The sequence below is a fragment of the Rhineura floridana genome, chromosome 3 (assembly GCF_030035675.1).
Source record: "Rhineura floridana isolate rRhiFlo1 chromosome 3, rRhiFlo1.hap2, whole genome shotgun sequence".
Lineage (NCBI taxonomy): Eukaryota > Metazoa > Chordata > Lepidosauria > Squamata > Rhineuridae > Rhineura > Rhineura floridana.
In genome coordinates, this window is record NC_084482.1 from 116,718,961 (window position 1) to 116,779,908 (window position 60,948).

At 42.2% G+C, this 60,948-nt stretch overlaps 1 long non-coding RNA gene across 1 annotated transcript; it reads right to left on the reverse strand.

Annotated features, from left to right (window-relative positions):
* Positions 1-29,953: 29,953 nt before the first annotated feature.
* Positions 29,954-58,062, reverse strand: LOC133382268 (uncharacterized). Its single transcript, XR_009761883.1, has 3 exons — positions 57,972-58,062; positions 55,355-55,392; positions 29,954-30,041 (listed from the first exon to the last, which is right to left on the reverse strand). It is a non-coding gene; the product is annotated as an uncharacterized LOC133382268 (long non-coding RNA).
* Positions 58,063-60,948: the final 2,886 nt, after the last annotated feature.

Here is a 60,948-nt window from a genome sequence, read left to right on the forward strand (position 1 = left end):
AGGAACGAAAGGCTTTGTGCCCGTTTGCCCCCCTCTTAAGAGACAGGCGGGAAAGCGGTCCCTTGCTCTGTCAACTTTCTTCCACATCGCAGGACCTGTAACTTTGTGTTGCTTCATGAGAAGGCGCAGTCTATGTTTGGATATTACCTTAATAAAAACTGAATTGCTTTCAACCACAAGCCTGGTTCCTGAGTCCCATCCTGGGCCTGACAGCTTGACAGAGCCACCTAATTCACCCTCTACGCTCTCTTCACTTGACCGTGACAAGATGTCAAAGGGAGCGGCGGGGGGAACAAATCCCACTTCTGAGACGGAAGAAGTGAGACTTTTGAGGACTAATGTGGCTGATCTGCAGATGGATGTTCAAACCTTGCTGGCAGCAGTCAAGGCGCTGAAAACGGATAATCAGGCCTTGCAAGCCATGGTCGATCGGATGCGGGCAGCCCCTCCAGCCGCGGCGGTGAAGGTTCCCATTGGATTACCCCCAAAGTATGTGGGGCAAAGTGATCAGTTGGCAACTTTTGTGGCTCAATGTGAGTTATACTTGGAGGTCAGGAATGCAGAATTTCCGAGTGATGGGGCTAAAGTGGCCTTCGTGATCAGCCTCCTGGAGGGAGAAGCTGCAAAATGGGTGACCCCGTACCTGGTGAGAAAGGATAACCTCCTAGGAAGATACAGAGGATTTATACAAGAAATGACCGAGATGTTTCAAAACCCGCAACGAGCTGAAACAGTAGCGCCGCAGCTAGGCGCACTGAAACAAGCCAAGGGAACTGTTTCCAAGTACACTAATGCTTTTAAAATTTTGTCCCAGGAAACTGGTTATAATGAGGCAGCCTTGATGTTTATGTACCGGAGTGGACTAAATGCTGAGATCCTGGATGAGCTGGCCAGGACCTCTCCCCCCACTGACCTGACAGGGCTAATCCGGCTATGTTTACAGATCGATCACCGGCTGGAAGGAAGGCGCCTGGAAAAGAAACAGGAGGTCCCGAGATATTCAGCCTCGGCATCCCGCAGCAAGGTCCTTTCCACTTCAGGAATGGCAGGTAATGCACCCGAGGGACAGGGAGGGGCTAGGCTGAGACTGTCAGAAGAAGAAAAAGAGAGACGACGCCGAGAACGTTTATGCTTTTATTGTTCGAAACCGGGCCATGTGGCCAGAGATTGTGGACTGAAAGGGGGAAAGGCAGAGCCGTCGGGAAACTAGAACACCCAGTCCAAGTGCAGGCCGGTGGACTGGGGGCAGCGTTGTATAAAGGCCCTCCAATGATCCAACCTCCCTCAAAAGGAGTGTTGGTTCTACCTATTCGGATTACAACTTCCCAAGGAGTGATGTTTAACTCTACTGCATTAATTGACAGTGGGGCCTCCACGAATTTTATGGATGCAAAGTTAGCCAAGCGTTATGGAATTTCTAGGTGGAAACTGGACGCTCCCCTATCTGTGGAGACCATCGATGGGAGACCCCTGAAGTCAGGAGGGGTGACACACGCCACGGAGGAATTGAAACTTCAAATTCCTGGGCATGAGGAGCTCATTTCGCTGTACGTGTCAGATCTCTCGAACATTGAGGTGATTCTGGGAATGCCCTGGCTAGCCAAGCATGAACCCAAAATAAGCTGGAAGGAGGCGGTGGTGTGGTTCACCTCTCAGTATTGTCAGAACTGTCAACCCGAAGGAATCAAGAACACCTTAGCGGGGGCAGTACACGAGAGCGAGCAAGTGACCCTTCCTTCGAAGTATGAGGAATTCAAAGATGTGTTTGATGAAAAAGAGGCAAAGACTCTACCCCCCACCGCCCTTATGACTGTGCGATTGATCTCGTGCCAGGGGCCAGCATCCCATCGGGGAGAATTTACTCTCTCACAGAGATTGAGAGGGAGGCCCTGAAGGAATTTCTGGAAAAGAACCTGAAGCGAGGATTCATACGTCCCTCACAGTCCCCTGCTGGATCGCCCCTGTTGTTTGTGAAGAAGAAGGGGGGGAGCTCAGACCTTGTAACGACTACCGTGCATTGAATCAGATCACCATCCCTAACAGTTACCCACTGACCTTGATTTCAGAGCTACTAGACCGCCTGCGCTCAGCAAAAATCTTCACGAAGCTGGATTTAAGAGGAGCGTACAATCTGGTCAGGATGAAGGAGGGACATGAATGGAAAACAGGATTTCTGACTTCTTACGGTCAGTTTGAATATTTGGTCATACCGTTCGGACTTTCGGGGAGTCCAGGCGTGTTTCAAAAGTTCATGAACGACGTGTTTAGAGACCTGTTGGACACGTATGTAATTTGTTACTTGGATGATATCCTAGTGTTCTCAAAGAATCAAGAAGACCATGACCAGCACGTAAAAACTGTGTTGAGGAGACTGAGAGAAGATCATCTGTATGCTAAGCTAGAGAAATGTGGATTTGACCTCAAGTCTCTGGACTTCCTTGGGTACCGAAACTCAGCGGGGGGAGTGGAGATTAACCCAGGGAAAGTGAGTTGTATACTGGACTGGGGTCAACCTGTCACCAAAAAGGATGTACAACGTTTTCTAGGGTTTGCCAATTACTACAGAAAGTTCATTCCAGGGTTTTCCAAATTAATAGCCCCCCTGACTGACTGTTTAAGGGGAAAAAAGAAATTCCAATGGACAGAGAACGCCACAAACGCCTTTGAGGAGCTGAAAAGAAGATTTGCTACTGAGCCCATTCTGCGCTTCGCCGATCCAACCCGCCCCTTCGTTGTGGAAGCTGATGCTTTGGATTTTGCCATCGGGGGGGGTCCTTCTGCAATTAGACCAAGAAGGGAAGGAGCTGCACCCCTGCGCATACTTCTCTATAAAGTTAAAGCCTGCAGAGAAGAACTATACAGTTTGGGAGAAGAAACTACTAGCCATCAAGGATTCTTTTGAGAACTGGAGACAATACTTGGAGGGGGCCTCTCATCAGATTGAAGTGCGCTCCGACCACAAGAACCTGGAAAGCCTGCAAACAGCCAGGAAGCTGAACCAGAGACAGATAAGGTGGTCCCAGTTCTTCACTAGGTTCAACTTCAAGATTACTTATCATGCTCAAGCTAAAAACCAGAGAGCAGATGCCTTATCCAGACAGCCACAATTCCAAGGAAGTGAATATGATGACCAGCCTCAATACGTGATCCCGCTGGAGAAATTAACGTTGGGATCATGTCAGCCTTTATGGGAAGAAGAACTCAAAAGGGCACAACAGGCAGATGCAGACCTGCAACCATATATTCAGGAGGCGGGACAAGATCAAGATCCAGAAGTAAGTTTCCACTGGCGAGATGGATTGTTATGGTTCAAAGCAGCCAGGTATGTGCCAGAAGGAGAATTAAGACTCAGGGTCCTACATCAGTGCCATGACTCCATCACCGCGGGGCACTTTGGTATTTATAAAACCATTCAGAACGTGGCCAAGGACTTTTGGTGGCCTAAAATGTGTCGAGACATTGAGAACTATGTAAAATCCTGTTCTGTCTGTGTGCGGGCGAAAACACAAACAGGAAAGCCAGCCGGGCTGTTACAACTGCTACCTGTCCCAAACGAACCCTGGAAGGACCTTTCCATGGATTTTATAACTGATCTACCAAAGTCACAAGGAATGACGGCCATCCTGGTGGTGGTCGATTTACTCACCAAAATGGCGCATTTTCTCCCTTGTTCAGGGGCCTTAGAGGCAAAAGAAACAGCCAAGTTATTCATCAGGGAAATCTACCGGTTGCATGGATTGCCAAACAGTGTAGTCTCGGATCGAGGAACTCAGTTCACAGCTAAATTTTGGAGAGCAATGTGGAAACAGTTGCAGACGAAGCTAAAACTCTCTTCCGCTCATCATCCCCAGACGGACGGTCAGACGGAACGCCTGAACGCTGTTTTGGAAAGATATTTACGTTGTTATGTGTCCTATCAACAGACTGACTGGGTGTCATATTTGCACTTTGCAGAGTTTGCCTATAACAACTCCTTGCACTCCAGCACTAAGCAAACCCCGTTATTCGCTAATTATGGATTTCATCCTAAAGCCTTCCCAAGCAGCTCAGAAGGGGTGTTGGTGCCGGCCGCAGAAGACTATCTGAAGGAGTTACAGGCCGTTCAACAGACATTGAAACAGCAGCTAAACGAAGCCAAGACGGAGTACAAGCGAGCTGCTGATCTGCACAGGAGGGAGGGCCCCCCCTTCAACCAGGAGATCAGGTATGGCTGTCCACTCGTTTCCTTCAGATGCCGGGCAAATGTAGGAAATTACAGGAGAAAAGGGTGGGGCCCTTTGAAATAGAGGCTCAAATTAATCCCGTGGCTTATCGACTAAAGCTACCAGACACGTTTAAAATATACCCTGTGTTTCATCGATCCTTGTTAACAAAAGCAGCCCCCCCCCCAGCGAATTGCGGCCAGAGGAGCCTCCAGGGGCTCCGTTAATAATGAATGAGCAAACTGAGTTTGAAGTGGAAGAAATCCTGGACTCCCGAATGAGGCATAACAAATTGCAGTATTTGATTCACTGGAAGGGCTATGGGCCGGCAGACAGATCTTGGGAAGCTGAAACTGATGTGCATGCTCCAGATTTGGTAAAACTTTTTCACCGAAGGTTTCCCCATCGCCCCAAGCCAGTCGGGAGGGGGGGCACAGCATGGGAGAGGGGATGATGTCAGGGCATCAGACGTCCAGGTGCCAGGTTGGGGCTATGAGGATTCAGAAACGGAGGAGGAGGGGCCCAGTTCGTTAGAGCGGACTGGAGAAGGAGAGGAAATTCCAGAGATAGCGTTGCATAGCAACGGAGACCTTGACGGTCTCACAGAACTGGAGTCTTCCCTCGAAGTTCCCACGCTGCCTCCTGAGCCAGAGAAAAGCGGCGAGAGATTGCAAGACAGTTTGAAGCTTGACCCCCCTCTCTCCCCCATACCAGAGTTGGAGACTTCAGAAGAGGAGGGGCCCGTGCTTCCCCCGTCGCCACGTACGCGAAGACAGTTGAAAAGACAGGAAAGGAAGGGGGGCAGGAGGGTGGTGACCGAGGGTCCAGTAAGGAGGAGCGAAAGGCTTCGCGCCCGTTTGCCCCCCTCTTAAGAGACAGGCAGGAAAGCAGTCCCTTGCTCTGTCAACTTTCTTCCACGTCGCAGGACCTGTAACTTTGTGTTGCTTCATGAGAAGGCGCAGTCTATGTTTGGATATTACCTTAATAAAAACTGAATTGCTTTCAACCACAAGCCTGGTTCCTGAGTCCCATCCTGGGCCTGACATATAAGCAGTTAATAAGTAGACTAAGAAAAGTGTAAGTAAACAATTTTTATAATTATGTGTTTTCTTCTGTTTATTTAGAAATTTGAGTAAAATGTAAACAAAATATAAATCATATAAATGTATATATGTGTTTGTATTATAGCCCCTGACGAAGGCTGATATACAATAGAGCCAAAATGCGTTGGGCACCTTAAAAGTCAAACCTTGGGTTCAGCTTGTTGCTGACTACAACATCAGGCGCAACCACTGTGTGTCTTCCTATCCCCTGAACCTTGACTTGGACTGATCTCTCGGCAAATTAGACCCGGACCTTCACTGACGTCTCTTCTGGATTTCTGGCTTGGCACGTAAGCTTTGAATGGCCTCTGCCCTTATCTTGCTTCGTCCTTGCTAGCCTGGCAGATTTATAGCCAAGCTGCCGGCTGAGGACTTATGGCCTGGCAATTACCAAGGAATCTCCAGCCCTGCCTGCACCCCCACCGACACTGCTGACTCAGTCAAGAGCTGACTGACTGAACGGACGGACGGACGGACGCTCTCAGTTTGCCTGTTCATGTGAAATCACAAAGTTTGAGTTCTTGAGTGACTGTTAAAGACTCAAAGATCGATCAGCAAAACCCATTATCAATTCAGTTTCAATGAGATGGTTTCCCACTGTCCCAGGCTGTGGTGAAAGCTGGGAGACAGGATTCTAGCTCAAGTGGGGGCATTTGCTAGTTACAGATTCTAAGGACACAAGGTCACATACCACTAATCCCATTTCAGGATCCAGTAAGCAATGTCAACTCAATCAGAGGTTGGGTTCCCACAGGGCAAGGTCAAACAAGCATCAGTCCTATTCTAATTAGTGGGGTCAGGCAAAACAGAGGCCAGGTTCTAGTTAATTCAAACAAAACAGAAGGTAGTCCCATATAAGTAAAGTCAGGCGAAGAAGAGATTGAGGTCCAAAAAGACAAACAAGTTAAACAGAAAGTACCATGGATAGCTCCAAATAGAGTCCAGGCTGGAAGTGACACAAGGCAAGTTTACATGTTGTTCCAACAACCATCAAATCTAGACTATGGCCAGAGACACACTAGCATTTGTGCTAGTTTCAGCACGTCTCCAAGTCCACAGTCTACCAAGCTAGTAACTCTATTTTTTTTAAAAAAAGGGAAATAAGATTAGACTGTCATGACCATGATACTTAAAAGATTGTCTTATCCCTTATATACTGTATTGCTGTAAACAGCTCAGAGAGCTTTGGCTATGGGGCAGTATATAAATGTAATAAATAAATAAATAAATAATACCTAACCAACTGCTGCACACTGCAGGAGAGTGCATCCAGTAGATCATCTCATTAGGAGGTCCACTTTGCACAGTGTGGGAATCAGGCCTTTAGTGTGGTGGCCCCTACCTTTTAGAACTCCCTTCTATTGCAGATCAGCCCAGCTCTGTCTGTATTTACTTTTTGGCACCTGTTGAAGACTTTCTTCTTTCAATAAGTCTTCTCAGTGATTTTTATCTTAGTTGGTATCTGCACTGAATTTGAAATCAAGTTTTGCATATGCAATTGTTTTATGTAAGTTTTTACTATACAGTATTGTGAAATCATTTCAAGAAACTATTCATATACAAAATAAATAATAGTAATAACTTGTTCTTGAGAAACCAGTGCTGGCTTTCTCTTGGAGGCCTTGTGGCACTTCACCTGTTCTTCAAGAATTCTCTTAAAGAAATGGACAGAGGCTCTGAGATTACATCTACCAGTGTCTTTACTATTATAGGATGTAATTTATCTGGCCCTGAAGGCTTGAATTCATTTAGAGTTGCTATGTATTCCCATATTACCCCTTTACCATCTGCTGCAACTCCTTTTGTTCAATGTTGCCCCTTTAATGGAATACCTGTTTTCCCCTTTTGCATATGTGTTATTTGATCCCTCAACAGTGGCCCCTACTTTATTGAATTTCCTCCCAGGGAATATGCAGTTGGCACCTTCAGTTTCCGTTTATATAAAAATACTTTGAAAACCCGCCTATTTAAAATTACTATTAATTTATATGCTTTATTGGTAATGCCGCTGTTTTATTGATGTTGTATTTTTTATTTATTTAGACAAATTATATACCACTTAACTACAATAAATGCTAAGTGGTATACAAGCTGCTCATACAGGTTGAATTATGTGGTTGTTTTCTTGTATTTTTTGTTCATCACCTTGGCTGAATTTGGTCTAAAAAGGTGGCCTATAAATATTTGTTTAATTAATTGCTATGCAAGCAACTAAGCGAATCTGCAGTGTTTTCCAGTCACAGTATTTTTAAAATAACAAAACTTAGCTAGCTCAGCAGAATAATTTTTAGATAAGAGCATTTGAAGCAACTTGGCATTTGATATAAATGCCCCAGTTTAACCTTAATTTAACCTTTGTGAGATTTCATAGTGCTACTAGTTTGAGTGGTCTTAGTCACTAATTCTGTCTCCCCATACAGATTCATTTAATAAATATAACCCAATGTGAGCATTTGGAGAAAATATACTTACATAGTTGAGGAGTGGAAGGTACTTACAGTTTTTAAAGTAATATGGATTGACAAGCTGATATTCTGCAAGTCTGGCTGGCTGCTATGACTCTACTAATCAGTTAAGGGACACCTTTGGCAATAATCTAAAGAAGACATAGTCTAGCCTTGGAAAAAATTAAATCCTTCTCCTTGGAAGTCAATAGGATCTGCCAGAATACTTAAATACCTTATTAGATTTTATTGCTTCAGTTTGTGTTACACACTTGAGGTTTTAGTTATGGTTAAATGCTGTTGATTTTTAATGATGATGATGAAATTCCAAGTCACCTACAAATTCCATTTTACGCTTACCCTGCCTGTAGTCAGTACAATCAAAAGAGGACTCAATATGAGCCACCCCCACAGCCCTGCCTGTTTGAATTGCTAATAGTAACAATCTCATTTGCAAATACTCTATGGTCAAATGAACAAATTAAGAATTATAGTGGCCTCTCGCTATCCAGGCTTCTTTGCTTCCTTCAAGAAAAATGAATCATGTAATGGCTTCCTGAAACAAAATTAAATGATAATGCAAAAGAAGAGAGTCCAACATCCTCTGCCAGAATGCCAACAAAAGGGTTTAAGGGGCCTTAAACAGCAGAGTGAAATCAGTAATTGCTCTTCTGCTGAGAACTTTTATGTGTTTGCAAATGAGGATTAGAAAAGTATTTTACTCCCTTTTACACGGTTTTTCTTTTGCATCTAAATTTTATTCTGGTAAGATTGTTTCAAGGGGTAGATTATTATGGAGAGATTGGGTGACTTCAATTTTGATAATGGGCTCCTACTGGGAGGAAGGGTGGGATAATATAATAAATAAATAAATAATGGCATCCAGGCTGAAAAGATAGTACAGAGCTTGGAAAAGTTACTTTTTTGAACTACAACTCCCATCAGCCCAATCCAGTGGCCATGCTGGCTGGGGCTTATGGGAGTTGTAGTTCAAAAAAGTAACTTTTCCAAGCTCTGAGATAGTATGCTGGGTTTTTGAGAGGAATCCCGAAGATCTGCTGTTCATTTCACCAGTTCCAACTACAACTGAAGGGAAAGCTCAGTTGTTTTGACACAGTGCTTCCTGTCTGATGGCTTACCCCTGCCCCAGTGTCAGGCTCTGATTCCTGGCTGACCCAGACCCTGGAGAGTCCTCTTCAGAGGAAGAAACTTGGGACACTATACAAAATGCTACTTCCATTAAAGACATGCAGAAACCCTCACCATTCCAAAAGCATCCGGAACAGCCTCACCTTTGCTGGGCCTCCCAATGTCCCAAGCCCCTCCTTGAGACCTTATTTTCCCCTGTCAGTGCCCAGACCTCAGGAGCAAATGCAGGAGCAGATCAGACAGAAACCCAGAGTTGCAGGAGGAGTGCCCTTTGGGTGCCAGACATCTCTAGTGGCAGAGGTCTACTCAAGAGGAAGGGTCTACTGAGAAGACCCAGCTGCAAGCCATCATCCTGCTGCAGAAATGACCTAGTAGAGGCAATGAATACTAAAGTACCTCAGTTCTCTTTAGCCAGTGCTTTGGCTCCAGCTGCCACATTTGGTGTTGGTGATAGACACCTGGTCATAGCTTCTTTATTAATTTTGATCTATCTGCTGTGAAGTGCCTAAACTACTGAAGGTGCTATTGTGTGTTGCTTTGGAGAGCAAGGTAGTTTCAGTCCTGCTGAGAGAAATGCATATAATGTGTTGCTTTTTCAGAATATGTTAAGGATAAATAAAATGTGTGATTTTTATTGTTAAGAATAAATGGTTAATAGGTTAATAGACTGTTTGCAGTAGATAATTCTATAGAAGCTGGAGTTAACATAGATAGAGAAAAGGGTTTTTTCCCCTTAGAATAGGACATCTGTCTGAAGTTCAAACAAAGCAGCCAGAATAGACAGTTTGTGGTCAAGTTCCACTTTAAAATAGACAGGGGATTTACACTTGACTAATTCAGCTGATGTTTTTAGCCCTTCATTGCTTTGTTTGATGTAAAGGGAGTTTTTATGCTTAGTTAATGAGGAGGCGAGGGGAGTAAAATACCATATATGGGAAATAATAAATAAGGATATAAGGTAGCCTAAAACTGAGGAGTGGGAGATGTAAACAGGGGAGGAGTTTCATGTGACAGGGACAGGCGGATCTGATAGGCTGTGAACCCTGGAAGTACCTGACCAATGGGGAAAACAGGGGAGGGAACCTAAGCATCGGGCTAGGGGATAAAAGATTTGTACCAATGTCATTTGGGTGTGTCTGCCTTCTGGTAGTCACCCGTCCTTGCAAGAACGAAATAAAGCTATATAACTGCTTCACCTTTGTCTCTGTCGTGGGTCTTCCACAGGAGACCATTTTGGGGTCTCATAGGGGGTTTTTCCCTTAAGGAAAACCACGTTAAAAAACATGTTTCTTACAGATGGGGGCTCGTTGTCCGGGATCCAGTCCTTGAAGTGACCACTGGTCCTAGTTCTACTGTGGGAAGACGCGTCCTGTTGACCTTTCAACAGTCCCAGGTAGTAAAGGAGACAGTTTGGTTCTTCAACTGACAAAATGTCCCAGGACCTAATTTAATAGACCAGACATTGTGAATCAGGGGGGAATTCTTTGGGTGTCTGTTTCTTGGAAATGAAAAGATCTGGAACGGTAGGCACCCGGCTAGATACGTGTAAATTTGACCAGGCAACGCCGTGCACGGATCAAGGTAAGAAAAACATTAAAGGCACTGGAAGGTTAATGTGAGTACTTATCTTGATGGTCGGGCAATCAAGGTAAAAAGGGTTGGAGTGTCCCGGGGGGATTGGCGTCCCCTGAAAATCACCTAATACCTTGGTTGGACAGAAGACTTTGAGGGTCTTCTGGAAGACTGTCCTTCAGGGTGAGACTCTGTAAGTGACAGAGGACTGGACCTTACTGTCCTGTGTATGAGACAGGAGGAGTGGGGATAAAGTCCCGGGCTGGACCTTGTCTTCTTGTGTGTAAAACAGGAAGAGGAAGGTACTAGCCTTAAAAGTGTGAGTGTGTGTTAGACTTGAATGTGAGTGAGTGAGGCGCGTTTTGAGCGTGAAGTGAAAGAAAAGAGTGAAAGAAGAACTGATTACCTAAATGTGAGTGACTGAGGCGCGTTTTAAGCGCAAAGTGAGTCTGAAGTCTCAAATTCACGTTTTCGGACAATCAAGATAAAAAGGGTTGGAGTGTCCCGGGGGGGGATTGGCGTCCCCTGAAAGTCACCTGGTGTCTTGGTTGGCGAAAACGGTTAGAGAGAGAAACGAAGTGAGTGAAAAGATTGAAAGAGGTCTGACTTTAGAAATGGGAAATAAAAGTAGTAAGAAGATTAAAGATCAGACTAAAATACTTACTACAAAAATACCAGATAAGGAAATTAACATACCTCCTGAAAGTCAATTGGGAGTAATGTTGAGAGTATGGGAAGACTTGCCTTGTACAAAAGACAAGGACAAGAAGAAAATGATTAGATATTGTTGTTCTGAATGGCCAAGCCAACCCTTACAACCTCCAGCCATACTTTGGCCCAAATTTGGAGCCTTTGAGGCTTGGCTTTGTCAACATTTAAGTTTTGTTGTTGTTGTTGTTTGTAAACAATAAAGAACCATTCTCACAGGAAGAATCAGATTATGCATCATGTTGGGTGGGAAATGTTAGTGAGAACTCTTATTCTTTAAGATTCAGAAAGAACCAGGATAGAACTAATAAACCAACTAAAAAGACAAGGGAGGTAGAGAAATCTAAAAGTCCTCCCTGGGACCCGCCACCCTATTCAGGAAATATAGAACTGAGGGAACTGCCTGGAGTAGACCTGATTAATTTGGATAAATTGATGGTCTCCCTCAGTCCATCCATAGCTCCCTCTGGCCCCTCATCAACTTCCAGTAAAGTTGCAACAACTCAAACAGAGCCTGATACAAGACCCACTATTAATGACTATTCTACACAAAGGAAGTCACAGGGGGATACAAGTTATGGATGTATGGGTGTTTATACAGTAACTAAACAAGTTAGTTAATGAAAAGGCAAAAGAAACTGCCTTACAGTCAGAACCAATCACAATTAATATATTAGTATAGAAATTGTCCCCAGTTTCATCAAACAGGAAATAAAACAATTAGAAAATTAGGTTTGAATAATCATTTGGTGTTGTTGGTGTTGGGAATTAAGGATGTGACAAAAGAGATGGACAATGTTGTGAAGATAAGTCAAGGCCATTAATTTAAGGATCCAATAAGGGTGAGAATTATGGTCTGGACATTGTACATGTGTTAGAAAGGGTGGTGTGGGACAGGTAATGTCCACAACCACAGAAAATGAATTAAATAAGGAAAAGGAAGAAAAGGAAAATTTAGGAGAAGGCTGTTCCCTTCACCCCAGTGTTTTCAATTGAGAGGTGGAGAAAGTTGTTAGATAAAGAGTGGAATTTGAAACTGGGAACCAAGTGCAGGAGGTCATATTAGGAAGTGAGGATTCAGACCAAAATTAATGCACCCAAGTTAAGATAAACCCCACAACCCGTCCTCTGGATTTTGTAAGGAGATCCCAAACATTATCGAGGATTTGTTGTGGAGAAAAATGAACTGAGAAAAAAAAGAAGTAAAATGTGTATAAAGGTGGTCAGTTTTACCCACTTATCACTTTTGCAGCAGAAAATAAGAAAGTAAAATGTCCAAAATGTATGAGAAATATGGCATGTTTCCAGTAGAATTCTTATCTTTGTGGCATACTCATATAAGCACTTAAAGCAAAAAGCAGCAGTTCCCAGAAGAAAGAATATTTGATTTAGAATTAAAATCATTAAAATGGCTTTCGAAGGTAGGACTTGGTTTTCCAGTTTTGACAACTAGGTCCCCCTAAATGAGAAGAGAGCCTATTAAATTTTTGATAAGTTATAGGATGAATATAAATTTTATTTGGGTTATTAATGTAGGGCCAATTACTTTAAAATTTTGGAACTGCCATATGATTTTACATGTATATATTTTTTTTGAGGGAAATTACTCTATCCTACTCCTTTGTTGTCTAATGAGTAAGGATTTAAGTATAAACATTCAGGTTCTTAGGAAAACTTGGAATGTTTCTCAGTAGTTATGAAGTAGTGCCTGAGTGGGGACACTCACACAAGATTAAAAATAATTGGAATAGACAGTATTTGGTTATAAGTATAGACTCTCAGGAAAGTGAATAATGTCATGAGAAGAAAAAGGGGAGTCATGACTATAGTAATTATATATAAGGAGAATGAGATATAAATGAATTTGACTGATTTAATTAGGAAATAGTGTCATAAATATTGTTAAATCAAACACAATTTTAAGGTAAATTGTTAGATGAAAAACAATGAGAAATTCTGTATACAGAATTGGCACATGTGTATACTTTAATCATTTGATAGGATAAAATTATATTAATGTTAATTTATAAAAAGGAGAAATATTTAAGAAATTAAAAGGTATTCCTACCGTAGAAAATTCACACCTGGGTGTCTACTGAAGTGGACTTTCAGCTGTGCCAGTTTCCTTAAAATCCAGTCCAACGGTCATCTGAAAAGTCCAGATCTGAATGGACTTTTGGGGTAACATCCAGTTGAAGAAATTACTTCATTTCAGTCTGTCTCTCTCAAGTGAGTGGCAGGGACTTTCCCAGCTGAGCAGATCGCTCAGGGGAAAGTTCACAAGTGTGCGTTATCTTTGCTACAGCCTGACATTCGACTTGGGAAAAAGAATCTGAAACAATTGAAACAGACCTTTTGCTTTTTGTATTTGATATGGAGAAACTAGTAGTTTGATAAATTGTTCCAACACAGGCTGAAAAGACCAACCTTTTTGAAAACTGCCCACAAAGGAACTGTTTCTGTGCTAACACAGACAGATTCCTATTAATAGAACAGGAGGAAGTGCCTGTTTGTGACAACGTTATAAGATAAGGGGCAATATAATCATAAAATCAGTATGGGTTTTAAGTTTGATAATAAGTGTTAAATAGTGGAGTCCTTTGTAGGGGGAAAATCATTGTGTCTGGTCCGATGGATGTGGCAGGTGGCCAACTGCCTGGACCAGAGGACCTAGACTGATGTTACCCATTCAATGGATTATTATGCTCATATTGTTTTGCCAGGAAAAGGGGGGTACAGGTAAATTTCATGGCAAAACAGTGTCTGGTTATTTAAGTGAGAATTTCACTCTAGGGGAATTCTCTCCTTTGCTTTACTAAGAAATAAGGTAAAATGGAGTACTTAGATTACTCTTTTATAGTTAAAGGGGTACTTTAGGATAATATCAGAAATGATCATGGTATTAAAATTATTTGTATTTTTTATGTTAGTTTTGTTTTGGGTCATGACAAGGATGGTGGACATTCACTTCATGGCCCAGGGTTTCAGGACTCATTACAGTCTGACCCTCCTTTTGCATGTTCATATATTATGGCTATTATACATTTTGTAACTGTTACTGTATATATGAGTTGGCAATTATAGACTACCATGTTTGGGGGTGTGGGGAACACACTAACCTTTGGGACCAAGGATCAGTTATTGAAAAATTAGATACCGGCATTATTTTGTTTTATATCCTCCCTAAGGAAAAGAAAGGGGGGGGACCTTTGGCCCAAACCCCGTCATTGGAGTCTGCTGTTGATAAGACACAAAGAAATTCTTGGACAGACATCACGACTACTTCTTTGGAAAAACTCCTACAGAATGGATTTAGAGGATCAAAACTGGACAGATAAGGAGAGATTTGAGACTTTATTAATTCCAGAATTAGATACTTGGAGTTCAGGGTGGGAATGAAAGGGAACTTGGGTTAGGACCCCTTTTAAGGAATAAGATTGAATGACAAATGGGAAGGTTACCTGTTATTTGTATACAAGAAACCTGGACACTTAAGACCAAGGGTTCTAGTACAAATACCCTTCGAGATTGAAACGACACCTAACAGAATACCCCCAGGTAGGGGTTAAATGTATAATGATCCCTGAAGTAATTTGTACAGGAATTGTTTGGATTGTAGTTGCAATAATAATAATAATTTGTCTGTTGAACATTTTCTTATATTTCTGGTTTTGTAAAGAGATCACCAGAGATGAAGAGATGGATCAGTCTGAGTAATGTGAAAGTTAGAATGAGAGTTGTGTTACCTGGGAGAAAATAACATTCAAAATGTTGTTTTCAAATAATAACACTCCTATCAGAAAAAGAGCAAAAAAAAAAATGCCCAAGAAAAGTCATTCAGTCTACCACAGATTGACCTCCTTAGGGTAAAAGTCATAGAAATTCAGGATAAGCAGTTTGAATAGAAATAGTAATAGGGATGTGTTAATTTTTGTGTTTATATTGTTTAACCAGAAAGAGGGAAATATATGTCAAAATATAAAATTCATGATAATGGTGAGAAAGCGGCAGGCGGCCAATAATGCCAGTCAGAAGGTCCGGACCCAGAGTAGTTTGGTTAGGACAGTCCTATCCCGTATACTTATATTCAAAATAGAGACAGGATATGGAGAAATAAAATGCCTGGGTAGGATGGGTAAAATATACAGTCAAACTGCTATGTTTGTGCAACAGGCAGGCTAATAGCACAAATAAGCTCCCTCCTCTATAGAAGGACCAGACAGTACCACCAAAATAAGTTGCCTGTTAGCTCTGTACCAGCATGAGAATGCTTGGAACAATGAGACCCTGTCAAGAGCTTTCCCACCAGTTCCCAGCCTTAAAACCTAGAGACTAAGGACACCACCAGTCCAGAGTTTCTAGGACTCACTCAAGAGGTGGGAACTTTGGATAGTTGTACAGGAGATGGGTCAAGTAGTTCTTCTCACCCTCAGGTAACAAGGGCAGACTTATAGTGGTATTGGAACATTACAGGCTATCCTTCCTGAAAACTGGACAGGGACATGTGCTATAGCACAATTGGCAAAAACCATTTACCCTGGCATTTGAACAAACTAAAATGTTTAGTAGAAGAAATAAAAGAGAGGCAATAGATTCCTCAATTGATAAAGGTATTTATATAGACTCAATCAGGTATAGATGACCAACTTACTGGGTGGTTGGAGTCCAAGTTTGGAAAATGGAAGGGATGGATTTTATATATTTACCTCATTGATAATAGTAGCAGGGGTATTGATTGTTGTAGGATGTTGCATCATACCATGTGTACGAGGGTTAGCACAGAAACTAATAGAGACAGCTGTAACTAAACAGATGCCTTTGGAACCTCCTCCTTATAATGAAAATATGTTACTTTTAGCAGAACCAGAAGCAGATTCTCAATCCTCCCAGGAAGCTCAATGTGAGACCATGTTAGAAGAGTTCAACAGAAGCATGAGAATTTAATGAAAAAGACAACAGAAAAATTATAAAATAAAAGAGGGGGGATTGAGAGAAATGCATATAATGTGTTGCTTTTTCAGAATATGTTAAGGATAAATAAAATGTGTGATTTTTATTGTTAAGAATAAATGGTTAATAGGTTAATAGACTGTTTGCAGTAGATAATTCTATAGAAGCTGGAGTTAACTTAGATAGGGAAAAGGTTTTTTTTTTCTTAGAATAGGACATCTGTCTGAAGTTCAAACAAAGCAGCCAGAACAGACAGTTTGTGGTCAAGTTCCACTTTAAAATAGACAGGGGATTTACACTTGACTAATTCAGCTGATGTTTTTAGCCCTCATTGCTTTGTTTGATGTAAAGGGAGTTTTTATGCTTAGTTAATGAGGAGGCGAGGGGAGTAAAATACCATATATGGGAAATAATAAATAAGGGTATAAGGTAGCCTAAAACTGAGGAGTGGGAGATGTAAACAGGGGAGGAGTTTCATGTGACAGGGACAGGTGGATCTGATAGGCTGTGAACCCTGGAAGTACCTGACCAATGGGGAAAACAGGGGAGGGAACCTAAGTGTCGGGCTAGGGGATAAAAGATTTGTACCAATGTCATTTGGGTGTGTCTGCCTTCTGGTAGTCACCCGTCCTTGCAAGTACGAAAATAAAAGCTTTTAAAACTGATTCACACTTGTCTCTGTTGTGGGTCTTCCACAGGAGACCATTTTGGGGTCTCATAGGGGGTTTTTCCCTTAAGGAAAACCACGTTAAAAAACATGTTTCTTACACTGCGGCCTCCTATAATTCTGTCATTTTGTGTTCCTGGATTGGGACATTCTCCTAGGGCAGGAATAGGGAACCTGTGACTCTCCAGATGTTGCTGGACCATAGCTCCCATCAACCCTGACCACTGGCTGTGCTGGCTAGGGCTGATGAGAGCTAGAATCTAACCTCTTGTATACTTTGTTTTAAACAGGTTCATAGAATCATAGCTGGAAGGAGCCTATTAGGCCGTCAAGTCCAACCCCCTGATCAATGCAGGAATCCAAGTTAAATTAACACACCCACTCAACATACACACACATGAAGGAACAAGCACCCAAGATATAAGATGAGATGTGGGGTTGAATTCAGTACAACTGAGAAAGGCACACTAGCCTGCTCTTTCTCTCTCTCTCGGCTCACTTTGCAGACTAGGCCTCAGTCATATGCAGCTGAGCAGGGAGAACCAGAGTATGGTTTCTGAAATGCAGTCACAGACAGGGTCAAAGATAGGCTGAGGGAGCTGATGTGGAGGCTACAGTTTGTAGGGGAAAGACCTCCAGAAGATAGAAGGCAAGACATACCTTTCCCAGCCTGGTAGGCAGTCTGGAAGTAGAACTGGAGCATGTTGAAACTCCTGGGTCAGGCAGGGAAACAGCAAATATAGTAGGCAGGCCCTGAAATGGCTTCTTAGATCTCTGCTTTGGCTAGCAAAGGTCCAGGGGAAATCAGGAAAAGTAGCGGAGCCTAAAACGGGCTTTTGAAACAGCTTTAGCAAGCAAGGATCTCTGTTTCAGCAGGTAGGGGTCCAGAGATAGTGAAGGAAAAGCAAGGGAGTCAGACCCCTGTGTTCTGGCTAGCTAAGTGATTCAGCAGGTAATTTCAGGTAGATGATATTCAGCAGCATGGAACGGGGTAACCAGAACTGAATGTTGTATATAGATCTTAAACTTTTGTATGAGTGATTTATGAATTTTCATAAACAAACACCTGGAGGGTCACAGGTTCCCTAACATTGCCTTAGAGTGACCCTTTCCTAGTTCTCTGCTAGTATCCTTCAGTCATTCTGTGGGGAAGTGCTTTGATACCGACCGATGCCTGGTTGCTGTTAATCATCTTTAGACAATGGAAGAGACCTTTCCTGCTGAAGTGCCTGCTAGGATCAGGGGCTGAGAGAAATGGGAATCCAGGAAGATATAAGGATCAATTCAGATCACTGGTCCATCTAGCTCAATATTGTCTACACTGACTGGCAGCAGCTCTCCAGATGTACAGGCAGGGGTCTCTCCTAGCCCCATCTGGAGATGCTAGGGATTGACACTGGGACCTTCTGCATGCAAAGCAGATACTCTACCACTGAGCTATGGCCCATCTTTCCAGACTGTGAGTATGGAAACAAAACCATGAAATAGGAGGCCATCTGCAAGCAAAGTGCCTCTGGGATTCTTTCCTAGAGCATCCATTCCCTACAACAGGGGACACTGATATATGTCCCAGTCAATCAGTGCAACATGCTTCATTATCCAGTTCCTCAAGATATCAACCATGTTCCTGGATCCTTTGTCTGGCCTAGGTTCCATGGACTCTGTTTAACTACTGGGTTCCTTCTCCATCCAGAAACATTGGTATGACAGGCCTTGACACATTCTTTTTTCATGTTTGAGAAGGGTGAATAAATACAAGTTTTGCATCATTAAGAAAAAGAATACTATAAAACTGTACTGCATAATAAAAATACTGTGTAGACTCTTTTTGATGTACTTTATTTGTCTATTTGGTATCTTTACTTATTGAATGGAAATGAGTGGACATGTATTAATCTCTCCTTTGCTGTTATTCTTTTTTGCTCAGTAGAAAGCACTATGGGTGCAGTAAAATGTGTCTTTAAGATAGATGCACAGAAAAGAAATAGTTAACTCTCTCTAGAGCAGCCTTTCCCAACCAGTGTGCCTCCAGATGTTGTTGGACCACAACGCCCATCTTTCCTGACCATTGGCAATGCTGGCTGATGGGAGTTGTGGTCCAACAACATCTGGAGGCACACTGGTTGGGAAAGGCTGCTCTAGAGGGTATTACACACCCTAGGGGGAGGTAGACTGATTTAATTAGTTAGTTAGTGTTGCATGTGCTGGGTGAAGCCTAGCACAGAACAAGCTCAGATGTTTTACTGTTTAAGAATTATTAAATAAAGAAGCTCTATTTTATCCTTGGTCTCATCCTGATCAATATAACATGGTGTCAGAAGTTCAGAAATCCTCATAGTGTCTCCAGAGTACCAGAGCTCCTGGGACAACTGAAAAACAACAACAAAAGAAAGCAATGGCAAAGTTTTCCCCACCAGAGGCCTTTGATTTCACCAGGCCTGCAGAATGGCCAAAAGCAGAGGTTTTCAAAATACCACATTGCTACAAAACTGAATGAAGAGAAGAAAGAAATTCAGGTATACCCCTTGATTTATGCCATGGGCCAGCAAGCAGAGCAGATATTTAAATGATTTGAGTTTGCTGCTGCAGAGGACCAGGATGACTATCTCCTAGTCCTGGGGAAATTTTATGAATATTTTGTGCCAAAGAAAAATCTCATTCATGAGAGGACATGCTTTCACTTGAGACATCAGAAACCAGGGGAATCTGCAGAGGCCTACATAAGATGGCTGCATGAGAAAGCTGATGAAAGTGCTTTTGGGGACACCAAGGGTGAAATGCTCAGAGACCGATTGGTAGTGGGAATTTTGGATAAAGACCTGTCCCAGAAGCTGCAGATGGAATCCAATCTCACTTTGGAGAGGGCTGTGGAGATAAGAAAGTCAGAGTTTATAAAACTCCAGGTCCAAGACCAGGGCGCTTTAAAATGGCTGCAAGAAATAGCCAAGAAACCCCTGCAGCAATGGAAACCCCAAACTCCAAAATAGCAGAAACAAATATACAGCCAAACATCTAATGCTCAAATAAAAGCCCCTAGATGCACAAGATGTGGGAAAGGGCATACACAAAGAGCGGTCTGTTCTGCAAAGGCTGCAGAATGCCACAAATGTAAGAAGATAGGTCATTTTGCTTCTGTGTGCCACACTAGAATGGTGAGTGAAACTTTGGAGCAGCAGAAAAGTCAAGAACAATTTTTTATGGGTCCAGTGACACGGGTGGAAAATTCCACAGATCCTTGGGGAGTATCACTACAAATCAGTGGGCTCTCAATAAAGTTTAAAATAGACACTGCTGCAGATGTCAGCATAATTTCTGAGTCTGTTTACAAGTCTTTTCTAACCTGCCTAGTCTCCAGCAAACAACAGCAATTTTGACTGGTCCTGGAGGACAGAATCTAAATTGCATGGGATACTTCATAGCAAGAACCTGCTATAGAGACAATAACTATGACTTTAAGGTCTATGTGATCTGTGCAAAGACTAATAACCTTCTAAGCCAAGAAGTTGCAACTATGATGGGGTTGGTGCAATGTTTAGATGAGTTTTCCACAGAAATTCCTGACACACTTGGAACTTTGAAGACACCACCAGTACAGATAAAGCTCAAATAAGGGGCTGTACCTTATGCTATTCACACTGCCAGAAAAAAATCAGTTCCACTGCTACCCAAAATAAAGGCAGAACTGGATAGAATGGTTCACTGTGGAGTCATAGAACCTATCACAGAACCTACTGATTGGTGCACACCAATGGTTCTAGTACCAAAAAAGGACGGAACAGTACGCATATGTGTGGATCTAAAACAACTAAATTAAGCTGTCAAGCATGAAAAGTACATTCTTCCTACTATGGATGATATCCTGCCACAGTTAGCTGGTGCCCATGTATTTTCATTGTTTGATGCTGCAAGTGGATTCTGGCAGATCCACCTAGCTGCTGACACTGCTAAATTGACTACATTCATCACTCTGTTTGGAAGATATTTCTTCAACAGATTGCCATTTGGAATTTCAAGTGCTCCTGAGCTGTTTCAGAGAGAAATGTTGGAGCTGTTACAACACTTGGAAGGCGTTTCAGTGTTCATGGTCGATGTGTTGGTTTATGGTGCTACAATGGCAGAACATGATGAAAGATTGGCCAAAGTCTTAGCAACAGTAAAGGCAGCAGGGTTAAGACTCAACAACAGCAAATGCGTCTTACGCCAGAAAGACCTTACATATCTTGGACACTGCATAAATAAGCATGGTGTGAGTCCAGATCCTAAGAAAGTAGAATCCATTTCTACAATCAAACCTCTAGACTCCATCACAGGACTGAAAAGATTTTTGGGCACGGTACATTATTTAGGACGCCAAATTTTGCAGAGAAACCACAGCCATTAAATATACTTTTGAAAGCAGACAGCACATAGTGCTGGGTTCCAAGCCAAGATGCACAGCAAAGAAAGAGTTACCTTTCTCTAGTCTAGAGGGTATTAAACACCCTAAGGGGAGCTAGACAGATTTAGTTACTGAGTTAGTTAGTCAGTGTTGTGTGTGCTGGGTGAGGCCTAGCACAGAACAACTCAGATGTTTTACTGTTTAAGAATTATTAAATAAAGAAGCCCTATTTTATCCTCGGTCTCATCCTGATCAATGTAACAATGGGGACCTTAATTTCAACTTGAGATGGTGTGGCAAGGCAAAGTAAAGTGCAATTGTGCTTACCTGTGAGGCATTCACCTGTTTCTGTTGATTCAGGCTTTTACCTTCAATGGACATTTTTTCTCATAATATATTGTGTTGTGTTTGCTAACAAAAATGTCTCTAGCATTCTGAATCATTTTGGAATTCTTGCATAATACATTCCATATTAAGCTTTTGTCCTTCTCTTGGGATGACATTTTATCCCCCTTTAAAAGTAAGTAAGCCAAGCCAGCGCGTATGCAAGCTACCTGGCTGTTTGCAGTGCTGGTCGCAGGTAACCCACCCAGTTATCTATTCACCACTTCCCTGTAAAAGCTGAAAGTGCTTTAACAATCAATCTTTCTTCCTGGGGAACTCTGGGAATTATAGCACTGTGAGGGGAATAGGGATCTCCTAACAACTCTCAGCACCCTCAACAAGCTACAGTTCCCAGGATTCTTTGAGGGATACCAGACCTGTTTAAAGTCATATGATACAGCTTTAAGTGTATAGTGCAGATGGGGCCTAATTCAGTTGATTCCAAATATATCTAGGGCAGGGCTGGCCCCAGTCATTTGCCTGAAGCAAAGAACAAGATTGTTGTCTCCCGTTCCACCTACAGAAGCCATCTGAACTGGAAATTAAATTTTATTTCAACACTGGCAATGGGGCAGAGTTCCACATTGCTCTTGAGGGCAGCAGGGTAGCTTAATGAGTGCAGGATAGGCAGTTCTGTCCTCCAGCAGAGGGAAGTGGCCAGGGGGCTCAAGAGAAACAGTGTGAGGTTGCCACCACTGCCCTACAGCAATTGCTCCTTGGGGTGGTTGCCTCACTCTGCCAAATGGAAGGATCGTCCTTGATCTAGACCTGAAATATAGGTCCTGGGCTTACTGAGGTAGAACGTTTCGTGATCAACAGGCTGCCCCTCCGTTCACTTCTTTTTGACAAATGTTTGTTTCAGAGGTATGCTTATCCTTACCCACTGCTATGTGAAGATGGTTACCTGAAGTTCAGCTGCTCAAGGATTTAACTGGAGCTGCTGCAAGATCCCCCCCCCCATTGATTTCATCTTCTCACCTGAAAGTACCTCATGCATACTTTTTAAGTGGAGGCAGTTCACATGATTGCCGTGAGTCATTGTATAATAAACAACCAGTGATAAGTAGAGTGACATACATTCATATGCAAATGAGCCCCAAGGCATCACATCTCTCACTGGGAAAGAGGGGTAAATGTGCATGTACTTGCTCTGAAGACTGATTATAATTCAGTGTCTGAAAGCGAAACATGTCTAAGGACATTTTGAGATTATTTTTTAAAAAACAGGGAATTTTATTATATTCAAGTTAGCCCAACAGAACAATATTATGTTACTAAGTAATGTGGCTGATTTAGCCTTGCTGCAGAAAAATAGCGCTGCTGTATTGTATATTTATAATTTTTGTATAAAGGGCCAGCTTTTCACAATGGAAGAGGACACCACCAGGAAGGACTTCAAAAAAAATTGAGTAGGCAGTACTGAAAAAGTGAGGCAGTGCTGCCACTGAATGAGTAAACATGCTGTCTGGGGCTGATGGGAACTGTAGTCCTAAATATCTGGAGGGCACCAGGTTGGAAAAGGCTGCTTTAAAGAATGTGGTCTGAGTGCTGCAGAAATGTTATTTCTCTACACCACAGAAACAAACTCGACTGAAGATGTCTAGACCTTCTGCAGTAAACAGGTAACACAACTATGCATTTATTGTGCTATAAAACAATTGTTTGCAAAGTTTAGCTCTAAGGCAGGGATGGCGAGCCTGTGATGCTGGACTCCAGCTCCCATCATTCTTTGCCATTGGACATTCTGGCTGACTCTAATGGGAGTTAGAGTCAAGACATGGCCACACAGAGTTCTCAAATGTGTGTGATAATGCAGAACATCTATTTCTTGCAAGCTACATGACAACTGCACTGTTTCCCACACTTAATCTCATAAATCCACACAGCAAATTGAAGGGATAGATCCACACACTGCCCCATACATGTTTTTCTTTAAGTTATTGCTTTCTGCACTTTTCTATACCAGTATGATTTGTAGTTGCTAGTGGCCATTTAGAATAGATCTAAATATCTTCTGAGCAGATAGTCCTGTTGCTGTGAAGGGATCTGGACATTTGAAAATGGTTGCTTGACAGAAGGACCTTTTTTAAACTTACCCCTCAGTTAGTCTATGAGCACCTCCTAAGACTGTTCAAGAATTTTCCAAGTATATATTTTTGACATTATTCTCCTAAGGATGTGTTCATATTCCAGTATCAGGCTTCAAATTAGGCCAGACTTCTCATGGCATTTGTACTAGGATTGAATGTTGTTTTAATCCTCAAATCTGATCATTTTAACAGAGACAGTCCCCCCCCCATCCCATCTCTCCAGGTGAACTCTGGGGTGGGGTGAGGAATGTTTGCTACTATTGTTATTTTCTGCTTATAAATGTTGGATTGTCATTGTTGCATCATTTCTCTCTGTATGCTCATTGCATTTCTTGCCTGCATGGGATATCGGTGACTTACTTGTAGATAGCATATGGAAGATAAATAAAAAGGTTAAATATCTTTTCTTAAAAAAAGAAAAGAATTTTCCGTGCAAGCAATGTCTCTTCTTCACACCATATTCTCACATTTTAATAAGGCTATGATTGTGCAAATTATGAATCCTGGGCCGGCATCTTTCATCACAAACTTTAACACTGTGGATTTACTTCTGAAATTTGCGCTACAAGTTTTTCATTGGTAAATCTATTTTACTGGAACATTCATTGAGTACCACTGTACAGTGCAGTATAGTAGATATAAAATCTGGAATATAACAGTTGCCATAAAACTTCTTGGTTGTTATGCTTTGCAAACAAAACCCATCCAAAACAATACCCTCCAGCAGAACCATGTACGTTATTGAAAGACCTGATGGCCTCTAGCTTCTGTTTCTTATTCTCCTTAACTGCCCTACTCAGCCTAAGAGACTGTAGTCATCATGTGCCCTTTTGTACCTCTTGTAATGTTCAGTTGAAGACTCATATGCAAAATGTACATGCTAGTTTATCTTACGAATAATAATACTAATAATATTACTTTTAGACTGTCCTTCATATGACAAGTTACAGGCAGCTTTCTCATACACTGAAACTTGTGATTATTCCCTAAGGTGACATTTCTGTTCTCCAACTTAAAACACTTTGGTTCTCTGTTAATTTGCTCCTGTATAAGATGGCAATAATATAAACAAATTCTTCAGCCAGAGAATCCCAGCATTTAAGATAAGATTGCACTTAAAGCAATGTAGCATCATCTCCCAATGAAATCCAAAGGTGAAGCATTTATTTAGCATTCAGAGCCAACTCGAAAAAGCATATAATGAGTTGGTTACACTTTTTGCAACAAAAACTAGCCACTCGATTGATAAATATTTTTCTAATCAGAAAGGCTGGTATGTCATGGGAGTCAGTGGACCATTGCAGTATCACCTCCTGGCTAGCTTTACAAATGAACTATAGAACAGACTGCTTTTGCAGCTGCACATTTTTTTTACTGAATTTCTTCATTGTTTTTTGGCTGATAGTCTTTTTCGAATAAAATATATTGGTGTTTTTTTTTTCCTACTGCCCAAGTCTATCATTTAATCAGACCTCCATGATTAGGAATGGGATTGAATGTCCTGGCACCTCCTTGGGTCTTAAATACAGCATCTTGGGGGCCACCTTGGTGCTAAAGCAAAACCTCAAAGAGTGTAGATGAGGTGGTGTTAGATGCACAAAGCAAAATATAAATATGAGCTAGCTTTCCAAACTCTGTGCAAGCAAAGACACTGTGGTATATCTGTCATCTGAACCATAGGAATGGGATGAACAAAACAGTCTGATTTTTAAAAAAACAAATAGGATCAGCTGTCCTACTTTACCCGGCAGTCTGCAGATGTGGGGTTGAGTATTCTTGGTGGACTGAATATTCTTAGAGAAAACACTGAAATGCTTATATTTGCTTCTCACATAAGTCTGTTTTTAAATAGATCAGCTTGAGTGAATAAAATATTTGGGTAGCCATAGTATTCTTAGTTTTATTTCTTGTCAATTGGACATTTTCTAAATATATTGTCAAGGCCAGAGCTTGGAAGTTACTTTTTTAAACTACAACTCCCATCAGCCCCAGCCAGCATGGCTACTGGATTGGGCTGATGGGAGTTGTAGTTCAAAAAAGTAACTTTTCCAAGCAGCAGAACTATGTTGACAGCTGCTTTGTGAAATGAGTGGGAGACTTGTCCCAGATTTCAGTTCTGGTAGGGTTAGTTTATATACCATTGTCTTAAAAATAAAAAAAATCTTATATTTAAGATCCTTCTAAGTGTAGGTTAGTGATTTATTTCTCTGCATAGTTTGTGGCCTTAATTGCATGTCCTTTGCAAGTCCGTGCTCAACAACCTTTGAACTATCAAGTCATAGTGTATAATGATTAGTTGGGGGTTTCTGTATTGGAAGAAAGAAAAGAGGCTGGTTGTTGGAACTCAGGTGAAAAGGTAGCTGCCAATGCATGTTGGAGAGCACCAAGTGCGCCGTGGATGTCAGCATTGCCCACATGAGCCGTGTCATCTAATTATTTTCAATTACAGTCATGATCTTTTCCTTAACATTTTCCTGTCCTGATGCTTGCGTGCCTAATGTAGCCGACTCTGACTTTATGATCCCTGTTGTTACAACGTGCTGTGCTTAATTGCTTCATCGCCATAACAAACAGACATTCTGAACAATTGGACAATAATATGAAAAGGAGGTAGAAAAGTAGCTTGAGATGCTTTCATTTTAATTATGTTGATAGGGCACCCCATGGTTTTCAAAAGCAATGCTAGAACACTGTTCTTTTGATAGCCCTCCTTGAACAACTTCAAATGAGATCTAATAAATTTTTATTAGATGAATAAACTAAGCTCCTTTGTTTTTCATTCAAAAGGGCTTTCTCAAAATTCTCGCAGCCTAGTCCCAGTTTAGCACTATTGCCGAATTCATTGGCAAAGTATTTATAAACATACTGAAATGCCATTACGTTAAGGGCAAGCTAGAAGTGACGGCAGATGATACGTTAGTTTAAACCTAGGTGTCCCACATTGAAAATAGAAATGGACTGCCTTCAAGTCGATTCTGACTCCTGGTGACCCTATGAATAGGGTTTTCTTGGAAGTGGTGGCAGATGATACATTAGCTTAAACCTAGGTGTCCCACATTAGCCATTTATAAAGTTGAGATTGTGAGTCCAACTTTAAGAGCAAAAGGGACATACACATAGGTGTTAATCCCTCCTTTGCCTGCAGCTCATTGTTTTGACAGTCATTGCCCTCTCCTCAGCATCAGAGATAAGCATCAGCGGTTTCTAGTCTTAAGTTCAGTTCACTGCATTTCCTTTATCAACTTGCAATTTTTTAAAAAAAGTCTTCACAAAACTTCATCAGCATTTTAGTGTGGATTTCTCCTGATATACATTTTTTTCAAGCAATTTCTCCTAATATAATGCATTTTTGTATGTTATTTCCACAAATCTATGCTATTTGGTATGCACACTGTTCCCTATTTACACATTTTAACACTTTTTTGGGTTAGAGAACTGCACCACATAATTCCAAAAACTGTGATAGCTGTGCTTTGGTTTGTGTATTGTTTTAGGAATTGCAAATTAGGTAGGCTTGCATTAAAATGCAAAGCATGCTGAATTCCCAGTCACCACCACAAACATACCTATTTACTTCTGATCTCAAAACCTGGCTGACAGAAAAGCTACAGCAGCACTCATGTTTGAAGGGTGATGCTGAGGCAGCACCCCACCACATGGGTGACTACGGTGTCTAGTCCACATACTCTGTGTCCCTCCTGCTTTGTTCTTGTGTTGTTTGTAGAGCCACTTACTGTGTGTCTTCTTTTTGTGTCAATGGGTTACTCACCCTGTCTGCTGTCCCAGCTCTGCTGCCTAGTTCCACATATGCTGATACAGGTTTAGCACCCATGTCCTACCCCACATGCCCCCTCTCTGGTGTATATCCCACATTTTAAAACATACACATACCATTGATGTATCTTGTTCCTAAATAGGGTAGCCAAGTTAGAAGCATCCCAAACCCTGAGATTTCAGGGATGCGCCCTAGTGATGTCATTAAGCATAATACATTAAGCACCACAGTTGCTTGGAGCATATAATTCAAACAAAAACATTTATCTGATTGGGAATTAAAGAAATCTTAAAATATAGATTTTCCAGGTCCAGCTGAAGTGATGGAATCATTCCTTCTCACTTGCTTAGGGACCCTGGGTAGGAAACATTCAATCTAGCCTACTTGCTTCTGGCAAGAAGAGTTTAAGTGCCCTCAAGCCAGGCCAGTCAGCAGAAGGTCATTATAGGAAGAAAGGAGCCTAGTGTCATGGAGATGTTAAACAGGAGCACTCAGGAGTTAAGATGGATGCCCCAGAACACTACATTTGTAAACACATTTACTAAGGGACTAAGCCCCATAGAACTCAATAGGACTTACTTCTGAGTAGATATGGTTTGGATTGTGCTGTTGGTAAAATTTGACTAGGGATCATCTGCAAAGATATCCATATCCAAGCAGAGCTGGCAACCCCTGCCTGCAATGCCCTGCTCCAAACTGCTTTACAGACTTGACCCTTCACTTCCGAAAGAGGTCTGAGAAATGAGTTAGAGTAAGAAGATTCTCTACTCTTTTCTGCCTACCCTGTGGGCCGCTATAAACTCACCTTGATAGCTAACCCAATTCCAGTGAATAATAATTTACAGAGACAAAAACACATGGTTTCCCCGACCTTCACAGGCAGTAGCTTGGAAACAACAGCAACTGAAGCCACACATCCCAGAATGTGAATTCTCTTTTACCACTATTGGGCAAGAAACAAACTGTCATGTAACCAACAAGGTGCATCATCAGTGGCTTTAAGGGGGTTGAGCTGAGCACATGAAACCACTGTTGTCACTTCTATGGATATAAGGGAGTGAGGTTAAAGGTAAATGAAATGCAAACAGAAAAAGAAAAGACAGTGATGATTTCCTAAATGCAATACCATACCAACCACAATAAGATTCCCATGAGTAAGGCCGAAAACTCAGCATCCCACAACCAGTGGGATCCTGGCAGCCAGTCAGGCAAGGTCTTAGAAATCCCCCTGCAGCACAACCTGACCCAGGGGCTGCAGTTAGCACAGAATGCTGTGACGCAATTGCTGGCATGAGTGAGACCCTATCAGCATATAATACCTCTGCTCTGAAATCTGCACTGGTTGCTGATTTGCTACCAGGCCAAGTTCAAGGTGTGCTTTCCATGTTACGGGTGCCACATATAGTATTTGTTCTGCTCTTGTAAGAAATTGATCCTTTAGTGTGGCAACGCCTACACTTTTGAATTCCCTGTGTATTGACATTAGGCAGACACCTTCATTGTATTCTTTTCAGCACCTGCTAATGCAAGCCTACCCAGGCATGTAGAAGCTATTATGTTTTTTATCTGTTTTTAACTCATTATTGATTTTATTACTTTGAGTGTTTTTAAATACTTGTCCAACTGTTTTTGCCAGTAATTTTATTGTTTTAATTCATTCTGTAAACCTTTTGAGGCAACTCACCTGGAATTCCGGAGAGGACCCCAAAAATCCAGAGTCTCCAGGTGAAAACTGGAGACCTGGCAATCCTATTCCTAAAACTGTGATCTTCCAAGTTGCTGGGCTGAAAACAATAGGCTCTAATTAGCAATTTATACTCCAATGTTAATACTTGAATTGTTATACAAATATTGGAGTACTTTAGTGTTTTAAAAAGATATATTAGTCTAAGGACAGGATATGGAGAAACCAATTGATTCCCAATCGGAAAGGGTGTGAGACAGGGGTGTATTTTATCACCCTATTTGTTTAATCTCTATGCAGAACATATCATATGGAAAGTGGGACTGGACCAAGATGAAGGTGGTGTGAAAATTGGAAAGAAAAATATCAATAATTTATGCAGACGATACCATACTACTAAGGCTTTTTACTGTTATCTTTATTCTGTATATGTTTTTGAGATTTTTTTTTGTAAGTCGCTTTGAGTTTCATTTTGGAAAAAAGTGACTAATAAATATAATTAATAAATAATAAATAAATAACAAATACTACCAGAAACCAGTAATGATTTGAAATGAGTGCTGATGAAAGTTAAAGAGGAAAGCACAAAAGCAGGACTACAGCTGAACATCAAGAAGACTAAAATAATGACAACAGAAGATTTAGAAGGTTTGGACTTGGACCTATGGTATTGTAATGTTTGAACTATAGCTGTGGCTGAAAGGCTGACCCAACATTTAAGAATACCCCAGGGTAAGGAAAAACGACAATTTTCACAGTATATGGTGCAGGTTTATTGAATCTTTTTATTGTTTGGACCAGAATCTTTCTATTATTTGTATTTTCTGTAATGCAACAAAAGGTTTGGTTGACATCTTGATTGGTGTTCCTCGATGGCAGCTCCCTGATGAGATGGTGGGGTCTCTTCTTGGTTGATGGTGCCTTGGTTCTTTGGTCTGAAAGGAAGTGGAAAGACAGAGACTTATTGTGACATTCTGGCACTCAAGCTCCATTCTGTTTTTTCTTTATTGCAATATTATGGGACAGGCTTATGTGTATGTAGCAGCCAGACCGGGCTGTTGTTTTTTTCCAGTTTTGTCTTTGTTTTTGAATAACATTTTTCAAAAGTAATTGTTTTGTATAGTTAAAGGCTTCAGAGCTGTTCACATACATTATTGATTGATTGATTGATTGATTGATTGCACTTGTATACCGCCCCATAGCCAAAGCTCTCTGTGCGGTTTACAGCAATCAAAACCATTAAAACAAATATACAAAAACACATATTTTAAAAACAATTTAAAACACAATTTTAAAATTTAAAACAATATAAAAACAATTTAAAAATTATGATAGTAATATTCACAATAGCCTAGTAAGGTAGGTAAGTTTCACTATTCCCACATGAGTGCCTGTGGGAGTAGGAGGCTTGCCTAAGACCATCTAGTGAGTTCATGGTGAGAGGTGAGATTTGAACTGGAAGATCAATCTCAGTCATTACTGCAGTAGCTGACATTATAGCAACCGAGCTGTAGCTCTGCTAACACTGATGCGTGGTAAGACAACTGCAATGCAACCTGGTGAAATGTGGCCAAAATTAACATGGGACCACTGTACTTCATGCTCTGGAAACTTCCAGACTGGATTATTACAATGCATTCTACATAGAGTTGCCCTTGAAGACAATTTGGAAACTTCAGTTCGCCCAAACTGCAGTGGCTAGATTACTGGCTCTGGTTTAGTTATTTATTTAAATAAATAGCAGGAGCCCAGGGTGGCACACAAGAGCACCAAAAACACTCCAAAACATCATAAAAATATACTGTAAAATATATTACAAACACATCCTTAAAAACATATTGAAACAAAACATCTTTAAAAACATCTTTTTAAACAATAAAAAAGCTTTAAAAACATATATTTTTAAAAAAGGCTTTAAAAACATCTTTAGAAAAAAGCTTTAGAAACATTAAAAAGCAATTCCAACACAGGCACAGACTGGGATAAGGTCTCTACTTAAAAGGCTTGTTGAAAGAGGAAGGTATTCAGTAGGCACCGAAAAGATAACAGAGATGATGCCTGTCTAATATTTAAGGGGAGGGAATTCCAAAGGGTGGGTGCCACAACACTAAAATCTGCTTCTTATGTTGTGCAGAATGGACCTCCTGATAAGATGGTGTCTGCAGGAAGCCCTCACCTGCAGAGCATAGTAACTGACTGGGTATATAAGGGGTAAGACAGTATTTCAGGTATCCTAGTCCCAAGCTCTACAGGGCTTTGTACACCAAAACCAGAACCTTGAACTTAGCCCAGTAGCTAATAGGTAGCCAGTGCCATTCTTTCAGCAGTGGGGTGAAATGTTGGTGATACCCTGCCCCCCTGAAAAGTCTCACCACCTCATTTTGCACCAGCTGCACCTTCCAGACCAACCTCAAGGGCAGTCCTACATAGAGTGCATTACAGTAATCCAACCTGAAGGTTATCAATGCATGAACAACAGTAGCCAGGCTATCCTGGTCCGTCTGCAGCTGTCTTACTAGCCAAAGCTGGTAAAAGGCACTCCTAGCCACTGAGGTCACCTGGGCCTCTAATGACAAAATGGATCCAGGAGCACCCCAGACTACGGACCTGCTCTTTCAGATGGAGTACAACCCTATCCAAAGCAGGCAACTGACCAATTATCTGAACTCAGGAACCACCAACCCACAGAGCCTCCATCTTGCTAGGATTCAGTAAGAGTAACAGGGTCGCACTCCCCCTGTCCTTCTCCTGATAAAGGTCATCCATCAGGGCGACCAAGGCTGATTCAGTTCCATAACCAAGCCAGAACCCAGACTAAAATGGGTCAAGATAATCTGTTTCATCCAAGAGTACTTGCAATTGCTACACCACAACCCGCTCAATCACCTTCCATAAAAAGGGGGTATTTGCAACTGGGAGGTAGTTGTCACAAACCAATGTGTCCAGGGTAGGCTTTTTCAAAAGTGGTCGGATCACCGCCTCTTTCGGGGCAGCTGGAACCACTCCCTCCCACAATGATGCATTGACCACACCCTGGATCCACTCAGTTAAACCCCTTCAGCAAACTTTAATAAACCAAGAAGGGCAAGGGTCAAGAGGACATGTTGCTGGCCTCATTGTCACAAGTACCTTGTCCATGTCATCAGGCCACATCAACTGAAACCATTCCCAAGAAGTTGCAGCAGATGTTGCACTGGACACCTCACTGGGGACTACAGTAGTTGAGGATCGGGCATCAAGATTGCTATGGAGGCAAGCAACTTTACCCTCAAAGTGCCTCACAAACAATTCACAGTGGGCCGCCGAAAGTTCCCTTTAGAACTCATATAACTCCTATTTTAAAACAGTTGCATTTGTTGCCAGTTTGTTTCTGGGCCCAATTCAAGGTGTTCACATTAGTGTTTAAACCCCTAAATGTTTTAGGCCTCAAATATCTGAAAGACCACCTTCTTTCCTACAGACCCAGATCAGTTGAGGGGACCCTCTTGGGACTTCACTACCCTGAGAAGCTGAAAGAGGCCGTTCTCTGTGACAGCCACTAAGTTGTGGAACTCCCTCCCCACATAGGTGCATCTGGTACCTTCACTATACAGTTCTTGTCACATGCAGAAGACACACTTCTTTATCCTGGCCTTCAGCACTTGAGATGTATATTTTTAGGACCCAGCTATTCTCTTATTGTGATTGTAATTGTTTCAAACTGTTTTTAATGTTGTATTTTAAATTGCTGTGAGCTGTCTTATGACCTTAGGGTAAATGGCATACAATAACTCAATAATAATAATAATAATTACTAAGCATAAATAGGCTTGTTCACTTATGGTGTGTGTGTGTGTGTGTGTGTGTGTGTGTGTGTGTGAGAGAGAGAGAGAGAGAGAGAGAGAGAGAGAGAGAGAGAGAGAGAGAGAGATGTTTCTCTATTAAATCATATGAATGTATCATTTACCCTCAGCGCTTGGAAGATTACTTTTAAAAAGGAATAAATTACAATTACTGTTACGCGGCCCCAAAAAGGAATAAATTACCATTACAATTACAAGTGTTTTGAAAAGAATTGATTACTTTACCGTTATTCACAACAGAAGTAATCACTACAATTACAGTTGTTACTTTTTTAAAAAACTAGAATGCCTACAAGGTGCTGGCCTTGGCTTCTACACACCTAAGTAGCCTAAAATAACATTAAAAATAAACACAAACACACCGAGGTAGTAGAATAATTGTTTTTATCCATAAGATAGCAGTGGTGGTCTCTCCACTGGTAAGGGAGGAGGGGAGGGAGGCAGAGGCCACCGCTCAGATCTTTATGCATCAAACAAAAGGCTACAACACACACTAAGCCAGCAAGCGTCATCTCTCCCACTCATCCACCTCCTTGACCCTGCCATGCTACCAACTAAGGCACACCCATCTATGCAAATATTTTCCCTGGGGTGCAAAAAAGTTAAAACACTGCAAATGCAGCAAAGATGCCTGAGAGGGCGGCGGAGGCTGCTTTGTGCATCAAGTGCAAGCACAGTATGCTGTCTCTCTCTCTCTCTCTCTCTCTCTCTCTCTCTCTCTCTCTCTCTCTCTCACACACACACACACACACACACACACACACACACTCACTCACACACACTCACACACTCACTCTCTCTCACACACACACGTTGTCGTCTTTCACCTTCACAGTTCTTTATCTCCAGTACACTGCTGCCTCCTTCTTCTTCATCCATGTCCTTACTCTCCGGTTCCTTTCTCCCTCCACTCCGCTCTTTTCCACCACCATCCATTTTTTAAACAGTTGTTTTCTGCACTCTACCCCTGTCTCGCTCTCCACCTCCTCCCTTGTCACCTCCTAAACACCCACACAGTACAAGGGAAGAGCCATGCTGTGCAGAAGCCAAGTTTGAGGCACATGATTTTCATCCACGAATCAGAGCAGCAGAAGACTCCCCTGCTCCCACACCCCAGTAATGCCCCAAAATAATGCTGGAAACATTATAATTACTCCTCAAAAGTAATAAAACAACTCCTCATTCTATTAAAAACAAAATGTAAAGAAATTAGCTACTCGTTCCCCAGAAAAGTAATAAATTACAAGTATTTCAGTATTTGTAACTGATTACTTCCAAGCTCTGCTTATCCTTAGCAGGCAGAGCCCCAATCACTTGAATCAAACTCCATTCATTGTACACAGATTACTTCAGTGTCTGCTAGAGTAGTGTTATTCCAGTGACTTGACAGCTACAGCACAGTATTTTTCTGAATAAAAACTTGAAGACATATTTCACCCCGAGCACGCTGTTCAAACTGTGGTAGAATTACCATCCCTCAAAGGAGGTCACCTGCTGGATCTCTGGGTGAGTTTCTCCGTGTGAGTTTATTTTCTGGGCATTCCTCCTGACTGGAAGGAGAAATGTCCAGAGGCTCGATTTATTCGTTTCATTTATTTCATGTAACACATTAGAGATACTGTAGACTCAAGTCACACTAATGTGCCCTGGCACGCAGTTTGGAAATGATTATGCTAGAGGCGCTCTTTGACCTGGAAAAGAGTCACTGTGCATCTAAACATGCTGTGAGGTTTTAAGTTAAGCATTTGTTTAAGTGCTTCTTTGCAAAGAACTCCCACAGAGTTCAATGGAAGTTACTCCCCAAGAAGTATAGATTTGTACTGTTTGGCAGAGAAATTCTGAAGGTTTACAGTGCAATCCTATACATGCCTATGCAGAAAGTTCCACTGCGTTAGGTTAGGCTTGCTCCTAAGTGAGTGGTATATGATTGTAACCTGTCTCTGTCTCTCTCACACACAAATTTATCTGCAGAATGTCTGGAAATAAACTGTTTCATATTTCAGAGATAATTAAAAATAAGAAAAATTAGTTCAGATTTTTCCAAACAAAATTATACTACATTCCATTTGGTATTGTATCTGCTGAGGAGTTCTTCCCTGTAGGATATATTCTCTCCATCTGGCATGGATGGATAATAAACGGGAATAGAACAAGCTAAGTATCCAGGCTGTTTTTTCCTTTCAAGTCAACCAGATACATGGGTGGAAAGGACACAACCGAGCTATCCTGACACTAATAAAGCCTCAGTGCTTTGGACTGTGGACACAGATGCTTGCTTTGACTGCTTAAATCTTCACAATTATCATTGTAATAGAATGAAAAGTACTCTTAATAGCCTACAACCCAGTACAACATGTGAGGCAAACAAGCCAGCTCAGCTGCCTCAAGCCTTTATTAATACAATTTGCATAGAATTAGCATAATGCTTTACAGCTTTATTTGAAAAACTATTACTTTTGACAAGTTCCCTAACCTCAATTAGCATTTGTGAGGGAAGAAGATCTTCCCTTGGGGGGGGGGGAGAACAGCTTAGTACAACTTGTAAAATAAAACAAAACACCTCCGCCCCGCAAAAAATGCAATGGGCACATTTACGCCTTCTTAGACATTATGAGAAATAACTTGCCAGATATTCTGTTAAATGAAATGGTAATCTGAGTACTTTGTTTTCCTTCGCTTTGTCATAATACTGCTTAAACCTGGAAGTAGTCTTTGCATATTTGCTTCCTCATGCCACCACCTTCAGGTGTAACATACTTCTTTCATGCAGAGTTTCTGTACCAACATTGCCTACATTAGGTTACTGGTATGGAGCCATGGGATTTGCCAACCACACTACATTTTATGGAAGGTCATATATGGACTGGTACTTGTTCTAGCAACATTCTTTGGTCATAGATGTACATAGCTTACTGACCTTCCCACTCCAGTTAGCTTTACTATATGATGTTGAAGTGAAAAGTAGAACTTGTCTGTTGATCATTTTAATTTGTGTTGCTTTTGAAACTCGAGGAATAGGGTGGAACATTAAACAAAAAACGCTAATGCCCATTAAAACGTTTTAATTGTTTTCATATTTCTCTTTAAAGTTGATAATAGCTGGTTCCTGGCAAAAAGGACACACTAGGCAAGATTTGAATTTTTTGTTGTTGTTGGAAGTTTTATCTCCTTTTCTACAACTCTGAGTTGCCTTACTCTTCCCTCCATTTTTCTCCTTCCTGGTATATCAAAGCTCAAATTGACAATTTCTACGCTCAAACAAGAGAATGAACTGCAGCTATGAGGATAAAACAAGCTGCCCGACTGTTACCTGGAAGGACTCCAGACTTTAATAGCTTTGTGAGGTCTCAGAAATTCAACAAGGCTAACTTTTCCCGTTGTTGTATTTCCATGAAATAATTGAATACGTATAGGCTTTGTGTGTATCGTAACAAATTCAGAAGTGACTTTCAATATTCATGGCAGCTTTCATAATTAGGGTTACCAGGTCTCCAGTTTTTGGCTGGAGTCTCTGGTTTTTGGGGGTCCTCTTTGGTTCTCCAGCTAGCACCCCTTAATCTCCAGACTCTCAGCTTCAATTAAAAAAAACCATTAAGTTTCTAGGTGGTCTGGTTCTCGAGATATACACCAAAACGTCAACCCCCCCCGTGTGACTGTTAAATCTGTTTTACAGATCTTTATAACTGCTCCTAGTTCTAACTACAACTCCCATCAGCCCAATCCACTGGCCATGCTGGCTGTGGCTGATGGGAGTTGTAGTTTAAAAAAGTAACTTTTCAAAGCTCTGGCTCTAACTCCACCCACCCTTTCAGGATTGTAGCCAATAAATGAAGCCAGGGTTGTGACTTGTTGATCCAGGCATGCCTAGGCTTAATTTCAATGTCAGAAAATGGTGGTTTTGAGTTTTTGCAGTTTGCGTAAGTAATATGGCTTAAAGGTTTTTTTTTCTCTTGTGTGCAAGAGTCAGACCCTGGGCTATGAAATATGAAAGTATCTAAAATATTAAAGTATTTAAAAGCTTTTCTTTTCTGGGAGTAAAGCAATGCTAATCCCATGTACCTGGAGTAAACCCCATTGAACTCCATTAGGACTTACTTTTGAGTAGACATGGTTAGGATTGTGCCGTAAATTAATGGGACTTTTGAGTAAACATAGCACAGACTTGTGTTTGTGTTGTAAATCTTTCTCCCTCCAATCCTATTTTTAAAGCAATTAGGCGGGGTTTACCTAGGTATCACAGTTTTTATTATGTAGGAAACTAATACTGATTTTTTTAAAAAATGTTTCTCAATGACCAACTGGTTTGACAATAAACTATTATATGGGGTGTATTTTTATACCTGCAAGTGTGTGTGTGTGTGTGTGTATGGAGCCTTTCCAATAACCCTGTGAGATAGGGTTGGTGATTGGAAACCAAGGCAGCTCACTATAAGAAATAAATCCCATTAAAAACCAATAACCATAAAACAATTATAAACAGTTGCAAAACAGCTTAAAGTGGCATGATTCTGAATTTTGGGTTGGGTGAATGAAGTTTATTTATTTTTATTTATTTATTATTTGATTTATATCCCGCCCTTCTTCCCAGTAGGAGCCCAGGGCAGCAAACAAAAGCACTAAAATAATAAAAACAGACTTTAAAATATATTAAAACAAAACATCTTTAAAAACATTTTTAAAAGCTTTAAAAACTTTTTTTTTAAAGAAAAGGTTTAAAAACTTATTAAAAAGCAATTCCAACACAGACACAGACTGGGATAGAACATCAAGAACATTAAATCCCTAAAGAGCCATAGCCGCTACAAAATGAAATTTGAGAATCTCATTAAATTACTTGATGCTCCACCAATACGGGAAAAGATTATGACAAAAAAGACCGCCCAGCCTGAACAAAACCTGGGTGCCAGTATTAAATCTACACAAGAAGCTCCTATGGTTCCCCTGCTTCCATCACTGCCAAATCCCATACCACAGAGCAAGGACTGTGACCAACCAAATGAATCCACACTAACCACGTGGCAAGAGAGAGCTACAAAATGGTCCTTAGTCCTAAATCGCTATAAGCTGGCCCTGTCTAACTATCCTAAACCGGTAGGCTTTTTAAGCCAAAAAGAACATAAAATTTGTCTATTAAAGGCCTTTGGTAGCAATATCTTCAGGGCCTTAAACGTCGATGATATAGCTCATATAGATTACCTGTTCTATAATTACCCCAATGCTCGTGCCATGGTGTCGTTCTTTGACATGAGAAAAGCAAAACTGGTATTTGACAACAGAGACTTACTTTCTACCCATGGTCTGCTAGTGTCAAGAGTTTTTGAGAACTTAGCTGCTCCGCAGACGCTAACCTTCCATCCTGACATAGGTACAAATAAGGCCCTGGAAAAACCAGATAGCAAGGAAGAAAAAGTCCTGATTGATTTGGACTCTGAACCAGCACCCCTTCAAGCTAGAACTTTGGACCCACAGGTTCAGGAAACCCAGAAAGGAGCAGAACCCAATGGGCAAGTACCAGAGACAAAAGAGGAGAAGGAATCTCTTATTGAGGAGGAGAACACTCTGCTCAATTCGTTCTCTGCTCTATCTGCTGCTGCCCAAATGGAGATTCTGACAAGACTTAATAACCTAATAATACACCTGGAAACGAGACTGGCGACTTCCATATATGGGGATCCCAAGGAGAATGAACTTGGTAGACTGAAGGACCACAAGGTAGCCTGTCACGACCATCCTAAACCCTCAGAGAGACCACCTCAAAGACCGGCAGAGGCTAAGCAAAATGCCCCCTTAGTTTGGATTACAGCAGAAATGAACCTACTAGCCCCTGATATGATGCAATCCTCCCCCAAGAAGAAACAGGCTTTTATCGCCCATAATGCTGGAGCATCTGATTGTGTATCTCTGTCCTGGACAGATATGAGATGGCTCAAAGCGAATGAAGAGGGGTCTCCACAGAAGATAACCGCTCCCAAGATTTATCCATCTGGTTCCCTAAAACCAATGCTCTCAAATGTAAGCAGACTTGATCCAACTTTGGACAAAATCGTCCCCTGTGAGAAGGAGACTGACCTGCCATACCCAGCAAATATGAGGCAGAATCTACCACCTTGCAAATCTGCCCCTCCCTGACAAAGAACCAGCCAGTCCATTAGGTATTTGTTGATCCTCTCGTGGAACATCTCAGGTTGGAGAAATAAAGTATCTGACCCATCCTTTTCACAATACCTTACAAAATACGATATTATCCTCCTCCAAGAGACGTGGCTCAGAGGGGGACTCAACCTAAATGGCTTTACAACCCACCTACTGGAAGCTACACCAAGCACTAAGGGGGGACGCCCTAAGGGTGGTCTATGCACACTTATTTCTACGAAACTGCATGCCTCTATCATCAAACCAGACCCCCTTATGGCCCTTGCTGGCCCCTTAATAATTAAATTTGCATGGACATCTTTATTGCTCATCAATGTCTACTCCCTTCCATGTCGCCATAAAAAATCAAGTAATGCTAACATGTTGAGACTTGAAGAATATGTGGCCAAATTGACATCTCTCTATCCTGAAGCTTTGGTGATACTAGTGGGAGACTTCAACGCCAGAATTGGCTCCAGCGACGAAGCCCTATATACGAGCTTTCAGATGCCGGTCCCACTAGTGGATGGGCCTTTTAATGTTCCGGCTAGACGATCAAAAGATAATGGCATTAATTACACCGGACTATGCCTTAGGCAAATGCTGGACAATCTGAATCTAACACTGACGAATGGGAGGGTGAAAGGTGACTCTAAACTAACCCTTCTTTCTGGCCTGGGAACCTCCACTATGGATTTCTTTATTGTCTCCCAGGAGCTATTCCGGGCAGTTGCCTCGTGTACGGTTGATAATCGCCCTGAAAGTGACCACCTCCCCCTAGTTCTCTCTCTGGACTGTGGCAACCAAGCTATCTATGTAGATCAGGAACCAATGCTAGACGCAGATCTTGATATTCGTCCATCCCGTATCAGGTGGCTGCCTAATGTGGAAAATGATCTAAAAGAGACATTAAACTCGCATCGATGCCTCTGCCTTCGCGAACATGTAATTACAGCAACCTCGATAATGACGGTACTTGGGTCTTTCCAAAAATTGATTATGGCCCTGCAAAACGTCCTCCTTCCTAAACCTAAGAATAAACCTTGGAATACTGTATTAAAATCCAAACCTTGGTTCGACCATGACTGTGTAATGCAAAAAAAAAAACTAATTACAATATATAAAGCCTATAGAACGGACAACTCTCAGTCATCATTTATGGAATACCTCGAACTGAAGAAACAATACAAGCAACTAATTAACCGGAAAAAGGAGTTAGCACAAAAAGAAAACTGGCAACGTCTGTTAAAAGCCTCCAGATTAAAGGATTCAACTTCATTCTGGAGGCTGGTTGGAAAGGGATGGCCTAAAGTGCCTCCTAATTTGGATTACCACATCTCAGTGAATGCCTGGGAGTCCCATTTTAACAAAACTTAGGCAAGAGAACACTTACACATGTTCAAATTCAACCTCAAGGACCTTCCCGACTGGCCACCTGTGTCCATCAAGGAGATCTCTAGTCTTATTGCTAAAATGAAATCAAATAAACCTCCTGGGGTGGATAACATCTCTGCTGAGGTATTTAAATCGAATGTAGACTGGTGGGCCCCAATATTAGTGTCTCTCTTCACATACATAGACCATTCTATCTATATCCCAGAAGGCTGGAGCCTTGCAATAATTATTCCAATTTATAAAAAAGGCTCAAGATTTGATCCCTCCAACTATAGACCAATCAGCCTCCTAAACACCATTAGCAAGCTATATGCCAGTCATCTGCACGAGAAGCTGAAAGACTGGATCGAACAAGAAAATATCCTAGTAGAAGAACAGGCCGGTTTTAGAGCAGAACACTCCACTGTAGATCACGTCTTTGTCTTGCAACATCTGATGGATAAATATACAGCCAATCGTGGTGGAGCTCTCTATGCGGCCTTTATTGACCTTAAATCAGCCTTTGATTCGATCCCTAGGGACAGACTTTGGGAAAAATTAGAAGCTACTAATAAGTGCCTCCTATCACTAATACGTGGTCTCCATGATAACAACTACTTACGTATTAGATGTAACAATGCTGGGCATCTATCCAGGCCTATCCCTATTTTTAAGGGAGTCAAGCAGGGGTGCATACTAGCCCCCTTACTGTTTAACGTCTATATTAATTCTTTAGGGCCTTTCCTGTTGGCAGGAGTGCATTAGCAGGGGAAGAAGCTGATGACATTAAAGGGAAGGACTTGGATTGTAGAATCAGCAGCTTCTACACACTATTGATAAAGAAACCTTGGCAGGAAGACGCTAACAACAAGAAAGACGCAGACAGGGAATGAGCCTGAACTTACTATCGTCGCCAAGCAGGATGTTTTGAGGATGGGTGAGAGCCGTTCTCCTTTCAGCTCGTGCTCTTGTTGCTCCACTGCCCTGTTGCTGCGGGTTGTGCCTTTCACCGTCGCCATTATAGCCGGGGTCCTTTACCTCCTACATTGCCGCTGCCGCCGCCGCCGTTTGCCCGCTTGTGTGCGAGTGCTGCCGTTGCTGCGGCCGCTGTAGCGGGCTGTGTTGAGGCCATTGTTTGGGGCACCACCTTTTGGTTTGTGTCGCTGCCGTTGCTGCTGCCTGTCCGCTTGCATGCTGTGCTGTTGCCCGGACGCCTACCCTCGGCCTTGCGCTGCCGCTGCTGCTGCTGCCTGCCCGCATGTGTGCAGGTATCGCCGCTGCCGCGGCCGTCGTTGTGGGTTGTATCGCTGCCGGGATACCATCATCGCGGCTTGTACCATCGTCGTGCTGTTGCCTGCTCGCTTGCGTGCTGGTTTTGCTGCTGTTTGGGGCGCCCGGGTGTTATTATTATCATCATTCCAGCCTGTGCCATCGCCATCGTTGCCGCTCCCGCCATTGTGAATCGTGCCGCCGCTCAGGTTTTTACTATTATGGCCTATACTACAGACGTTGCCACCATTGCTGCTGCTGCTCCTCGCTGGTTATTGGGGCGTTGCTGTTGCTGTCGTCTGTCCTGCCAGTTGGCTTGGATGTGAATACCATCCTAGCATTGGCGTTGTCACTGGACACTGCTGTGTTTTTGCCTGTTGGCATGCCATTTAATATAATCTGATACCATCTTTACTACTTCACTTTTACAGCCATTAATTTGATTGTTGTTGCAGTGTTAGATTGATTGTGTGATAGTGTAGTAGTAAATGTATGTTTGAACATAGGAGTGTGGATAGTTTATGATTTATTTTAATTACAATGTATGTTGGAATGTATGAGTGTGGATAGCTGATGACTTAAATTATCTTACTGTGGTCTCCAAGGAGTGGTTAGCAATTTCCAGGGTATACGGGGTGGGTTTTCGTTTTTATTATTATTTAGGATAGGCCTGTCCATTAGGCAGCAGGGATAGGGGCATGTGTAGACCGGGGGGGTGGAACAGAGAAGGATGGGGGCCAAGTTATACCAAGATTGGGCGGCAGGCGCTGGATTGATGCTAGGGGCAGACAACGTCAATTTAGAGGAACAGGGGATAGATGCGTAATACCCATCCCCTGTTCCGGGTCTGCCCAAAACCAGAAGTTAACTGGGGGACGCAGGATTCCTACCGACCTTCGACTGCTGCTGTGTAATGCCAGGTCTGTGACACGAAAAACATCTGTCATCCATGATATGATACTGGATGAGTGCGCAGACCTGGTGTGTATTACGGAGACCTGGCTGGACGAGGCCTCAGCTCCCATTCTTGAGGCCATGTGTCCGCCAGGTTTCCATTATGCACAGCAACCGAGGGTAGGAAGGCGGGGAGGTGGAGTGGCAGTCATCTATCAGGAGTCTTTGATTTTCACCAGGCCTCCGCTCCCAAGGACCAAGTTTGTTGATTGCATGTACTGGAGGTTGGGCCCGAAGGGCAGTTTGGGGGTTCTGCTTGTGTACCGCCCGCCCCGCTGCATGGCAGACTCCCTGACCGAGGTGCTGGAGGTGGTCTCGGATGTGCGAACACTGACCCCAGAACTATTAGTATTGGGGGACTTTAACATACATGCTGAGACCACTCTCATTGGAGCCCCTCGGGATTTCCTCGAAACCATGGCTTCCTGGGAACTGCACCTTAGTAACATTGAGCCCACCCATGTAGCCGGTCATGCTCTCGACCTTGTATTTGTCCTGGGCGGGGTGGGGAGTGTTCTGAAGTTGGGGGTTGTTTCTTTCACCCCCGTGTCATGGTCAGATCACTATCGGGTGAATTTTGACTTCTCAATGCCACATACCCTCCGCAGGGGTAAAGGACCTATTAGAATGGTCCACCCCAGGCGCCTGATGGATCCGGATGGTTTCCTGACTGCGCTTGGGGAATTGGAACCTGCTGAAGGTCGCCGGGTCGAAACCCTGGTGATGGAGTGGAATGAGGGAATCACCAGGGCATTACACCGGGTGGCTCCGAAACAGAACTCAGACAGCACTGTGGTATACATCCCGGTTGCGCAGTCTGAGACAGGAGGTGAGACGACTAGAATGCCGGTGGCGGAAATCCCGTTCTGAAGGTGTCCGGACACAGGTTAGAGCAGCAATAGCTGCCTACCAGGTGGCAATAAAGGCAACAAAGAAGGATTTCTTTGCTGCCTCTATTGCATCTGCAGAGTGCTGTCCCAGGAAGCTGTTCCAAGTGGTCCGAAGCCTGGTCGGTCCAGTTGCTCAGGAACCCTTGGAGCATTCTAAGGCTTCCTGTGACAAATTGGCTAGGCACTTTGCTGATAAAGTCAAGTACCTGAAGAACTGAATTCCGTACGCTGTGGATGCAATAGGGGATCCAGAATTGAGCAGCTGCAATCCGTTTCAATGGGATCGGTTCCGGCCTCTTCCTTCTGAGGATGTGGACAAGGTACTTTCAACGGTGAAGCCTACCACCTGTCTGATTGATCCCTGCCCATCATGGTTCCTTATGAACTGCAAGGAGAAATTGGGCGAGGGGATCAGGGCAGTGGTATATGCATCCTTGAAGGAGGGTGTAATGCCACCGGCCCTCAAGGAGGCAATTATAAAACCTATTTTAAAAAAGTCCTCCTTGGATGCCCAAGTTTTGAACAACTTTCGCCCTATTTCGAATTTGCCATTTTTGGGCAAGATCATTGAGCGAGTGGTGGCAAACCAGTTATCAGTACACTTGGATGAAATGGATTATTTGGATCCATACCAATCGGGTTTCAGGACTGGACATGGTACTGAAACAGCCTTGGTCGCTCTGGTAGATGATATGAGGAGGGCATTAGACAGGGGAGAATTCACCTTTCTTGTCCTCCTGGATCTCTCAGCGGCTTTTGATACCGTCGACCACGGTATCCTGTTAGATCGCCTGGAGGGATTGGGAATAGGAGGCACTGTTTTGCAGTGGTTCCGTTCCTTTCTCTCTGACAGGCATCAACAGGTAGCATTGGGACAGGAGGTTTCAGACCCTTGGCCCCTCACTTGTGGAGTGCCACAGGGTTCTATCCTCTCTCCCATGCTATTTAACATCTATGTAAAGCCACTGGGAGCCATCATCAGGAGTTTTGGGCTGCGGTGTCACCAATATGCTGATGACACGCAGCTCTATCTCTCTTTTAAATCCTCACCGGAGTTGGCTGTGGAGACCTTGTCCAAGTGCTTGGAATCCGTGAGTGGGTGGATGGGAAGGAACAGGCTGAAGCTCAATCCTGATAAGACCGAGGTGCTACTCGTGGGTGACAGGGGGAGGTTGGGTGTTGCTGACCTGAGGCTTAATGGGGTGAGATTACCCCTGAATGATCAGGTCCGCAGCCTCAGGGTTGTTCTTGATTCCAAGCTGTCCATGGAGGCGCAGATTTCAGCAGTGAGCCAGGCAGCTTGGTATCAACTACACCTCATACAGAGGCTGCAACCCTACCTCCCTATTCATCAGCTCCCACTGGTGGTACATGCCCTGGTCACCTCTCGGTTAGACTACTGCAATGAGCTCTATGTGGGGTTACCCTTGAAAATGGTCCGGAAACTACAACTGGTACAGAATGCGGCGGCTCGTTTGCTTACAAACAGCCGCCGCCGTGATCACATTACGCCAGTGTTATTTCATCTACATTGGCTTCCAGTTGTTTTCCGGGCCCAATTCAAGGTGTTGGTGTTAACCTTTAAATCCCTATACGGTCTCGGCCCAGTTTACCTGAAGGAGCACCTCCAGTACCACCAATTAAGCCGCCCGACTAGATCAACCACGCAGGGCCTTCTCTCAGTCCCACCAACGAAAACAGCTAGGTTGGTGGGGACTAGAGAGAGGGCATTCTCAGTGGCAGCCCCCACTCTCTGGAACTCCCTCCCGTTTGATCTTCGCCATGCCCCTTCCCTGGATACATTCCGCCAGGCCTTAAAAACCTGGCTCTTTGGACAGGCCTTTGGGATCTCCGGGGTAGGCTAATCTTTCTATGATTGTTTAAAATTGGTTCTATATTGTTGACTGCATTGTATTTTATTCTGTATTTATATTGTATATTATTTTGTATTTTATGGAATTTCAATATGTACGTCGCCTAGAGTGACTTCGGTCGGATAGGCGACACAAAAATTACATTTTATTATTATTATTATTATTATTATTATTTAGTAGACACCTTGATGCCCATCTGCTTACATCCGCCCAGATTATCCAAAAGACCTCTGTCCATTCTTCTGTATGCAGATGATATAGCTCTTCTATCACTGTCGTGCATTGGCTTAAGGCGCTTGCTTAGTGCTTTTGCCAACTACTGCAGAACTGAATCACTGACAATCAACTATAATAAGTCAAAAGTTGTAGTCTTCTCTAATAAGAGGACAAAGCATCGCTGGCGGATAAATCTAATTGACCAGGTCGCCTCCTTTCGTTATCTAGGGATGATCTTCCACTCAAAGGGAGCGTGGCGACTTCAAGTAAAGACTGCCATTGCCAATGCCCGGAAAAGTACGAAGGCACTTCTCTCCTATTATAATAAAGGGGGTCAATATCTTCCGGTAGCTATACAGGTTTTTGAGGCAAAAGTCATCCCACAGCTGTTGTATGGGGCACAAGCCTTTGTCTATGACAAATACACCCCGCTTGAAAAAGTTCAAAATAAATTCCTACGTGCCATACTTGCCATTCCATGTTGTGTCCCCAACTATGTTCTGCGCTTAGAGGTTGGACTTCCTACAATAGAATCCCGCATCTGGATGTGCAGAATTAAATCGTGGCTAAAGATGATGTTTGCCCCAGTGGGTTTGGCCCCCTACATCTTATCTGACCTTTTCCAGTCTAAATGGAAAAAGTCGATTAATGCCAAACTACTAAACTTAGGGTTCTCCACTCCCATGATTTGTCATCTGGGTTATGTAAAAGCAAAAGAACATATTCTCCAACGAATCCTCGATATTGACTTTCAAGCCCATCTGACCCTGGCTACAAAATTCAGGATTAATGCAAGGCCATTTGTACCCACTAATTATCTAGCGACTTTGACTATCCCTAAATTCAGGAAAGCTTTCACACTGGCCAGGTTTAACATCGTACCCTCGGCTCTTTTAGAGGGCAGATTTTAAAAAATCCCCTACGACGAGAGGGTCTGTCCCTGTGGTGATGGGGCAGTAGAATCAGTCGAACATGTGCTATTGCACTGCCTATTCTATCGTGACCTTAGATCCCACCTAATTACCCCAATCCAACAAAACATTCCTGGCAGAAATGAGGCTTTCTATGTTGATTTTCTTTTATCTGATCAATCCCCCCAGATTTCAACCAAGATAGCTAGCTTCTGCTCTGCCGCAATCCATTGCAGAAGAACTCTCTTAAATTGATTGATAATTTGATGATGTAGATTTGATTTTAATGAGATTTTAACTATCCCATGCTTTTATTGAAAATTTTGCTCTTTTAATGAAGTTAATGATGTTTATATTGATGCTGGTCTATGACTGCAATAAACCTATTCATTCATACATTCATTCAGACTGGGATAAGGTCTCAACTTAAAAGGCTTGTTAAAAGAACAAGTTCCTTATAACTTGAGGGTACAGTTTTCCCTGGTTGAGTAAGCCCCATTGAATACATTGGGACTTGCTTCTGAGTAAACAAACATAGGATTGCACTATTTATTTATTTATTTATTTATTTATTAGATTTATATACCGCCCGACTAGCGAGAGCTCTCTGGGCGGTGAACATAAAAATATCTATAAATATCTTTACAGGTTGTGTAAATAATAAACATATTTGATAGTCATGCTTATATAAATATTTTGTACTGTGTCGCAATAAGTATCCGATTTCACACTATGGTTGTACAATACTTCCTCTACAATTTAAGTATGTCTTGGGGTGGTCATGGTTCTCCATTGTTTTCATCCTGAGGGGCAGATAGGCTGAGAGATGGTAAGTAGCCCATGGTCACTCACTACAGTTTATAGCTCATTTCCATTTTGAGAAATTAATTAAAACAATTTACATGCAGGCAAAATTTATTAAGTAGATTCACACAATAAGAACATAAGAAGAGCCTGCTGGATCAGGCTAGTGGCCCATCTAGTCCAGCATTCTGATGAGGATAGAATGAGTCTGGTTTCCAGAAAGACTAAAAAGGGGTTAAAACGGCTGAGCATACCAAGGTCACAGCGGCTGGCACTGAAGCCATAAAAACCTTGAAGCTGAAGTAGCAGTGTGGGGGTTGTATATGTTAGTGAAGGAAGGCATTAGAAACTGTCTGTTAAACTTATTGAGCTTTGCCAGTAAAAGTCTCATCTTAAACAAAAGGACTGGATTTTCTTCTTTGTTTTCTCTTCAGCACTAAACACACGCTGTGCGCCACTCACACACACACACATGCACACACAACAAGGGTTATGGGCCCAGGAAGAGTGGCAAAGAGCGCGTGCAAAGTGCAAACATAAATGCAAGTGAAGAATGAGTTGTATATCATCGGGATCGGGAAGCTGTGGAAAGCCAATGGACAGAGAGCTGACAGGAAGCTGACAGGACTAACTGGCAAAACAAGAGCGATGGCTGTAACCTTATCTGCTGGAATGCCTTTGGAACGCCTCAATGAGCAGAATTATTCCTGCTGGAAAATGCGAATGGAAGCATTCCTGACAAAGGAAGACGTATGACGAGTAATAGAGAATGCTCCACCGGCTGCCCCACCGCCGGCTCCTTGGATACGTATGGAGGAAAAAGCGAGATCGTTTTTGATTCTGGCCATGGATGACTCACAGCTACTGCACATCCAATATAAACAAACAGCGAAAGAGATGTGGGACACTTTGAGAGACGTGCATATCAAGAAGACGGCAAGTAGCAAGATTTATTTGGCGCGCAAATTGCACCAAATGAGACTGACAGAGGGTGTATCGATGTCTACTCATTTGCTTGAAATGAAAAGGTTGTTTGCAGAGTTACATGAGAGAGAGGTCGTACATTCTCCATTACAGCAAGTTTATATAATGCTGTCATCACTGGACTCCACCTGGGATCCCCTAATTAGCTCTCTTGAAGCGATGCCTGATCATGGATTGACAGTACAATACATTGAAGGGAAACTGATCCAAGAATGGGAGAGATGTGCAGAGACAAACGAAAAACATGACAGAAGAACTGAAAGAAGTGACAAAGAAACGAAAACTTTTGGAATTAAGGCGTGTTATAAATGCGGATCAAGACAACATTTGCAAAGAGACTGCAAGAACAAAAGGTATGGACATAGACAGTCATATGTACAAGTGATAAAAATGGCAAGTGCCAAGAAGAAGGATGATGAAAGTGCTGATTGGGTTGTTGATTCGGGAGCCACCCATAGCATGATAAAGAACACAAACTTATATAAAACTATGCGTCCCACAAAGGAATCTGTTTTGCTGGCTGATGGCACGTTAAGGCAAGTTGTGGGAAGGGGTACTGTGTATTTAAATGTACTGAATACAATCATGACAGACGTGTTATGTGTTTCTGATCTGGATAGTAATATCCTTTCTGTAGCAAAAGTAAACAGTATGGGATATGTGGTAAAATTCAAAAAAGGGAAATGTGAGATACAGTAAGGAGATAATATATGTGTCACTGGAAGCCTTAAGAATTCATTGTTTTATGTAAGACTAGGTCCCATGGGAAGGGTGTGATGTTCCTATATTAATGTATATATGGTAAGTGTTGGTTGTTTAGAAGATACATGGTAAGTGGAGTGAAAGAGGAGGGGGAGTGAATGAGCAGTAGAATGCTAGATGATTGGCTGAGTGTTTAAAATGGCTGAACGTATAAAAGGAAGAGTGAGAGTGGAATCTGGGGGGGAGAAGAGAAAGAGTGGGTTGCTTGGTGGGGTTTGAGAGAGTTGTTTGCCAGGAGAGAGTGGAGAAGGAGGGGGGTGGAGTTTGGATTAGTATTGAGTAAAACCATATGCTTATGTGCCTTAAGAAGAAATCTTGTTAATCTTGTTAGCTTTGTTATCTTTAATAAATACTTAATTTGGTTTACCAAAGGCCTGATCCTTGGCTGGGGTTTCACAGACCAGAAGGGAGGGTAAGGTAATGACCAAGGCTGAAGGGGAACTGTAACAAATGGTGGCAGTGGTGAAGAGAATAACAATACCAGTATTCAGAGTCTCTGGGAATACTAGTATTAGGACGTGACTTGTGGTTGCCTAGCAGGGGGATCTGTTGAGATCTGTGCTAGAGCGGGGAGAGCAACAATAAAATAAAGGACAGTCCGGACTGGTGGAGTCCCTGGTGGTGCCTAGTGACAGGCAGTAGCCACGCACAGGTAGGAACCTGACAGGGAGAGCCAGGGAAGGGCGTCACAAAGGGCATCAAAAATAACAAATGAAAAACCACATAAGGATTGTGTGCACATCTGGCATAGAAAGCTGGGGCATGCCAATTTCGCTACAATTGAAAAAACACCCAAACATAGTGAAGATGTGACATATAAAGACTGCCAGAGGCATGTGGAATGCGAGGTTTGTAAACAAACCAAAGCAACAGTAGCTCCAATAAACAAAGACACCATAAGCAACACTAGCCGACCATATCAAACTATACACATAGATCTAGCAGGGCCGTTCCAGAGGTCGTATGGAGGTGCTAGATATGTTTTCATCATCATTGATGACTATACCAGATATTGCACTGTATACCTGTTGAAAACCAAAAATGAAGCAGAAGGAAAACTTAAGCAATTCTTGAAAAAGGTTGAGGTGCAACATGACACACATGTGAAGCAAATACGCTCAGACCAGGGTGGGGAGTTCACAAGTCACGCTCTGGAGCAATATTTACTAGAAAAGGGAATAGAACATGTGAAAACAGCACCATTTTCACCGTTTCAAAATGGTTTGGTGGAAAGAAAAAATAGGACACTTCAAGATGCGACCAGGGCAATGATGCAGGACTCTAATTTATCACACATGTTTTGGGGAGAGTGCATTCTTTATGCAACGTATATACAAAACAGGCTCCTCCACAGAGCGTTGAACATGTCTCCATACGAGAAGCTGCACAAACAGAAGCCTAGGCTGCAGCATATAATACAATTTGGAGCTAAATGCTGGGTACATATACCAAAGGGGAGAAGGCATGGCAAACTAGCACCCAGGGCACAAATGGGGTATATGCTGGGTTTTCAGAACGCCTACAATCGAGTATGGTTGCCACACCAGAAGCAGGTTGTTTTTAGCAGGAGTGTACAAGCTCAGAAACCAGAATGGGAGACAACAGTTCTGGTGGATTTAGAAAACACAAATAAAAGGAACGAAACAGCAGACCAAGACATAAAACAGGAGGAAACAGAACCAGTACTTGTGAAACATGAAGAAAGTGAATCTCAGGTAATGCCCAGAAGGTCAGAGAGAACAAACATAGGGAAACCTCCTGAGAGTTTTCAGATTAGCCACATAAAAGCACAAGAGGCGAATGAACTTACACTGCGTGCAGGAAAATTGATTGATGATGAAACGGTATACCTGGAATGTATCAAACCATAACGTGAAAACTGTGTAAAATAAACAAGTAACTACCTGTAAAAATATAGTTGAAAAATGTCTGTAAACATGTCTGTAAAGAAAATAAAACGTCTTTGCTGGAAAGGTGGGGGCTGATGAGGATAGAATGAGTCTGGTTTCCAGAAAGACTAAAAAGGGGTTAAAACGGCTGAGCATACCAAGGTTGCAGCGGCTGGCACTGAAGCCATAAAAACCTTGAAGCTGAAGTAGCAGTGTGGGGGTTGTATATGTTAGTGAAGGAAGGCGTTAGAAACTGTCTGTTAAACTTATTGAGCTTTGCCAGTAAAAGTCTCATCTTAAACAAAAGGACTGGACTTTCTTCTTTGTTTTCTCTTCGGCACTAAACACACGCTGTGCGCCACTCACACACACACATGCACACACAACAAATCCTGTTCTCACAGTGGCCAACCAAGTGCCTGGGGGAAGCCCACAAGCAGGACAATACGTTTAAAGCACATCCAACTCGCATTTAAAGCGCACGACTTCCCCTAAAGAATCCTGGGAAGTGTCGTTTCCCCCTCACAGTTATAGTTCTCACCACTCTTAACAAACTGCAGTTCCCATGATTCTGTGGTGGGATTCATGTGCTTCAAATGGGTGTTGAATGTGCTTTAAATTAATGGTGTGGATCTGCCCTAGGTATGATGTGCATTCAAGAGTGAATTGAAAAGAACAATTTTAAAAGATACTTCTTACTCATACTCATTTCTCAGACCTCTTTCTGAAGTGAAGGGTCAAATCTGTAAAGAGGTTTGGAGCAGCCACGTTAAAAGATAAGGGCAGGGCATTCCAGGCAGGGGGTTGCCAACCCTGCTTGGATATGGATGTCTTTGCAGAGGATTCCTAGTCAAACTTTACCAACAGCACAATCCAAACTATATCTACTCAGAAGTAAGTCCTGTTGAGTTCTATGGGGTTTAATCCCTTAGTAAGTGTGTTTAGAATTGTAGCCTTCAGGAGCATCCATCTTTACTCCCCAATGCTCCCATCTAACATCTCCACAACACTAGGCTCCTTTGTCCCTACAGTGGCCTTCTGGCGACTGGCCTGGCCTGAAGGCACTTAAACCCTTCTTGCTGAAAGCAAGTAGGCTAGATTAATTGTTTCCTACCCAGGCTCCATCTTTTAGCTAAGATTTCTATTTTAATTTCCAATCAGATATTTTTTTAATTGTATGCTCCAAGCAACTGTAATTGATGCTTAATGTATCATGATTAATGACATCACTTGGGCCCACCCCATGACATCACTCAGGCCCACCTCCATGACATCACTAGGGCCTGCCCCTCAAATCTCAGGTTTTGCGATGCTTCTGACCTGCCAACCCTAGGTCTTACTAGAGGGAAGTGATACAAGTGGTGTATTTACTCTGGCTAAACTATTGAAATGTAATGTCAAATTATCTGGAGATATATGTGGAATCCAGCAATTGTCCCTTTAATGCCCTATCTATAGCCTATTTTGGGGTCTGAAACTGCTTAATAATATGCTTAAATGCCATAGTAGAAAGTAGCAACTTAGAGCTGTGTAAGAACAGATAGTGTCTCCTGATGTTATAATGGAGTAGTGAGAGCTACTGTGCAGTGTCAGACATACAGCTGATCATAGAGACTCAGTGGCTCTTTCATGTGGTTAGATTTCATGAAGCCTGGGAACACTGGATGAACACTGGACAACAGGTTTCTCATAAGTTGTTTTGGCTACAAAGGGTGAGATCATGAGCAACTGTGTGGAAACAGAATAGCAAATATTCAGTGAGTGTTTCCTTTAACGTGGCAGTACCACCTATTGGCCATAGCAATGACTCATAAACTTCAGTCTTTCTGGGCTATAAAGAGCAGCACAGTGCACAACACCTCAGGCAGCAGAAATTGAACATAGTACAGTGTCCTGTCAAACTGACCCATGGGAGACTCCCCTGTACTATCAGGGAAGGGAGTCTCCCCAGTTGCTGAATGGTATGGTATTATCCGCTCTTTTAGGTATAAGCTGAAGTGTTATGCCGTAGAGCTAAGTAACTAATAAACCATGTTAATTAGCACAGCTGATGTCAACTTTCATTGCTTATCTGGACATGTTTAAAAGAACCATTTGCCAGACAAAATTGATGCCAATACATCAAGTAGCTGGGAGTGCAACTAGAGGAGCTCTGGGGTACAGAGGCAGACTGGCCCCAGTAATTAGGGTTGTGGGAGTAACTGACTGGGGTGGAGGTTTAGGGAAATTGACCTGAGGTGAGAGCCACTTGGAGGTTGGTGTCAGCAGCAGTGTCTCTGAAGTCTCTAGAACAGCCTTTCCCAACCAGTGTGCCTCCAGATGTTGTTGGACCACAATTCCCATCTTTCCTGACCATTGGCAATGCTGGCTGAGGCTGATGGGAGTTGTGGTCCAACAACATCGAGGCACACTGGTTGGGATAGGCTGCTCTAGAACCTGTCTATAACCCCCTTTAAAGTCCCTACTGTCATAGGCTGCCTCGATTTATAGAAATTGGCCATATTTGATTTATATAAAATATGTGGAAAGGAAGTGGTGATGTTGCAAAAAATACAAGCCGAAATGAGAGTAAAAAGACATAGCACCAGTTAAAGAGGTTTTTTCCTTTAAGTTTTGTTTACATCTGTTCTACGTCAATGTTCCCTGTAAAGTATTGACCATTGATAAGGAGTCCAGGCATTCAGCCAACAACTGTGTATAGCTGAAGCTGTTAAGAGGTGACTCAGAAGAACGTATCAGAATACAACATCAGCATCAAGATGCAGATTTAGGATGAGAATTCAAATGTAAGTTAAAAGTTAAAAGATAGCAGCAAGAGTATAGCATGAATATGAGCACGCACTGCCAAAGTATAGCTATACAAAGTATACAAACAAAAGCTATAAAAGACAGACAGCTTTAAGGATTTTTACCAGTTGTCCCTGACGCTGGTCAAAGAACAAAGAAGACAATCTACTCTGGGTGTTAAAGTCCACAAGCAATGAGGTTGACATTACTCCTGTACTGATGGAAATAAAATGTGACGTATGCTGTACTTTGAAATGTAATAGTGTACATCCCATGTATGTGCTGTGTAAGAGCTGTATTCTGATATATGGCTATGTCCATATGTAGCATAAAATATATAGGAGGGAGGAGGAGGGGAGGGCAGATTTGATCATTTGCATGCTTTTTGAGTTCAGTGGGATTTACTAGCCTAGCAAATCTTTATTAGTACACCCACCCACCAGTAAATACATGAATTAAAAAGCAAAGCAAAATGAAAAATTGCTGGTTATGATTCACACCTTTCTGTAGCAGAATTCTTATGAAAAAAGGAATGAAGATACAGAGAACCAAACATCACAGTGTACAGGGAGAGAGATTTTATTAAGTTTTTCAGAAAGACTTGTAGTGTGTAATAATGCTAAGAATTATTGTGTAATGTGCTGCTATGTTCTCATGTTTCTATTCAGTTTCACTAAAATTTCATACTTCTAGTGCTCAGTGCTTCAGTGGCTTTCAATCTGAATTTGTGTTCTTGGTTCATTGATTACATTTAATGTGTCCATAAGCTAGGGCTGGGTGTCCATTTAGACCAGTGGTTCTCAAACTATTTTGGTTCGCGGCTGTGACGTCCTCCCCCGGCACCACCTGTGAAGCTCTCACTTTGTGGCTACCAGCAGACAGGAACGTCAGGTTTATTCTTACCCTTTACAGCACTAGCACCGATCTCAAAAGATCCCACTGCTAGGCAGCACCACCCGACACTCTGTAACCCTTCTAGCCAATAGACTGTGCCTAGTCTCTGCCTGGCTATTCCGATACCTTGTGTCAATGGGTATAGGTAATTTGTAAACCCCCCTGCAGCCCCTTGACTCTGAGGCATACAGCCCTGGGTTTCTCTGTGGGACTGGATACACTTTCCTCCAATCTTCCGCTGCCACCATTTGATACAACTGTTCAGCCTTGGTTAGTTTGCTATTCCCCCTGGTATGTGTATCCCAGCTGAAGGAATCAGGCTTTTGTTTAACCAAGAAATATTTATTTAATATTAGAAATAACAAGATTACTTAAGGAACGTTTCACAAGCGTATGGTTTCATCTATATTCTGTTATGTACTTGACTTCTTACTAATTGCCTCAGAACTCCGACTCACTCTCAACACCAACCTTCAAACACTACCAAAACCTCTCTTTCACCTCTCTCAACCTCCAACATCCACCACCCTGATTCAACTGTCATTCTTCCATTTATACTCCCAGCCATTCAAACGCTCAGCCAATCATCCAGCATTCTACTGCTCATGTACTCCCCCTCCTCTTTCACTCCACTTACCATATGTCTTCTATATAAACAGCACTTACCATATTTACAATATAAGCAGGAACATCACAGCGGCGCACTGTAAAACATACAAAAATTTTCTGGCGCACTTCGTGTACAAAATTAAAAATATATTAATATATTTTAAACTATGAACAAAAATAACAAACTATAGAAAACTATTACTTACCCTATACAAATGGGTTTCTTCTCATTTTTAAAATATACTTTCATAATATTTGAGGCACACCTAGCCACCTCTTAGGGCGCACCAGTGTGCCTGGGTGCACCGTTTAAGAATCACTGATTTAGACACATAACGTTTACTTTAAAAAATACCTTGCTCTGCATCCTGTTGCTTAACCAATTGCTGATCTACAAGATGATCTTATTCCATGACTGCTAAGCTTACTCAGGATACTTTGGTGAGGTACAGGACTGGTGCCAGAGGACAGGCAGGTTGGGCCCTGCCCAAGGGCCCTTGTGGCTCAGAGGGGCCCCTAAAGGGCCCCTCTTTAAGGTGGAAGGGTGGCACTCCCTTTCCGTGATCCACAGCAGCACCCATCCATATGCCCCACCTATCTGTCCCATCAGTATGAATGATGTGCGTTCTGTGCATGCCTGCCTGTGTGCATGCATGCCTGCCATCAACAAAGATGGCGGAAGGGTCTTCCCTAAGGGGCTGATGCCCCCCCCCATCTTAGTCGATGGCAGGCATGCACACTATGTGTGCACATCATTCACACGATATGAGAGGTACGTGGGGCACACAGGCAGGCTTATTAGCCCTGTGCTGCTTTATTGGGGGGGTTGGGCTATGGCGCCACAGGCCCAGGGCAGGCTGGTGATCAAGGGCCCAGTCACACCTGATGCCAGTCCTAGTGAGGTACCTTGTCAAAAGCTTTTTGAAAGTCTAAGTACACCAAATTAAAAGGATCATCTCTATCTATATGCTTATTGACACTCTCAGAGAACTTTAACAGGAGTTACCTTTTCAGAAGTCATGCTAGTTCTGCTTCAGCAAGGCTTGCTCTTCTATATGCTTGGTTATTTTACCTATAACAATACTTTCTTCCAGTTTTCCCAGGACAGAAGTTAAGCTAACCTGCCTGTAATTTCTGGGATCCCCCAAGATCCCTTTTTAAAGATAACTGTTACATTGACCACTTTTCAATCCTCAGGTAAGGAGGCAGATCTGAGGGACAAGCTACATATACCTTTTAGAAGATCAGAAATTTTACATTTGAGTTCTTTGGGAACTTTTGGGTGGATGCCATTTGGACCTGGCGATGTCAGTTTTTATTTTGGCTGCATTCAGACATGGGGCTTATTGCATTACTTTAAAATGGTAGTGCTTCTCTTCCAATTTCTAAGATTCTTTTCACACTGCAGTATCTGTTGCGTTCAGGAACCGTGGCTGTTTCAGCTGAGATACCAGCATTTCGCATAACTTTCACACTGCTGCAATGAGCAGCACCTTGTTTTCATTCTTCACTCTTTAAAAACATGTACACTGTGGGTCTACCATAATTCACTGTTTGAGTTAGTGTCTGGACACAGAGGTGTATGAGGGGAAAGGAGGAAATGCTGCTGCCTGCGCCTACATTGGAATGCCAGTACAATTTTCATCAGGCAAAAAAAAATTGGCACGCACCTAAAGGGTGGGAACGCAGTTCATGCTGGGATGCCTGTCACATGAGTGGCTGCAGGTACAGCAAAACTCCCACCATTTTCCAGGTTACCAGGCTTGCAAATGGATTCTTTCTGGTATTATTTATGATGAAAATTAGCACCAAACTTCCACTATATTCCACAAGATTTCTGGAACTAGCTTTTATGTTGTGTGAAAGGTCAAATATAATATGCAAATTCCCAGGTAAGAAATCATCGGAATAACAGAATAAAGTGCAGTATGAAAGCAGCCTTGGGTCTATTAAGCCTAGAACTTCATCTCTTGTCACCACTATTTGCCTCAGTTCTTCAGATTCTGTTCCTGCAAAAGTTAGTACAGGCACAAGAACCTGCCCTATATCCTCCACTGTGAAGACAGATGCAAAGAATTCATTTGGCTTCTCTGCAATTTCCTTATCCTGTTTTAGCACACCTTTGACACACTTATTATCCAAGGGTCCAACTGCCTCCCTAGATGGTCTCCTGCTTTGAATGTATTTAAATATTTTTGTTGTTGTTGGCTTTTATGCTTTCAGCAGTGTGCTCTCCAAATTATTTTTTCGCATCCCTTATTGTCTTCTTGCATTTCTTTTGCCAGGGTTTGTGTTCCCTTTTACTCTTCTCATTCGGACAAGACTTCCATTTTTTGAAGGAAGCCTTCTTGCCTCTAATAGCTTCTTTGACTCTGCTCATTAACCACACCAGCACCCTCTTGGCCATGGTTATACCTTTCCTGATCTATGGTATACAAGCCAGCTAAGCTTCTAATATTGTGTTTTTAAACAACTCCCAAGCCTTTTGGAGTGATTTGACTCTCTGGACCTTGCCTTTCAACTTTCTTTTTACCAATCCCCTCATTTTGGGGAACATTCCTCTTTTCAGGTAAAATGTGACTGTGTTGGTTTTTCTTGGCAATTGGCTATTTATATGTATGTCTAATTTAATAGCATTCTGGTGACTGCTCCCAATTGATTTGACAACACTTACATCTCGCAGCAGGTCCTGTGTGCCACTCTAGATTAAGTCCAAGGTTGCTGTCCTGACCTGTTTTAGGGCATTCAGCTTCACTGGATGTTCCCAAGTTCTTGTGTTATAAGAAAATAAGATAAAAGTTTATCTGTCCACTTGTTCCACACCATGCAGTATTTTATGCAACTCTATCATGTCTCCTCTTACTTGCCTTTAAGTGTTGCTTTAAAATCCCATGCCACAGAGACACATGACATAATCACATCATATGATGTATGAGTTGCTATGATCTGTTTACGTTTTACTGCACAGAGCACTTATTTGGTACATAGGTGTAGTGAAGTTTAATAGTCCAGCTTTCCGCTGTATTGTATTTTTCATTATCAATTTTAAGTTTTTTTTATGACGACTATATTTTTATTTTTGTTGTACCCACCCTGGGAGGAGCAGGATTTGTATGCGATCTTGAGGAAACAGAGTGCATTCTGTTGTTACCTGCCATGCATGTACACAGGAGCAGCCATACTGGCAAACATGTGGTGGTTCTTGATTATAACAAGGTGCTTGGCTGCAGCTTGTTTAGTGGTCTTCAAAGAACTACTTACGTATTTTCCAAAAGAGATCTCTCATATATGAATAATGGCAGGACACTTTACTATGAATCATTTGGCACACCGCGAAGAGGTTTAGTATGACAGAATTCCGGTTGCCAAATCTTCCTTGATCTGAAAAGGAGACATTTTGGTCCTGCACTTCTTTCCTGGTTTAGTTCTTGAATTTCTATACCTGACACATGGATGCATTGTCACCTGATGGATGATACATTTTTCTATGTGCTCTCAAGCACAGAATAGGCCATTAGTTTGATTCCTAATGCATACTCTACCATTTCTCAAATTTATCATCTCAGTGCCTCACCATTTTTCCAATTTGAAAAGGAAGGAGCGTCCATTAAATTTGCAACCCTAGGACAGCTAATGTGGTACACTGAAAAGCACATCAGGTCAAATTATACTAACAGATTCAACATCATTTTCAAAAGAGGTTGTTGGTTTTTTGTTTTCTTGTGTCGTTTCCCCCCCTTTGCTACCTTTTCGCCTTTTACTGTGGGAGTCATAGCAGCTGCCTGAATTACTTGGTTTTACAGCCAAGATTGCGGCGTTATTACCTTGCCACTACTATCCATAAATGGTTTATAATATGAGAAGCACCTCATTTAGGCCTTGCATGAAGAACTTGGACAACAGCAAATAATTTTTCAATGACAGATAAAATCTGCTTAGCATCAAACAGCTTTGAATCTAGAAAGTGGGAACACTTTACTATATGACAGTGGTAAATTAAAACAGGCTTTTTTGATCAAGGTCCTTTTGTTCCAGAAATTATATGGAGGGAGTATAGTTAACTTAATGAGAAAAGCTGTTTGCTTAATAGTTAAGATCCTAAAATGTATTTCTCTACTGTATTGACAGGAAGTTTGAGAAGACTTAATTTTTCAATAGCTTAATAAAATGCTCTCTTCAGAACGGTTGAACTCAAAAAATAAACAGGAACTGAGAATTAGGGGTGAATTAAAACCCTAAAATTATGTATGCTATAGTGTATCAGCCAAAGCCAAACTGAGTATTCCTTCTGAAAGAGAACTCCCTAGTAGGAAAAGTGTTCTCGTTCTAACATTCCAGGCATCTCAAATATGGTGGCTGTTCCTTTTTGCTTCTGAGCATGCTGGTTTTGACTTTTAAAGCCCTAAACAGTTTGGGACCTAGTTATCTGTCTGCCCACCTCCCTCTCATTAGTTATGTCCATCACACAAGAGCCAGGGAAGAGGATCTGTTATGAGTGCTGCCTACTATATCTGAAGCCTGCCTGGTGAATGCTCACAACAGAGCCTTCCCGGTTGTGGTCCCTAGACTATGCCCTTCGCTGTAAGATAAGATCAGACCCTTCTTTTTCCATTTTTAGATGGCTGCTGAAGACCCATCTGGTTAAATTTTCACCCCTTCATATTGATGTTTTTAAGGATTTTATGGATTTGTTTATGCATGGTTCTTTGTATGTTTTGTATTATTAAATTTCTATGTGGTTTTATGTATACTTTGTATTTTTAAATCTATGTAATCTGCCTCGGAACCCGCATTCTGGGTGAGAGGTGGACAACAATTTTTTTTAATTATTATTATTAAATTTTTCAGATATCAGAATACTTATCTTTTGAACACATGAAGAGGTTTTCGTTGCAGTGGATTGTAGGTGGAAAGTTTGGTGAAAGTTCCCTTCTACCTGTGGGAGAACAGAGTGGTGCTCAGAAAATGATTCAGTACAGATTCCCCATCATTCCATGTCCTTTAAACCTGGCTCTTATAAACATGATGCTGTTATTTGTCTAGGCTGAAGGTGCTGAATTGCATTATGAATAGGGTTGCCAGGTCACAAGCATCCCAAACTCTGAGATATTGGGGGCGACCCCTAGTGATGTCACAGGAGCGTGCCTGAGTGATGTCATGGGGCAGACACAAGTGATGTCATTAAGCATCAGAGCTTGGAAAAGTTACTTTTTTGAACTACAACTCCCATCAGCCCAATCCAGTGGCCATGCTGGCTGGGGCTGATGGGAGTTGTAGTTCAAAAAAGTAACTTTTCCAAGCTCTGTTAAGCATGATACATTAAGCATCAACCACAATTGCTTGGCATGTACAATTCAAACAAATTTCTCTCATTGGAAATTAAAACAGAAATCTTAGCTAAAAGATGGAGCCTGGGTAGGGAACATTTAATCTAGCTAGAAAAAGACAGGCAGAGTTTATCCACAGTTGCTTCAGCAGTAGTGGATGACATGATGTGAACTTCAAACCATTTGGAATATGCATCTGTTATTATTAAGAACATTTTTTCCATGAATGGACCAGCATGATCGACGTGAAGTCTTGCCCAGGGTCGTTGTGTCTATTCCCATGGATATAAAGGTGCTTTTGGGGAGCATGGCAATTAGATTGAC